Genomic DNA, 55,565 nt, shown 5'->3' with positions numbered 1-55,565 from the left:
ATTCTGCAATCAAGAAAGAAAATGTGCATAGCTAATAGTCTTTGTTTCTAAAACTGGTCACAGGCAATAGCTGGCATTTATAATTTCCTTCCTCTATTTCCTATGTTAAGTTCCATAATATCTTTTGTCTTTTATGACTTTTTTTTTACTTTAAATCCTATTTTATTATATATTAGGATTACTGCCTTCTGGATTCTTTTGATTCATACATGCCTGGCATAGTGTTTCTGTCCTATTTTCAACTTCTCCATTTCTTTTGGTTTTAAATGTATGCTTTGATAAATTATGTTGTTGGATTTTTAAAAACTAGTCTGAGAATCTTGGCCTTTTAGCTTTGAATTTAATGCAATTACATTATTGTATTTATCGTTAAATTAGGATTTACTTCTGTCATATTATTTTGCATTTTACATTTGCTTCATATTTTTTTCCTTTTATACTATTGTCACTGTTCTTTAGTCTGTTGGCTACATTGAGTTTTCTTTTTTTTTAAATATTTTATTTACTTATTTGAGAGAGAGAGAGAGAGCAAGAAAGAGAGAGAACAAGTGCGGGGAGGAGCAGAGGGAGAAGCAGACTCCCTGCAGAGCAGGGAGCCTAACTGGGGACTCGATCCCAGGCCCCTGGGATCGTGACCTGAGCTGAAGCCAGACACTTAACCAACTGAGCCACCCAGACACCCTAGACTGAGTTTTCTTTGGCTGATTTAAAAGTTTATATTTGGGGGCCCCAAGGTGGCTCAGTCAGTTAAGCATCTGACTCTTGCTTTTGGCTCGGGTCATGATCTCAGGGTGGCAGGATCAAGCCCTGTGTCAGGTTCCATGCTCAGCAAAGAGTCTGCTTGAGATTCTTTCTCTCTCCTCCCCCACCCCCTTGGCTCTCTAAATAAACAAACAAACAAACAAATAAATAAAATTTTTACATAAAAAAATAAAATAAAAGCTGTATATTTGTATTTTATTCACATTGTGGTTATTCTTGTTCTTTTTAAGGTTTTATTTATTCATCCGAGAGAGAGAGAGAGAGAGAGACAGAGAGAGTCCAAGCAAGGGGAGAGGCAGGCAGGGGGACAAGCAGGCTCCCCACTGAGCTGGGACCCCAACATGGGGCCCAGTCCTAGGACCTAGAGATCATGACCTGAGCTGAAGGCAGACACTTAACCGACTGAGCCACCCAGGTGCCCCTTGAACACTCTTTTTTTTTTTTTTTTTTAAAGTAAGTTCTACACCCAATGTGGGGCTTGAACTCAGGACACCAAGATCCAGAGTCATAGGCTCTACCAACTGGGCCAGGCGGGTGCCCAAAGCATTTGCACACCGTTACTGCTCCAGTCTCTTGGAGCTTCTCCTGGACTTGTGTCCATCCTGATTACTTTCTTCAAGATCGCTCTCAGCGTTTGTGTGGCGAACCTTGCAAGGCTTCATGTGCTGGAGAATATTTTTTTTTTTTAAAGATTTTATTTATTTATTCGACAGAGATAGAGACAGCCAGCGAGAGAGGGAACACAAGCAGGGGGAGTGGGAGAGGAAGAAGCAGGCTCCCAGCGGAGGAGCCTGATGTGGGGCTCGATCCCATAACGCTGGGATCACGCCCTGAGCCGAAGGCAGACGCTTTAACCACTGTGCCACCCAGGCGCCCCTGGAGAATATTTTTATTACGCTCTAGCGTTTGAATGAGAATTTGACGGGATAGAAAAAATTCTAGAATCAAAGTGTTCTTCCTTTGATAATTTAAAACATATTGCTCAATCCTCACCTTGCATCCAACATTGCTGGTGAGTAGTATGATACCGATTTGCCCTTTCTCTTCCTGTAGAATTCTCTTAAAATTTCCTTACAATTTTCTCTTTGTCTTTGATATTCTTACATTTTACACTGACAGTCTTACATTTTGTTATAAAGTGTCTCAGTGTAGATTTTTTCCTAATGCTCCTATTTGGCATTCGATGGGTCCTTTTAATCGAAGACCTTTCATCCTTCTTTAACTCTGGGAAGGTTACCTTCACTATTCAAAATATAATTTATTCCTCTCCATGTTTTTCCACCTGCCTTCTGGAACCCCTAATTTTCCAGATGTTGGCATTTTTATTCCTGTCCTCCATGCCTCTCGACTTCTTTTTGTATCCTTTATCTTTTTGTGCTTTCTTGCCGCGCTATGGGAAAGCTCCTCAATCCGATCTTGAAATTTACCAATTTTTCTTCAGCCCTATCTAGCCTTCTATTTATTCTAGCTCTTGTGTTCTTTTCATTTTCAATTTTAGTATTTCTTCTTGGTTCTTTTTTATGATTTCTCATTACCTCGTATGTTGATATAATCTGTTCTCTAAGTATTTTTAATCATCCTTATTTTAAATTTCTGATTTTTTTATTCCACTGATTCTTAGATTATATATATGTGATTGTGTGTGCATGTGTGTCTGTGTGACTCAGTTTATTCTTTTGCTCACAGTGGCCGTATGTTGGCCTGTGAACTCACGTCCCCTGAAAGGATGGGCTATGCGGTCGGCTGATGAAGTGCTTCTCAAACTGTGAAGAACTAGACTGGTTTTTGTCCCCAGTCTGTTGCAGGCATATTTATTATATAAAACGTCTTAAATTTTTACGTACTTTCACTTTCTGCACTTATTCTAGTCCTCGAACCACACTTTGACCGGTATTGTCCTAATGCATCCTGGGAAGGGGCACTGGTGCACGGTGGTATGTTGTATTAGCCTTTCCGACTGTTCCCTTCTTTCACTCTGAGAGGATTATATGTCACCACCCATAGCTGTGGGATTTTCAGTGCCTCTGTGGAGACAGAGCACGGTTCCCTGCCCCGCTGTCTGGTGTGGTTTTGTGACTCGCTTGGACCAATAGAATATGAGTGGGGACAGCATGCCAGTTCTGAACAGGAGCTTTAGGAGGCATCACGTGGTTCCATCACATGTTTCCAACTCTTGTTCCAACTCTCTGCGGTACGAATCGTGTGACTCAAATAGGGGCTGCACCTGTAGCCCAACGACGGTCTCAAAGTGAGGTGCTTTGACCCGCAGAATCTGACCCGCAATCACCAACATGTAAAGACAGCAGGAAATAGATGGTTGTTGTAAACCAGGGGTGGGCAAACTACAGTCCGTGGGCCAAACCCTGTCCACTGGCTGTTTCTGTAAGGCCCATCAGCTAAGAAGTTTTTTTCATTTTTGAAAGGTTGAAAAGTAATCAAAACACCCATATAGGGTCAATTACGTTACACCAAAGGAGCCAAGAGTATACAATGGGGAAAGGACGGTCTCTTTAATAAAAGCTGTTGGGAAAACTAGACAGCCACATGCAAAAGAATGAAACTGGACCGTTATCTTATACCATACACAAAAATTAACTCAAAATGGATTAAAGATTTGAATGTAAGATCTGAAACCATAAAACTCCTAGATGAAAATATAAGCTGTAAGCTCCTTGACATGGCATTGGCAATGACTTTTTTGGATTTGACACCAAAAGCAAAGGTAACAAAAGCAAAAGTAAACAAGTGGGACCACATCAAACTAAAAAGCTCTGTACAGCAAATAACATGCTCAACAAAATAAAGCCCACCTTGGGGCACCTCGTGTTTCGGTCGGTTAAGTGTCTGCCTTTGACTCAGGTCATGATCCTGGGGTCCTGGGATCAAGCCCCAAATTGGGCTCCCTGCTCCGTGGGGAGTCTGCTTCCCCCTCTCCCACTGTTACTCCCTCAGCTTGTGCTCTCTCTCTCTCTCTCTCTGTCAAATAAATAAATTAAATATTTAAAAACAAACAAATAATTAAATAAAGGCAACTTACTGAATGGGAGAAAATATTTCCAAATCATAAATCTGTTAAGGGATTAATATCCAAAATATGTAAAGAATTCATACAACCTAATAGCAAAACAAAACTATCTGATTTAAAAATGAGCAGAGGGGCGCCTGGGTGGCACAGCGGTTAAGCGTCTGCCTTCGGCTCAGGGCGTGATCCCGGCGTTATGGGATCAAGCCCCACATCAGGCTCCTCCGCTATGGGCCTGCTTCTTCCTCTCCCACTCCCCCTGCTTGTGTTCCCTCTCTCGCTGGCTGTCTCTATCTCTGTCAAATGGGTAGAATCTTTAAAAAAATAAAAATAAAAATAAATAAAAATGAGCAGAGGACCTGAATATACGTTTTTCCAAAAAAGACATCTAGGCGGCCAGGGACATGAAAAGGTGCTCAACATCACTCATCATCAGGAAAGTGCAAATCAAAACCACAATGAGAAATCACCTCATACCTGTTAGAATGGTTGTTATCAGATAAGAAAACAGGTGTTGGTGAGTATGTGGAGGACAGGGAAAGTTTGTGCACAGTTGGTGGGAATGTCAACTGGTGCAGCTACTCTGGAAAACAGTAGACTTTTCCTCAAAAAATTGAAAACAGACATACCATATGATCCAGCAATTCTACTTTAGGGTATTTATCCAAAGAAAACAAAACACTAACTGGAAGAGACCTATGCACCCCCATGTTCACTACCATTACTTACTTAGCCAAGACATGGGAGCAACCTAAGTGTCCATTCATGGATGAACAGATAAAGAAAATATACACAATGGAATATTATTCAGCCCTGAAAAGAAGGAAGTTTTGCCATTTGCAACAATATGGATGGACGCTGAGGACATAATGTTAAATAAGTCAGAGAAAGACAAATACTGTATAACCTCACCTATATGTGGAATCTAAACAAAACAAAACAAACCCATAGATACAGAGAACAGATTGGTAGTTGCCAGAGGTGGGGGTGGGGGGCCCAAATGGGTGAAGGGGGTCAAAGGTTACAAACTTCCCGTTACAAAAGAAGTATGTCATGGGTGTGGAGTGTACACGTGGTGACTATATTAATATTTATTGTATATTTGAAAGTTGCTAAGAGAGTAGATCTTAAAAGTTCTCAGGGGTAGCCTGGGTGGCTCAGTCGGTTACGCATCTGCCTTCGGCTCAGGTCGTGATCCCAGTTCTTGGGATCGAGCCCCACATCGGGCTCCCTGCTTGGTGGAGAGCCTGCTTCTCCCTCTCCCTCTGCTGCTCCCCCTGCCTGTGCTGTCCTCCTCTCTCTCTCTGTCAAATAAATAAATAAAATCTTTAAATAAATAAATAAAATAAAAGTTCTCAGCACAAAGAAAAACATTTGTAACTGTGAGGCGATGGATATTAACTAGACTTACTGTGGTGATCATTTTGCAAAATATGCAAATATCGAATCATTATGTTGTACACCTGAAACTAATAAAATACAACGCTCTATGTCAAGTATATCTCAACGTAATCAAAAGAAGAACAAGATTGGTGACATACAAACTATATGAAGTTCAAGTTTTAGTATTCATAAAGTTTTGTCAGAACGTGGCCACGCTCATTGGTTTACATATTGTCTACGGCTGCTTTCTTGCTCTAAGGACAGAGCTGAGTATCTGTAACAGAGACCGGACGTCTCACAAAGCCCAAAATGCTTACTATCCGGCCCTTCACAGAAAAAGTTCCCCAGCCTCTGTTGTAAGCCGCAGAGATTTTGAGGTTGGTTGTTACCTCAGCAAAAATGACTAATGTAGTCAAAATGAGTTGAAGGAGACACCGGGGAGTAGCCCCAGAGAAGGGAGGGCCACCACCACAAAACGACTCTGGATCATTCCCATGTGCTATCACTGGGGACCAGCAGGCTTCCGAGCGGTTACCTTCCAACTCTGCAGGAGAAGCAGCATCGGGATGAGGTCGTCTCTTAGCTTGTAATTCCTGAGTATTCCCGGGAGCGGGACGCCTCCGTGCTATGGTCAGTTCACCCCCAGCTGTAATCCCCCAGCAGGACTTGGCACTGTCCCCACGCTAGTCTGTCAGTCAAGCTTTTTAATCTGCGCTACAGCCTGAACTTGTTGAATAGATTTTTCTTTCTCTGGGCCCTCCTCCACGTCATCCATCCTTTGGATTACGGAGTAAATGGATCCGAACAGCTGCAGAAGGCAGCGGGGAACGTACGCATTCTCTTAAATGGAAGAGAAAGCGCTGGGGTTAGATCCGGGAATTTTGGGTAACACACAGCCTCGCGGATCTACGCTATCGACGGTAATGAGCAACCAGTACCCATGTTGCATTTCGGGCGCAGCAAATATGAATTACAGATGCTTCGTTACACCCTCGAATTAGGGCAGGGGTGTTTCAGCAAAGCCCTGGCACAGGTGTGGAACTGCTATGACTATGAATGTCATCTGCGCTGGGGGTCTGGGTGCGACTGGGTTGAAAATCTCTGGCCTGGAGCTGTAAATGCAAACCACTTAAAGTGACTCACAATATCATTCACGTTCCTACCGTCCTCTCCTGCCTCCTGTTCCCCAGCCTCGGGGAGCTACCACACGTACACTCCCCAAAATATAATGTGCTTCCTCTTGCCTCCGGACATACTTTCTTCCCTCCATCTGGATGCTACCGCTGTCCCCCTTCATTGCCTGGAAAACTATGTTCCTTCAAGGTTCAGTTCAGACATCACTCGTTCCGCGAAGCCTTATGACATCCCATGAGCTAGGTGTTCCTTCCTCTCTGCTTCTGCATGGCCCTAAACAAACATGACCATCATAGTTCTTTTTTTTTTTTTTTTTAAGATTTTATTTATTTATTTGGCAGAGTGAGACAGCACAAGTAGGGGGAGAGGGAGAGGGAGAAACAAGCTCCCCGCTGAGCAGGAAGCCTAACACGGGGCTCAATCCCAGAACCCTGGGATCATGACCCAAGCTGCAGGCAGTTGGTTAACCCACTGAGCCACCCAGGCGCCCCTCCATCATAATTCGTACGAAATGTTGTCATAACTTTTCCTTTGTCCGTTTCTTTCCACTACTGGGGGAAGGTACTTTATTTTACTATGATCATCTTCATGTATGTGCCCTATAACATGTATACTGCTGATATCCACCAGTGTCTGGTCAGGGGACAGAAACCACACCATGAATTTAAACATGGAAACTTGAGTATAAAGAATTATTAGCTAGTGAAAGAAACTATATATAGATATATAGATAGCTTATTTATTTACTTATATAAAGGGATTTATTATAAGCAGTTGGCTTACATATTATGAAAGCTGGCAAGTCCAACCTGCACTGTGGGTCAGAAGGTTGGAGACCCAGGGCACCTGGGTGGCTCAGTCAGTTAAGTGTCTGCCTTCAGCTTGGGTCATGATCCCATGAGCCCGCATCAGGCACCCTGCTCAACGGGGAGCCTGCTTCTCCCTCTCCCTCTGCCCATCTCCCAGCTCATGTTTGCTTGCGCTCTCTCGCTCTCTCTGTCTCTCTCTCAAATAAATAAATAAAATCTTTGAAGAAGAAAAAGAAGGGGAGGAAGAAGAAGAAGAGGAAGAAGGAGAAAGTTCAAGACCCACAAAAGCTAATGTTCCAAGTCCAGTCCTAAGTCGGTCTTCTGGTGAAGTCCCTGTTATTCAGAAAGGCCAGTCTTTTGTTCTTCAACTGATTGGATAAGCCCCACCTCCACTATGGAGGGTAATCTGCTTTACCCAAAATTCACCAATTTAAGTGTTACTCTCATCAAAAATACCCTTGGGGCTCCTGGGTGGCTCACTCAATTAAGCATGTGCCTTCAGCTCAGGTCACGGGATTGATTCCCTGAGGCAGGGAGTCTGGTAATCCCTCTCCCCTTGGTTCTCCCCCCCCACTCATGTTCTCTCCCTTTTGCTCACTCTCTCTCTCAAATAAATAATAACATCTTTTTTTAAAAGTTTGAATTAAAAAAATATATCCTCTACAGTGATCAAACACACAAAATTAACTATCACAGGTGATTATCTCCTAAAAGGGTAAAAGAGAACTTCGAAGAAAACAGGAATAACAAATGGCAAAGCCCCAAACAAACAAACAAACAAACAAACAAAACGAGCATCTGTTTTACGTCCAGGATTGAACAAGAATACTCCATCAAGGAAAAGACTCCCCCATCTCTCCCCATCCCCTGCCAAGACTGAGACTTCAATGACTTTGGTGAGGACGTGTCTGCAGCCCACTGGATGACACTGAGGTGCCACAGGCCTGGCCTGGATGGTCAGAGGACCCCCCCCATGCCAGTATAAGTTGCTGTGAGGGGGGCCCCACTCCCCTCGGGCAGGATCAAGAACAAAGTAAACTGAAACCACAGCCCCTGCCTCCGCTACCGCAGTGTCCCTCCGGTGTCCACTATGCACAGGACTCCCACTGCTCCAGCTGACAAAGAGGACTTGTTTGCAGGGTCCCACTCATTTCACAAAAAAGGGCAAAGAAGGGTAGATTTAGAGCTACGTGACAGTAATGTGATACATGGCTACCCTTGAGGAATATGAATGTGAGGTCTTTTTGGTTTTTTTATAAGATTTTATTTACTTATTTATTTGAGAGAGAAAGAGTGGGGGGAGGGGCGGAAGGGAAGGGAGAGAATCTCAGGCAGACTCCCCCACTGAGCTCAGAGCCTGATGTGGGGCTCGATCTTATGACCCCGAGATCATGACCTAAGCTGAATCAAGAGTCGGACGCTTAACCGACTGAGCCGCCCAGGCGCCCCTAAGGAATAAATGAATGTTTTAATCACCAAAAACTGTAACTAAGGAGAAGGGTCATGTGTTGTCTGAGATACTCAAATGAGAAAAACTTTAAAATTTGATCAAGAAGGGTGTGGGGGGGCGCCTGGGTGGCACAGCGGTTTAGAGCCTGCCTTCGGCTCAGGGCGTGATCCCGGCGTTATGGGATCGAGCCCCACATCAGGCTCTTCCGCTATGAGCCTGCTTCTTCCTCTCCCACTCCCCCTGCTTGTGTTCCCTCTCTCGCTGGCTGTCTCTCTGTCAAATAAATAAATAAAATCTTTAAAAAAAAAAAAAGAAGAAGGGTGTGGGGCTTGTCACTGGAAGAAAAGGAGGAAATGGCTGTAAGACTCCTGGTGACCAGGGAGATCAGAGACTAGCAGAGAGCTAAGAGCACAAGATGGGCCAGATTCCAGTGCCGTCTCACTAGCTCTCTAACAAATGTAATTATCTTACCCTCATCCCAGAAGCAGAAACCTGTACTTTGTACGCCTATTATCCCAGTGCCCATAAATCCATTCCCATGCCACCGTTCAAAACACATCATAGCAATAAACTATTTTCCAATTTTTAAATTTATTTTTAGGAGACTACGTGCAAAGGAAATAAAAATTAAATCTCACTTTGTTTCATTCAATGTACTGCTCTACCTAAAATAATATCTTACTTAGGGGCACCTGGGTGGCTCAGTCAGTTAAACATCCGACTCTCGTTATCAGCTCGGGTCTTGCTCTCAGGGTCGTGAGTTCCACACTAGCCACGGAGCCTACTTTAAAAAAAGGAATCTTAATTTTATTGGTTCATGTAATATTAGGCTAGCATTTCCATAATTCATTCTGTTTATCTTCCTACTTGGCTACAAAATGTTACACAAAGATGATCACATTTTGATTTTATTGTTGTTTTGTTTTGTTTTTTGAAAGAGAAAGCACTCCAGTGAAGGGGTGGGTGGGAGAAGAGAGAGAGAGAGAATCTTAAGCAGGCTCCACACCCAGCGCAGAGCCCAACTCAGGGCTCCATCTCACGACCCTGAGATCATGACTGGAGCCAAAATCAAGAGTTGGACACCTAACCAACTGAGCCACCCAAACACCCCGATTTTATTGGTTTTGTTTAATTACACAAGCAATACAAAAATACAGTCTTGTGAAAGATTTAAGCAGTGCAGAAGTACACACGGTTACATGTTCAAGTCCTCACCTACCAAGATCAATTGTGCTGGATTATGCATTTCCCCTGATGGGATCAGTGGTCTTTTCTCCCGCTCTTATTGAAGGCTCCCCCAAAAGGATTGCCTAGTAGTAAGTACATTCCTCTAGGCTGCCGGCGGGAGGCCTACCACTCTCCTAAGGCAGAGGCGATATTGTCTTCATGCCCCACTGGTTTATCGTGGAGGGCCTACTGGGGGGGATTACTCCTGGTCCCCCAAGTTGCTCACAGGTGCAACCCACTGTTTCCTTGAGCCTCAGAACCACCACCTTCAGGCCTTAACTGTTGCTGCTGAGACACGATATTCCACAAGACTCATTCAGCACCCATGCTTGCAGGCTGGTTGGCCAGGCTGGTTCCACAAACATGGGGCAGATGATGCCTTTTGGGGGTACACTTTGTCTAGTGAGGTAGAGCAACCAGCAGATAAATTCTTCTCCCTTCCTCCCCACCATGGACAGCTGGGGGATGCAGTAGGGTCATATAGCATTTCTGATGACCTCTCTGAGACCAGACAATCATTGGTGCTTGCTAGAAGGCTGGGCCAGTCGGTAATGCATCCAATTTTTACAGTTTCCCTCCCCTGCCTTATTCTCCTTTGCCCCTCACTTCTGCTTCCCTAGAACTACACTGTCCCCAAAAGTCTTAGCACATAAGCTTTTGCCCCAGGCTTTGCTTTCTGGGGAACCAAGCTAAGACACCAACCCTCTCATTATACTTTCTTCCCCAAAGGTTACCACTGTATCCTCTATTCATCTACTCACAGAAGGAAGATTTTTGTTTTGTTTAGTTGTTTTACGTCCATGATATCATACTATACTTTTTCCCCGAGGCCTGTTTTTAACAGTATGTTTTGAATATCTCTCTATGTTAGCACACACAAAATCAATCTCATTCTTTTTCCAATATTATATTATGAAAACTTTCAACCCTAAAACAAAGTTGAAAGAACTTTACAGTGAATGCCCGTGTACTCACCACATAGACCCTACCATTAACATTTTTTTTTTTAGATTTTATTTATTTATTCGACAGAGATAGAGACAGCCAGCAAGAGAGGGAACAGAAGCAGGGGGAGTGGGAGAGGAAGAAGCAGGCTCCTAGCGGAAGAGCCTGATGTGGGGCTCGATCCCATAACGCCAGGATCACGCCCTGAGCCGAAGGCAGACGCTTAACCGCTGTGCCACCCAGGCGCCCCCCTACCATTAACATTTTACTGGATTTGCTTTGTCTCATATCTGGACATCTATCCATCCCTCTCTTCCTTCACTCATTCATTTTCCTTTTTGATGGGTTCTTCTTTTTTTAAGATTTTATTTATTTGTTTGTTTGAGAGAGCAAGAGCAAACATGAAGGGGGAGTGGAGGGAGGAAAAAGCAGAGGGAGGGGAAGAGGGAAAGAATCTCAGGCAGACTCCATGCCGAGTGTGAAGCCCAATGTGGGGCTTGATCCCACGACCCTGAGATCACAACCCAAGCCAAAATCAACAGTTAGATGCTTAACCGACTGAGCCTCCCGGGCGCCCCTTGTTAGGTTCTAAAGTAAATTGCAGGCATCAGTACACTTCCCTCTAAAAAAATCATCATACATACAATTAATGAGTTTAATGTTTGTGTACATTTTCATTCAAGGTAACATTTACATACAATGAAATGTACTAATCTTAAGTCTACTTTTGCTGAGATTTTAAAATTTCATACATTTGTGTAATCAAAACTTCTATAAAGACATAGAACGTTATCATCACCCCAGCAAGTTCCCTCCTGCCCCTTTCCAGGTCAATTCCTGCCCCTAATCTTCCAGAGGCAATGGTTCTTCCAGTTTTATTCCATCCAAGTTTAATTTTAGCAGCTCCAGCATTTCACAGAAGTGGAATTATAAAACACGTGCTCTTTTGTGTAAGGGCTATTTTACTCGGCATAGTGTTTTTTGAGATTTGCCCATATCGTTGCATGCAGTAGTGCCCGATTCCTTTACATCATTGATTACTATTCCACTGCGTGAATATACAAGAGTTTATATGTCTGTTCTCCTATTGATGCACCCCCTTGATCTGTCTCCAGGTTATGGCTATTATGAATAGAGCTCCTGTGCACGTTTTTGTACAAGTCTTTTTATGCACATACTTTTTTTTTCTTATGGCTGTTTGAAATTCAAATAACTTTTACTTAAATTGAAAAAAAATTCTGGGGTGCCTGCGTGGCTCAGTCGGCTGAGCACCCAACTCTTGGCTTCAGCTCAGGTCATGATCTCAGGGTCATGAGATCCAGCCCCATGGTGGGCTCTGTGCTCAGTGGGGAGTCTGCTTCACATTCTCTCCCTCTCCCTCTGCGCCTCCCCCTGCTCATGCTTTATCACTCTCAAATAAATAAAAATCTTTAAAAAAAATTTTTTAAGCCATTAACTTCATCTCAAAATCCAAAACCTTTTCTTGATTTACAGCTTCAAATACTAGTGCCAGGGCCTCCGCATTATCTTCAGCCCTTAGCGTAATGAGGTCTTCACTGCACTGCACCTTAGTATTTTGGACACGCTGGTGAGATTCCCGCCATGGCCAGGATGCGGTGGCAGCGGTAGGTACCGAGGCCGAGGGAGCACCCGGCGAGCTGCACCAGGGAGCTAGCGGTGGGAGCAGTCTGGGCTCCAGCTTCGGTCCCGGCAGGCCTCCTTGATCAGATCCGTAAGCGCCTCCAGCACGTTCCTGGGACTGGAGCCCTGGGCCAGGCGAGCCTGGAACACGGAACAGGGCGTCTGAGTCGCAAGGACCTGGCTCCAGGCGGAGGTAAAAAGGAAGTCGTAGCCCGATTGGGTCACAGGCTAAGAGTGAACAGGCAGAGGCAGGAGGGAACGCCTGAGACCCAGGAAGATGACTGCGTATAACTTTTTATTGCTCTTGAGTAAATACCTAAGAATAGAACTGCGGGCTCATAGGGTAGGGGCATGTTTAGTTTTATAAGAAAATACCACACTGTTTTCCAAAGTGGCCGCACCATTTTACACTTCCAAAAGCAATGTACAAGAGTGTTAATTACTACCCACCCTTGCCGACATTAGCGTTGTTAATTTTATTCAGGTTAGACATTGTGGTGGGTGTGTAGTGGCCTTGGTTGTGGTGATCTCCTTGTTTGTACGAGCCGCGTGCTGTTCCAGGGGATACTACGCCATGACTTTATCCACCATTCCCCCAACCATGGACATTATTGTTGTTTCCGATTTTCCCTTGTACAATGATGCATGGACATGTATCCAGTCATATGTCCAATTTGTAACGTTCAACTTGGCTGGGCTGAACTTCACAGCCTTCAGAGTGGGCTGTAGGGGAGATTGGCTGGGCAATTTTCTAGTTCGTGCCCATTGCTGGTGATCCGCTGACTTACCTCCTTGGAGATGAAGCAGCAGCTGGACCTGCAGCTTCTCTACCTCCCTCCGCCCCAAACCCCCCGCCATCGTTCATCAGCTTCTCCAAGTCCTGGGCCAGGTGCTTGTGTTTCGTTCAGTGACAAAGGGCCCTGGCTTCTGCAGGACACCGACATCAGCCAGACTGGAAGTGGGGAAACCAGCATGCGTTCCAGTCCATCCCTGTGGGGTGCCGGCTCTTGCTGATGGGTTCAGCCTGCTTCTGATCTCCCCATTTACATCCATCTTCCCTTCCCCATTGCTCTCCACATTCCTGTAAAAGAGATTTCCTAGAATAAGAGCTGCTAGGTCAAAGGGGACACATATTTAAAATGCTGACATACTGGGTGGGGCACCTGGGTGGCTTAGTCGTTAAGCGTCTGCCTTCAGCTCAGGTCATGATCCTGGGGTCCTGGGATGGAGCCCCGCATCGGGCTCTCTGCTCATTGGGGTCTGCTTCTCCCTCTCCCTCTGCCCCTCCCCCTCCCCCTCAATGCGTGCTTTCTCTCCCTTTCTCTCTCTCTCTCAAATACATATTAAAATCTTTTAAAAAAAATAGTGCATGAGGGTGCTCATTCTCCGGCAACTTCAATCAGAACTGGATATCATGTGGGGGGCGCCTGGGTGGCACAGCGGTTAAGCATCTGCCTTCGGCTCAGGGCGTGATCCCGGCGTTATGGGATCGAGCCCCACATCAGGCTCTTCCTCTATGAGCCTGCTTCTTCCTCTCCCACTCCCCCTGCTTGTGTTCCCTCTCTCACTGGCTGTCTCTATCTCTGTCAAATAAATGAATAAAATCTTTAAAAAAAAAAAAAAAGAACTGGATATCATGAATCATTTTAATTGTTGCCAATCTGGTTAAACAAAATAATAAGCACGTATTATGTTGATTTGTATCCCTGCTCACCAGTGAGGCTGAACATCTTCTCATAGGCTACTGGGTGTTACATTTATTTCTTCTTCTAGAAACTCTATAGCCTTTGTCCTTTTATTTTTTGTTGAGATATTTGGGCTTCCTTTAAGGAGTTCTTTATGTATTTTTTATATTAATCTTTTCTCTGTTATACATTCGCCAAATACACGACTCCAATCTTATCTTTTAACTTGGTTTGTAATAGCTTTCCCTCTACAAGAGATTTTAATTTGATGTAGTGAAACCTATCCATTCTTTTCTTTTATAGTCTTTGGGCTTTATGTTCTTCCTTAGAAAAGATTTTCTCGCATCAAGATTATAAAATATTATCCTTTGTTTTCCTTTAATCCTTTCATAACTCTGTTTTTTTATGTTTAGAATTCCGATCCACCTAAATTTTATTTTAATATGTAGGATCTAATTTTTTCCCCATAAGTTATTCAATTGTCCCAGTGATGTTTGTAAAGTAAGTCATCTTTACCTTTTGGGTTTAAAAAGCCACTTTTGGGGCGCCTGGGTGGCACAGCCATTAAGCGTCTGCCTTCGGCTCAGGGCATGATCCCGGCGTTATGGGATCGAGCCCCACATCAGGCTCTTCCGCTATGAGCCTGCTTCTTCCTCTCCCACTCCCCCTGCTTGTGTTCTCTCTCTCGCTGGCTGTCTCTATCTCTGTCGAATGAATAAATAAATAAATAAATCTTAAAAATAAATAAATAAATAAAAAGCCACTTTTATCAGATATTAAATTTACATATATTCAAGTGTCTTTTTCTGGTTGACAGTCTGTTCCATTCATCTATTATCAGTTGATATGCTAATACCATACTGCTTTTAATGACTGTAGCTTTGTATTATATTTTCCAGCATTAATTTAATTTAATTTTGTTTTATTTATTTATTTTTAAAAAGATTTTATTTATTTCAGAGAGAGAAAGACAGCAGGAGCAGGGGCAGGCAGAGGGAAAGGTAGAAGCAGACTCCCCACTGAGCAAGGACCGGGATGTGGGGCTGATTCCCAGGACCCTGGGATCATGACCTGAGCCGAAGACAGATGCTTAACTGACTGAGCCACCCAGGTGCCCCAAGTTTTATTTTTTAAAGTAATCTCTACACTCAACATGGGGCTCAAACTCACGACCCCAAATCAAGAGTCGCATGCTTTTCCAATTGAGCCAGCCAGGCGCCCCAACAGCATTAATCTTAAATGGAATAACCTTTGTATTACGGCTTAATAAGGTACATTTTCTTTTCTGACCACTCTGGCACTCATTTTTACACTAAAATTAAAATTTATAATTTCAACAAAGTAACCTTGTACAAAAGCACCAAGAAAATGTTTACTATTGTCACTACCTCCTATGCAGTCAGTCCTCTTTGGCTTACTGTCAGAATTGTGTGTTTTCCTACTAGTCTACAGTGAATGGGTTGTTTTTTGTTTTGTTTTGTTTTTTAAGATTTTATTTATTTATTTGACAGAGAGAGAGTGCACAGGGGGAGCTGTAGGCAGAGGGAGAGGGAGAAGCAGGGTTCCCGCTGAATAGGGAGCCTGATGCCAGGCTTGATCCCAGGACCTCGGGATCATGACCTGAGCCAAGGGCAAAGGCTCAACCGACTGAGCCACTCAGGTGCCCCTACAGTGAATGGGTTTAAGACTTAAGTTCCTTAGCGTAGGTTGGGTTTTCTAGGAAGCAGTTGCTGAGATAGAGGTGGGAATAGGAAAGGACTGATGGGGAGTAACACATGTGAAGGAAAGGAAGCGGAAGCACTGGGAATCTCTGAAGTAGACATTGCTGGGCGGAGGAGTCCCATGTTTTGGCCAGGCTTCTGGAAAGCTGAAGCAGCTGAAGGCACTAACAGAGGCTGTCAGCAAGTTCTTTCACGAAGGGGGATCTCTGTGGCACATCTCTCCCCGTCTGCCATATTACCTTTCTCAGTTCCATGGTGGTGATCATGGGTAGGTCTTTTAGTCATTCAACAAACATAAAGTAAGCACCTTCTATATGCCAGGCACTGAGCTAGATACTTAGTGCTACAGAGATGCCTGGAATATTTTCAGGGAGCTCCTTTGCTCAAATGAAGCTCAGTCCCTGCAGAGGTAGCTCACCATCCAGCAGAGGAAAAGCCAGCACTAATTAGGGGTTATTTTTTAAATTCATGAACTTTTGCTCATCCATAATATAAGATGAAATATGCTAGACGCAAAATATTCAAAAGCTCTCGAACCTGGTACGAGATCTGGCAAACAGCAGACATTGAACAAGTATTGCTGCCTGTGGGAATTCAGAGGAGGGAAAATCATTTTTTTCTGGGGGGCGGATTTGTTTGTCCCCTATCAACCGGTCAACCATAAAATTTTAAAAAATAAGTTAAAATCTATTTGCTGATGCAAAGATTCAATAAAACCCACAAAGGTAGACCAAAATTGTCTTTACAATAAAGTTCTCCCATCCTTCTGCCTCCCCCAAGCCCTACCCCCCATAATTTTCTTTTCTTCCCCCCCCCCCCAGCATCATCAAAACTCATTTCCTAACTCAGGGTGTCAACCTCATTATTTCACTCTGACACCTCACACTGATTTAAGAATGATTTTTAAAGTTCTGCACATTTATTTGCACTTGACAACCGGAGATGTTCAAACACAATTCATCCTGCGACGGGTCAGTCTCCTCGCCGACCACCAGCAGCGCGGTCACCACCGCCACTTCCTCCCACCTTTGGAAACGTCCTTGCTGCCATAGAAGTTAGAAATGGAGTATGCGCAGTTAGCGTTACGTTCTCCTCTTATTCCCCCCCCCCCCCCACTGGGGGCTTGAGACGTTGACTTCTGCGTTCATTGCTGAACAGCTCAGGCCTCAGAGGATCGGCTCTTGTCCTGCTCACCCGAGGACGAGGCCCCCTGGATTCTACTGTGGGACAACGGTTTCTTTAGAGGGGTGCAGGCTGGGGTTTCCAAGGGAGGTGGCTGCTGGGGAGTTTTCAACGAGGAATGAGTCTGCTGGGGGAGCACCCACGTTACAATATTAGCATAGGGGGAAAGAGACAAAGCGGCCTAATCTCTGGTCTCTCTCCCAGTGACCTCCACTGAAGTGTCCCCACCCCCCGACACACACACACACAACAGCCAACAGCTGGTGGAGGCTGAGCAGGCACAAGGACTCGGAGGAAGGCTCACCCCGTGCTGACGTCCACAGTGACCCCTTAAAGGAAAAAGGAGAGGGACTGGCTCCCTCGGAGGCTGTGCAGGAAAAGCTGGCTTCCCCGCAGCGCTGGGCTTTGGCACTCAGCGAACTGTAGGAAAGTGTCTCCTTGTCTGTCGTTCCCATCAGACCACAAGACACTGACGGGCAGGGCTGTATTTCTTTCAGCCAGGTATCCCCAGCACCGAGAGGGACTCAGGAAGCATTAGAAGAAAGAACATCGTTGAGGGCCCACTATGCAAAAACTAAGGTGGGCTTCCTGCCCTCGTGGAGCGGAGATTTGGGGGACAGGGTCATAAAGGAAAAGTAAATTTTCACCAGGGTGGAGAAGGGTATATATGTGGGCGTGTAGGGTGAGGAAGAGATAAGGGAGCGGAAAAAACGCAAGTACAACATGAAAAGGAAAGGCACGGGGCGCCCGGGTGGCTCAGCGGTTGAGCGCCTGCCTTCGGCTCAGGGCGTGATCCCGGCGTTATGGGATCGAGTCCCACATCAGGCTCTTCCGCTAGGAGCCTGCTTCTTCCTCTCCCACTCCCCCTGCTTGTGTTCCCTCTCTCGCTGGCTGTCTCTCTCTCTGTCGAATAAATAAATAAAATCTTAAAAAAAAAAAAAAAAAAGAAAGAAAAGGCACGGCATTTTCAGGGAGTATTCCAGAAGATGCAAGTGAGAGGGTGAAGTCACTTTGAAGATGATGCCAGTTTGGCTGCATTCGCTAGAATATGACTCCCTTGAGTTAATGTTTTTAACTTTATGTTTAACTTTTCATTATGATTGTTTTAAGATTTTTTTTTAAAACGTCTGATCATTTTTAATATATTCTGCTTGGTGGAAATATTCTACTATTTATTTCATGATAGCTGCTCAGGGCTGGAAACGCTACCCTTACTTTTTTTTCAGATCGAGGGGCACCTGGTTGGCTCAGTTGGAAGAGCCTGTGACTCTTGATTTGGGGTTATGAGTTCAAGCCCCATGTTGGGTGGAGAAATTACTTGAAAATAAAATCTTAAAAAAAAAAAAAAAAGAGCACATTCTAGACCTGCACTGTCGGAATTGGTGGTGGTCTCTAGCCACATGTGGCTGCTGAGTGCTTGAAATGTGGCCAGTCCAAATTAAGTTGGCTTTTAAGTGTCAGGCACATACCGAATTCCTGAGACTTAGTACAAAGAATGTAAAGTTATTAATTTTTTCTACAAATTATTAATAATTTTTCTATTGATTAGATGGTGAGATTATATTTTTAACATACTGAGTTAAATAAAATATTAAATTAATTACATTAATTTTAGTATTGGTAATATTTAATCATTTTTCTTCTTAAATTAGGCTATTAGAAATTTAAATTTTTTATTTTTTAATTGACATACAGTAAAATTCACTTTTTTTTTTTTTAAGATTTTATTTATTTATTTATTTATTTGACAGAGAGAGACAGCCAGCGAGAGAGGGAACACAAGCAGGGGGAGTGGGAGAGGAAGAAGCAGGCTCATAGCGGAGGAGCCTGATGTGGGGCTCGATCCCATAACGCCGGGATCACGCCCTGAGCCGAAGGCAGACGCCCAACCGCTGTGCCACCCAGGCGCCCCTAAAATTCACTCTTTTTGGTGTACAGTCATGAGTTTTGACAAAGACGTAGAGTCATGTAACTAGTACCACAATCAAGACACTTAACAATTCTCTCGCCCCACAAAAAAACTCCCTTATGCTCAATCTTGTAGCTAACCTTCCTCCCCACCCCCACCCCCTGGCAACCACGGGTCTGTTCTCTGTCCTTATAGCTTTGTTTCCCTGGAACGACATACAAATGAAATCCTATAGTATGTACTCTGTGTGTGTGTCCGTGTGTGCGCGCGCGTGAGAGAGAAAATACGTATATAACATAAAATTTACCATTTTAGCCATTAGGTGTAATTTTTTGAGTCTGGTTTCTCTCAACATAACGCATTTGAGATTCATGCATGTTGCATGGAACAATAGGCCTTTCCTTTTTTATTGCTGAGAAATATTCCGTTTTATGGCTATACCACCCATTTATCTATCCATAAGACAAAGAATATTCGGATTGATTCCAGTTTGGGGCATTTATGAAAAAAAGCCACTAGAAACATTCACATATGGATTTTTTTTTCAAGTTCAGAATCTTTTTTTTTTTTATGATATGTTAGTCACCCTACAGTACATCGTTAGTTTTTAATGTAGTGTTCCATGATTCATCGGTTGCGGATAACATATGGATTTTTGTTTGAACGTAAGTTTTCATCTCTCTTAGGTAAATACTTAGGAGTCTTTGCTTAGGGATAAATACACAGGAGGATTTCTGGGTCATAGGCTCGGTGTGCTTTCTGCTTTACAAAATACTGCCAACCTGTTTTCCAAAGTAGCTGTACCATTTTGCATTCCCACCAGCAATGTATGAGAGCTCCCGTGCTCTGTATCCTTGCCAGGGCTTGGTATTACCGGGTTTTGTTTTGGTATCGGTTTTTGGTTTTGGTTTTAGCCTTTCTAATAGGTGTGTGGTGTGGTTTTACTTTGCATGTGGTTTTAATTTGCATTTCCCTCATGACTAATGCTATCGAGCATCTTTTCCTGTGTTTCTTTGCCTCCATGTGTCTTCTTTGCTGAAGTTCCAATCTTTTCCTCATCTCAAAAAATTGAATTGCTTCTGATGAGTTTTCAAGACTTTTATTAATTAATTAATTAATTAATTTGACAGAGAGAGACAGCCAGCGAGAGAGGGAACACAAGCAGGGGGAGTGGGAGAGGAAGAAGCAGGCTCATAGCGGAGGAGCCTGATGTGGGGCTCGATCCCAGAACGCCGGGATCACGCCCTGAGCCGAAGGCAGACGCTTAACCGCTGTGCCACCCAGGCGCCCCCTTTTTTTGTGTTTTAAAGCAGGCAAGGGACTACCTTCAGTCCACATCACGGAATTCCTGCCATCCAGTGATTCGCCGCAAAACATATTTTTTAATCCTCGGCTGCTGCCAAGCCCTTGCTGAAAGCCGGGCGGATAGGATTGCTCGGAGGGTCAACACAGTGGACGCATCATTTGTTCCTCTAGACCGTACAGGCTCCGTCTCTGAATCAGGCTACTCACTTAGACAATATGAGTTTATGATTCCGTGCTGTGTACGTGGATTTTCTTGATGGTCCATATTTGAAAGAGCCCTTGTGAAGTCTAGAAAACTGCTGATGAAGAAGTTGCCCGTTATATTTTCCAATATCCCTTACAGAACAAACTGGTTAATAAATTCTTATTAGAGTTTAGTGCCAGAAAAACGTCCTGACAAATAGCCATGTCTCCGATCACGAGACGATGAGAACTGTGACATTTAGCAACCTTATGCTCCTACGTTTGGCTGCTAGAAAACTAGCGCTGTATTTAATATTCAGTTATACTAAGTACCTTGACCCTTAATTATCGCTCTGCTCTCCATGGTTTTTATTGTTTATATTTACTTAACATATTTAAGGGTCTTTCTCTCGAGGGTAGTGTTCTAGTTACTATCACGGCACAGCACCCATCTCAAAGGTAGTGCTATTAAACAATCACTGTCGGGGCGCCTAGAGGGCTCAGTCGGTTGAGCCAGCAACTCTTGTTTTCGGCTCAGGTCATGACCTCAGGGTCCTGAGATCAAGCCCTGCGTGGGGCTCTGCACTCAGCATGGAGTCTGCTTCAGATTCTCTCTCCCTCTCCCTCTCCCCCTCCCCATCCCTACCCCCACGTTCTCTGAGTGAATGAATGAATGAATGAATGAATGAATAAAATCTTTTTAAAAACCCACTTTATTATGCTGACTGATTCTGTGCCTCAGGAATTCTGGAAGAGCACAGTGGGGGCTGCTCTTCTCTGCTCTGCCTTATCCTGAGCTTCTGCTGGTGACGAACAGCTGGGCGCTCGAAGGGCTGGGGCTGCAGGAGTCACTCACATGGCTAAGCCAGGGCTGGAAAGGCTGAAGGCCGGGCTCCGCTGGAACTGTCCTGCAGAGCACCTATATGTGGCCTCTCCGTGTGGCTTGGCTTTTCATAGCACAGGGGCTGGGTTCGTGGAGGTGCAAACCCAGAGGGCATGTCCCAAGAATCAGCATTCCTAGACAGCTAGGTGGAAAGTTCACAGCCTTTCCTGGCCTCAGAAATCACACAACGTCACTTCTGCCACACACTAGGGTGTAGCAGTCACAAGTCCACCCAGATTCAAGGACAGAGTCCAAAGACCAATCTCTTGATGGGAAAAGGATTAAATAATTTCTTGCCACTTTCAGAAACTACAGGCATAAGTAATAAAAATAATAAGCTCATGACTGGTTTTTGGTCAAAGTGATCTAAATAGGGGGTGTCTCAGCATTTATCCCTGCTCGGACCGCATGGCTGGGGGTGGGCAGGGTATGGAGGACAAAGGTAGGAGAGGTCTCTTCAGCTGCCTACAATCTCCCCACGTTTGTTAGGGAGCCATTTAAAAAACTCACCAAAGTTTCTGCAAAGCTAAGGGGAAAAGCTCGCTAAAATGAGATATATTATATTACTAATTTGGTAGCAACAAGATTATTTTGGCCACCAATAACTTTTTTAAAGGGCATTTAAAAAGCTATTATTTTAGCCATGAAAGATAAATGGAAGACATCTTTCTTTTTAATGACTAGTGAGAAGACACATTTTCAACGGTTGGAAATAAAATCTGCAGCTACCTGAAAACAGACATGTCCAAAAACCATCCCTCTTCCTCTTCCTCTTCCTCATCTTCCTCCTATTCCCTTCCTGGATTCTTTAGAAGAAATTCCTTTATTATAAGCACCTAAAATGTGCTAAGTATTGTTGTCACTCCCATAACGTTTCAAAGCACAGATAGAGCAGCCAATTTCATGATGTGATTAAGATACAATATTTCAGGGATTGGCAAACCTCTGGAAAGGGCCAAATAATATTTTATGCTTTGTAGGCAAGACAGTCTCTTTTACAACTATTCAACTCTGCTGTTGCAGCAAAAAGTAGCTACAGGCAGTATATAAATGAATGTGCATGACTGCGTTCCAATGAGACTTAATTTATGGATGCTTACATGTGAATTTCATATGATTTTCACATGTCACAAATTATTTTTCTTTTGACTTTGTTCCAACCATGTAAAATTTAAAAACCAATTTTAGGGGCGCCTGGCTGGCTCAGTGGACAGAGCATGTGACTCTTGATCTCAAAGTTGTGAGTTAGAGCCCCATGTTGGGGGTAGAGTTTATTTTTTTTTAATTTAATAAAAACAAAACTTTTAAAACCAATTTTAGTGGTTTTTAGGCAGTGGACCAGGTTTGGCCTGTGGACTGATTTGCCTACCCCTACAAAATTGAGTGAAAGAAAACAGGGTGCATGGGGCGCCTGGGTGGCTCAGTCGGCTGAGTGTCTGACTCTTGGTTTTGGTTCAGGTCATGATCTCAGGGCTGTGAGACTGAGCTCCAAGTTGAGCCCAGGAGGGGCTCCACACTGAGAGTGGAGGCTGCTTCTCTCCTTCTTCCTCTCCCTCTGCCCTGCCCCCTACTCACACACACTCTCTTTAAAATAAATCAATAAATCTCTTTTTTTTTTAAGATTTTATTTATTTATTTGACAGAGAGAGAGAGATAGCCAGCGAGAGAGGGAACACAAGCAGGGGGAGTGGGAGAGGAAGAAGCAGGCTCCCAGCGGAGGAGACTGATGTGGGGCTCGATCCCATAACGCCAGGATCACGCCCTGAGCCGAAGGCAGACGCTTAACGACTGAGCCACCCAGGCGCCTCTAAAATAAATCAAGAAATCTTAAAAAAAAAAAAAAAAAGAGGAAAAGAAAACATTATGCACTAAGAAAAAAAGAAGGAAGGAAGAAGAAAGAAAGCAAGAAAGAAAGGGCAGGCTGAAAGTAATTTGTGGCTTTATTTTTAGGCCGAATTATGGCTGATTTTCCTCTCTTTTTCGTAGTTTCAAATTTTATGGAAGTGAATATTTTACTTTAGCAATGGAAATAAAAATTTTTGAAAGAATAGATGTGGTAGTGTTCACCTCCACAGCGTATATAACAAAATTCATGAAGAAGGAGAAAATTACAGGCATACACCTTGGTTTATTGAGTTCCACTTTATCGCGCTTCCCAGATATTGCATTTGGTACAAATTGAAGGTTTGAGGCAACGCTACTTTGAGCAAGTCTATCTTGCCATTTTCCCAACAGCATTTGCTTACTTCATGTCTCTGTGTCACATTTCAGTAATTCTTGCAATGTTTCAGACTTTTATTATCATTATGTTTGTGATGGTGATCTGTGATTAGTGATTAGACTGGCTGAAAGAGCAGATGACGATTAGCATTTCTTAACAATAAAGTATTGTACATTTTTCAGACATAATGCTATTGCACACTTAACAGACTACAACATAGTATAGACAAAATTTTTATATACACTGGGAAACCAAAAAATTCATTTAACTTGTTTTATTGCAATATTTGCTTTCTTGTGGTGGTCCAGAACTGAACCCACAATATCTCCGCGGTATGTCTGTGGAATGAATCCTGTGGTGTTGGACTGGTTCTGGTTATCTATGTATATGTCAATGTGTATCTCTCTCTGTCTAGACGTCAATCTAGCCATCACACTATCTCTGGAAATGTCCACTGAGAAGGCATGAAGGCAGCAACACTTCAAAAGCAACGGACACACCCTGGGTGCAGATCTTGGTTTCTAAGTAACTGCTCTCCCCTGGAAGAACCAAGCCTCCTCGGAGAAGTAGCTGATTCCAGGACTGGGTCAAGGAGAAAATACAAGATGAGACTGGAACATCTTGTGGGAGAAAGTGAGTGTTCAAGTAACCATCCAGACGTGTCCAACGGGCACAAAAGCTGGCCTGAATGGGCTTCCACAGGCCAAATCTGGGATGACGGGAGCGTTGAAACAAATGACAGCAACGGGTTCCAGCCCAATGGATAAAACAGGAAACCATGACTCCCTATGATATTTTTTTGAATGAATAAAATATTAAAAGGTTTGATGAGAAATGGGTGATTTCTGTCGTTTCAAAGGACCTCCCCTATATAACACTTTATAATTACAAAAGGAAAACATGTCACTTTACAGTGGGTTCAGCATGTGGAACATCATTGTCATCAAGGATCAAAGAGAACAGCATCCGTCATGAGACAGATATTGACCAAGCTGAAATTGAGTGCCATCTGCTACGCCGCGCCGAGAAGGACGCAGCATCGGTCGTGCTAGTCCTGCCAGAAATGCAGAGCCCGGATCCAGCCAAGGTTGGACACACGAACCCTAACGGAGGGACGGTCTCCACCGTAGCTAGGCCCCCGGCACTCGCCGCGCAGCCCGAGCCCGGCCGGCCGCCGACCCTCCGGGAGTCCGCGGCGCCCGACGGCTCCACACACGCCGCGCACCGTCCCCGCGCCGCCTGCCCGCCGCCGCCGCCGCCGCCAGGAGGCTCCGCGCGCCTTCCCGCCTTTCCCCGCGCCGCGGTCAGGCCGGGCCGGGCCGGGCGGGCGGCGAGGCGGGCGCGGGCGGCGACGGCGCGGCCATTGTCCCGCAGCCCCTCCCGGGCGCGCAGGAGGGGCTAGCCGGGCGGGGCGGCCGGGCGGCCGCGGGGAGGGCGGGCCGCGGGGTCCCGAGCCGGTGCGCCCCGGCGCCGCCCGCCTCTCCCCGCGGGCCGCCGCCCCGAGGCCGGAGCCCCCGCCGCCAGCCGCCCGCCGCCCGCGCCGCCTTTGTGACCGTCCCCAGCCCCTCGGAGCCGGCGCGGCGCCGCCGCCGCCTCTGCGCCCGGGGCTGCAAATGGCGCCCGGCCGCCTCTGCGCCCCCGCCGCTTTCCCGGCCTGGGGACGTCTGGGGGCGCCGCGCCCGGGCCGCATCCCGCCGCCGCCCGCCCTCCGCCCGCAGCGAGGCTCGCGGCCCGTCCCGGCAGCCCCGACGCCCCGCGGGCCCTGTGCCCTGAACACCTCCGGAAACCCCAGAAACACTGGGTAAACAGACTTTTTAAAAAAGATTGTGGTGAAATACACGTAACATAAAACCTATCATTTTAAGGACAACTCAGTCGTATGAAATACATTCACGGGGTTGTGCAACCGTCACCGCTATCTAGTTCCAGAACTTTTTCCTTGCCTGGAAGGGAAACCTGCGCCCCTTAGCAGTCATTCCCTCCTCCCTGCCCAGCCCCTGGCAACCACCAGTCTGCTTTTTGTCTCTATGGATTTGTCCCTTCTGGACCTTTCATAAAAGTGGAAATTATACAATATGATGTCCTTTGTGACTGGCTTCTGTCACCTGGCATAATGTTGTCAAGATTCATCCATGCTGTAGAATGTATGAGAACCTCATTCCTTTTGATGGGTGAAGGCTACCCCACATTTTGTTATCCATTCATCAGCTGATGGACATTTGGGTGTTTCCACCTTTTGGCTATTGTGACTAGAGCCCCTATGTTCGTTTCCATTTGGGTACAAGTTTTTGTTTGAACGCCTGTTTCAAATTCAGCTCTTTTGGGTATGTATAACTGAATAGACTTTCGCTCCCCTGCTAACGGAAAACTCTATAGCCACCGGCGATTTTCTCCACGCTGATTCTGGGAACTCCTGAAGATATACAATGCACGCTCCAGTAACATTTCCTGTCTATCTTAATTTTCTTGATATCAGAGACCTGTAGCTTAATATTCCTGCCCTCTCCAGGGCCCCTTCTCAGGGGATCTGTCCCCCATACCATCACCCAGCCCCAGCTTCCAAATAACACACCCTTATCCCACCCTAACCTCTTGGTCAGAGCCCTCTGCTGCCTGATCCAAGATGCAATGTGACTCCGGAGAACCCAGCTTTTGCTGGGCAGAAAGGGAGGTGTTTTCCTTTGGAGGATTTTACCTGAAGGACTAAGCTGTGGTCAGGTCAGGGGTGGGGCAGCCATTTAGGGCTTGATGAGTGGGCAGAAGAAAGCTAATCTTCTGGGTGCGCCTGGGTGGCTCAGTCGGTTAAGTGTCTACCTTCGGCTCAGGTCATGATCCCAGGGTCCTGGGATTGAGTCCCGCATCGGGCTCCCTGCTCGGTGGGGAGCTTGCTTCTCCCTCTCTCTCTGCAGCTCTCCCTGTTTGTGCTCTCTCTCTGTCAAATAAATAAATAAAATCTTTAAAAAGGGAAAAAGAAAGCTAATCTTCCAAGAGTGGCTGGGGAACTTCTCACTAGCAGAGAGAAGCAGCCAAGGAGCATGGACAAGGACTGTGAGAATCAGGAGCAGTCTCAGTCCTTACTTGTTAATTCCAGGTGATCGGCTGATTTTCTCACCTACGATGCTCAGAAAAATCCTTTATTTTAATCTTGAAACAAATCCTTTTCAAACTGCTCTGAAACTTTAGTTTGCATCAGAATCCCCCTGGGATGCTGCTGACGCTGCTGGTTCGGGACCACACGTTGAGAACCACTGCCTTCAGCTTGCTTGAGGGTCTGTTCCTTGAAGCCAAGAGTGCCCGTCTGCTGCTGAAGCTGTAGGTGCTTGGAAAAGCTGAAACCCTAGCTGCCTGCCGTGCTCACCTGGGTGCATCCACCTGGATTGAACTTCTCTTGCCTTAGCTGTGCTAAGGAGACGTGGACGATGGAGGATGTGCAGAGCTGCGAAACGCAGGGCAGTCAGTGCTCCTACCCTCCAGCTCTGCCTCATGCTTTTGGCAGGTGTTCAAAGCAGTGCAGTCTGAGCTCCCAGCATCTCACCAAGATTTAAGATCGTGCTCCTTTCGTTTCTGCCTATAGCTCTCACGCTGAAGGCTCAGACATACTCCCGTGGAGCTAAGCCAAGTGACCGTCTTTTCTCCTGGTCAGATATTTCCACAGACTTCCCCCAAAAAACTTCATACAGAACAGCTGCTGTTCTGATCCGCAGACATACTAGACATGTTTAAATCTTCTCGATGCTCATAGATTGGTCCATACATACCAGACTGGTTTAATCCTAGTGACATTCACCTGACTGGTGGCACCTACCCACCTGCCCTACATGAGGAAAACAGATCTCTTGTCCCAACCAACATCCTAGATCACGGGTAGGCAGACTCTCTGTAAAGTGCCAGACAGGAACTATTTGGGGCTTTGCAGATGAAAGATGTCTGTCACAACCACGCAACTCGCCATTGTAGCTCAAAAGCTGGCATATACAATGTGGAAAGGAATGGGATGGGTGTGTCTGTGTTCCAATAAAACTGTATTTGCAAAAAATAGGCAGCAAGCGGGATTTGGTCCAACCTCTGTTTTGGATAGTCTTTTTTTTTTTTCTATTATTAAATAAAGTTAATGAGTCTTCAAACAGATGGAAAGTGTATTTAGTGTTAGCAGTTCTATATTGTTATGGGGACGCTAAAAAAAATCTATAGGTTTTCTCAAGAGCTGGCAGTAAGCCCAGCCAATCTTAAATAAACCCAGCCTCAACATTTTCAAAAAATGTAGAATTATATCAATATATAGCTAAAACTGAACCAGCTTCCTGTCTTTAAAAGATAAATATTTGACACTGTTGTGTAAGCAGAAATAATTTTTGAAACAAAAATATGCACATCTTAAAGGTTTATATTAAAAGTGCAATGTTGAGACAACAGAAATGAGAACTTAGATCTATGTGATATAGATTATATCCACCAATTTATTACTTTATTCTCTCTTATTTTTAGTTCTTTATATATAAAAAGTAAAAATAGCAAAATAACACACAACCTGGACAGCAATGAATCATATAAACAGACTGGGTACGTAGCCACTTTAACACAACGACCAACTCAGCTCCAAAAAGCAGAAAGTTTCCCACGCCTTAAAAAAATGTATAAGTTGCTATTGTTGTGTTTTTTTTTTTTTAAGATTTTATTCATTTATTTGACAGAGAGACAGCCAGCGAGAGAGGGAACACAGCAGGGGGAGTGGGAGAGGAAGAAGCAGGCTCCCAGCAGAGGAGCCTGATGCGGGGCTCGATCCCATAACGCCGGGATCACGCCCTGAGCCGAAGGCAGATGCTTAACCGCTGTGCCACCCAGGCGCCCCAAGTTGCTATTGTTTTAATGGTTAGAACCATTTCCAACTTTATCATCTCTCTCTCCGTCCTTTGTGTGTGTGTGTGTGTGTGTGTGTGTGTGTGTGATAGCAATTTTGACAGGTGCCTTTGTAAGAGGAATTAATCCACTTGGAAACTTGGCAGTTTCCAAGTTTTCTATTTTCCTTCTAAGTTCTTGCAAAGTGTGTGGCCGTAGAGCTCGGGGCTTAGAACGGTTTCTGATTTTTCTGTTGTCTGCCATTAGTTCTGGCTTATATTGCATTCTGTGTTACCCCCTATCAAGGAGCAGGTAGTCTTCCTACACAGAATCTGAATGTCCTGGCTTGGGATTCTCTGCCCAGAAACTGTTCTCATTTAAGGAAGTAATTGGTCCTAACACCATGGGACAGAAAGGTGTGAAAAGATGTTTGACGAAAGCTGCTTCTGTTTAGAGCTCCATTTAATAGCTTTCTATTTCTATCTAATATCTTATTCATAGAATTCCTCATTAGAATTTCACATAAAATAATGGCACTGAGAAAACCAGTTAACTAACTTTAAATTATGATAGGTTATTAACTCATTCACGTGAGGGGATCAATCCTCAATTCACTGTATTCATTCTACAAGTGCCTTAATCATTTTAACCTTAGGCACTCCAAAACTCCCAGTTATCTAACTTAGGTCAATTTTAGGTTCTCAAGGTACAGAAACTAGTTAAATCGCATTGGTTTCTGAAGACAAAATGAGCAATAAAGAAGAAAAAAGCCTTTTTCTTGGGGCACCTGGGTGACTCAGTTGGTTAAGCTCATGTCATGATCTGGGGGTCCCGAGATCAAGCCCCCACATCAGGCTCCACACTCGGCAAGGAGTCTGCTTGAGATTCTTTCCCCCTTCTGCTCCCTCCCCCTCCCTTCCTCCCCCTGCTATATTCTCTCCCTCTCTCTAAAATAAATAAATATTTTTTTAAAAAAAGACATTTTCTTGGACTTGGACAAGGCTGTTTCTATTATAAACTTGTCACTAGGGTGTTTCAATCTAACTTTATATCAATCAAAGCAAAAATTTCGTTTGAGGGACACCTGGGTGGCTCAGTCAGTTAAGCGACCAACTCTTGATTTTGGCTCATGATTTCAAGGTGGCGGCATCAAGCCCCAAGTAGGGCTCAGCACTCGGTGGCAGGGAGTCTCCTTGTCCCTCTCCCTCTGCTCCTCCCTCGGCTCACATGTGTGTGTGCTCCCTCCCTCTCTCTCTGATAAATAAATGAATAAACTCTTTTAGAAAATTTAGTTTGAGGGCGCCTGGATGGCTCAGTGATTTAGCGTCTGCCTTCAGCTCGGGTCATGATCCCAGGGTCCTGGAATTGAGCCCCACATCAGGCTCCCTGCTCAGCAGGGAGTCTGCTTCTCCCTCTCCCTCTACCCCTACCCCTGCTCGTGCACTCTCTTGCTCTCGCTCTCACTCTCGCGCTCTTAAATAAATAAAATCTTGGAAAAAATTTTTAGTTTGAATATTTCCTATTTAGCCTTAGGTTTATTTAACCAAATTAAAGATGATTTGCATTAATTTTAATCCCAAACGTGATAAATACTTCATTAACAACTAGGATCGCTGCTTCTAAGTATTTTTAGATCATAAAGTGGTTGTTTTACTAATAACTATATTATCATAGATCTTTAAATAAAATTAGCTTTTGCAGTAAGTTTATTAAAATCCACTGAATCAAGAAATACCCAAAATACATTTTCACTCGATACCGTAATATTATATGTGCTGCTGGTTTAAAACATGTGGTTTTCGGGGTTTTGGGGGGTTTTTTGTTTTAAAGATTTTATTCATTTATTTATTTGACACAGAGAGAGAGAGAGTGTGTGTGTGTACAAGCAGGGGGAATGGCAGAGGGAGAGGGAGAAACAGACTCATTGCTAAGCAGGGGGCCCAATTTGGGGTTCGATCCCAGGACCCTGGGGATCATGACCTGAGTCAAAGGCAGACGCTTAACTGACTGAGCCACCCAGGTGCCCCAAAATACATGGTTTTTGTTTCAAATAAGATTGTCCTTGTCAAATTCCCTGACTCATGCCCAATTTATATTTCAAAAATCACTTAGGTTTAAAAAGCTATTTCAAGATAATGTTGTATATTTTTTAATTTTGAAACTTTTTACAAACAAAAATGAATACATTAAAATTGAATACATATAAATAAGTGGGCAATAAAGATTTTTATTTGCCCTGTGTGCATGTGTGTGTGTGCGTGTGTGTGCGTGTGTGTGCATGTGCGTGTGCGTGCGCATGTGCGCGTATGTGTGTGTGCGTGTGTTGATGGTGGATTATGTTGTTCAGACATGTGTGGGTATTACAGGCAAAGACATTAAACTAACTCCCCCATTCCCCACATGTGATTTCCCCCTCCCCGTCTAAGCATTACAAGAATGCAGGCCACGATCACACAAAGCCACATGAGGCTAAAAGAGCATTTTCCTCTTTTGTGATTTTTTTTTTAAAGATTTTATTTATTTATTCGACAGAGAGAGACAGCCAGTGAGAGAGGGAACACAAGCAGGGGGAGTGGGAGAGGAAGAAGCAGGCTCTCAGCGGAGGAGCCTGATGTGGGGCTCGATCCCACAACGCCGGGATCACGCCCTGAGCCGAAGGCAGACGCTTAACCGCTGTACCACCCAGGCGCCCCCCTCTTTTGTGATTTTAGTCTGATGGGTACCCAAGGAAACTAATGCTGTCTAGGGATGGTCTTTGCTGCCTGCCCTGACATGTTTAAGATCAGCACTGGGCTGGCAGGAACTGGTTTCTGACCCTAACTAGCTGTGTGGGAACTAGGAACTGGTCATTTCGTCTCTCTGTAAAATAGAGTTGGATTAGAGTATCTCTAAAGTCCCTTCTATTTCTCAAATTCTTTGATTGAATGGTTCCGTTCCATATCTCTCTGGTTTCTGGGGTATTAACTAGTTTACACAGCCAGCCAAGGCCCAGTCCAGATGTACAGGGACTCCTCCACATCTGTCACAGTCAAAATACCTTGTTCTGTCTTATCACATTAGATCAAGATCACGGGAAGTTATTTGGTGGTGGTGGTGGTGTGTTAACAAGAAAACCATAGCATCTGATGCCTTTTTTGTAAAGAGTAGGATATTCTGAAATGCTTATAATATTTTTACATCCCTGAAAAAAAAAATAGGGAAGTTAAACATTGTTAATGTCGAAAGCCACCGTGTTTGGAAAAGGCAGGAAATGTCAGAAACTGTTTAAACTGCTTGTAAAGGATACCCCAAAGATAGAACTTTCCTGGATGGGAAGGACCACAGCAATAGTAGCTTAGACAAGAGAGCCTTCTTGGAGACTCTGAGGCTGGGCTAGGTGCTCTAGCCAAGCCCTCCCGGAGCACCCTTCCCATTCTCGCCCCACTGTCACACCCAGACCTGCGTAGTAACTGCCTACTTGCGAGTCCCTCTGCTCACTCACTGCAAATTCCCTGAGGGCAGGGATTTTGCTTGTTCGCCGACGCACCCCTCGTGCCTGACACATAGTAAGGACTCCATCAATAATTGTTGGATAAACAGCCAGCTGTCTCCACTTACTGATCTTCCAAGAGCAACAGAAACAAGCAAGAGTAGCACCACGTGGTAGCAATAAGAGGCATCACTACCGACAGCCTGTGTTGGGTGGCTGGCAGGAGGACATAGGCCCCCATCAATGTGTGACTGATGGGATCCCCACAAATTCCCATGCAGTAGTGTCCTTGTAGTCTGTCCTACCCAACCTGCCTATTAGACGTCGCACCAAAGGATGGATGACATTTTGGTGGGACCGTTTTGACTATTTATCCAACTCTTACACACAGCTCAGCAGAATCTGCCCGCGGTGTATTTGTTAATGAGAAGCAGCTCAACACAAAGAATGAACACTCTTCAAGAGAGGAAGACGAGCTGGTGTTGGCTCTACTTTAGGAGGAAATTCCTCTGGCTACATTTTAGAGGAACGAGGTGGGGTGTCTGTTGCACAATTGCTCGGCATACTGTTTGGTAATGGAGTAAGAGAACATTTTACCCCCTTCCATATGAGAATTTGACCTTCTGTTAACTTTCTAGCTCTGTTCCCCCAGCAACCTAATAAAGAACACCATATCAGCTATGCTGCCGGCATCATTACACATGGTAAAAAGGACCCTTAATCGGTAAACTGCATCCAGACTGGGAAACTCTAAGTACCTGATAGGAAGCCACAGCTCTGGGCTTCCCTAAGTACAGGGACCCTTGGAACAGACACATCGCTTGCAGGGACCCTGGAAACGATGTCTACAGGGTTGTTATAATGGACCCTTGCTCCCATGAGACGAGAGGCTTTTAAGCCACGATAGCTCCCCTTCTTGTCTAATGTGGGTCTGTCTCCTTGCACCTAAGTTATGACACACGGACAGTTACAGGGACTCCGACAGAAGAGCGACATCTGGTTCTGCCCTCCTGCTGAGCTGCGCTTCCCATCCTGTATCCTTCTAAGCGCCTCTGTCGCCGAGAGTGGCAGTTTATGATGTGTTTCTAGATGCTCTGTTGAGCCTAAGCAGACCACCGTGGCACTACCTGCTTCGTGTTTTGTTTTGTTCAGATGCTCCACAGGGACGGTGAGAGATGCGAAACGGTCTGGCATGGTTCTCTGCTTCCCCAAAAACCGTCATCATACCCATCACTGTCTGCACGACAGACAACCCATCTCCATTACATGTCACCAAGACATACAGGCTCCAACTGATGCCTTCCCTTAAAATCCCCAAGCTTGCTCCTACTAAGCCTTCTCCCTCCAAACACATAATCCCACCCTAATGCCCCTGCTTTTAATATGCTACTGACAAATGTCCAAAAATCAAATGACGGATATAAAAATCGTTCCCCCAAACCACAGTGGCCAGTGAAGAGTTGGGGGGAGGGGGTAGCAAAATAATCTCGCCAGGGCTCAGAACAGATGCTGGAAGTCCTCCCGTTTTGAAGGTTCCGTATCGTCTGATCGCAATGGTGTAAGTTAGTGTCACCTTTTCACACCAGGGGCACGCGGGAAAACAACCAAACGACTTCTGCCAAACAAAAACACTTTTCATTTCTCTCTACAAAAGCATTCTCTGAAGAAAAGAATTCCACGTCCGCACTATAACGAAAGGTTTGAGGAGTATAGCAATATCTAGCAGAAATACTGCGCAAAACTCCGCGAAAACACTGCCCCTCGTAAGCGACGGAATAAAGGACCCTCTTTGGAGCTGGAAGACAGCACCACCACGCGAAAGCACAAGGCAAGCTCCAAGAAACCGACAGCGACAGGAAGGACTGTGGTAAAGCTCGAAACAGAGTGTAGAACTGCACCTGCCCTCCGCCCCTCCCCACCCCGAGACTTCGAGACTTCGCAGAGGTAATTCAGCTGTCAATGCCCTCAGCATCAGCGCATGCAGCCACACGTGTGCCTTTGTTCACCACATCACTGAACGACAGTAAAAACCCATCATGCGTTCTGAACCCCCAGAATACTCAGCTTCACATTTTGCAGACCACCAGGTCAGGAGCTTTCTCGAGGAATATTCGAATCGTAGCAACCACCAGAATATTTACATCAAAATGGCATCTATCTGCCAAATGACCAGAAGTCACGTTGCTCTGTGTCATTTCTTCGCCGACCTTATTTACATGCCTTTCCGACCCTTGCTATGAAAGCCTGTCCCCTTCCCCCAAGAGAAACGACTTCCCAGGGATGCCATTTTTAAAGTCCAGGGCAAGTAAGAATTCTGTTCCTGTCCGTGCAATGTATGTAACGTAAGACAAACAATCGCTTTGTGAACTTGGATTGAATGGGCCAGAAAGATGCTAGATATAAAATAAATCCTTAATGGTCTGTGTTGGGCCCAACGATGAATTTACTTTTAAAAATATCACCAGCTCCATTAATTAAACCTCAGGCACTGTGCACTTATAAATACTGACCACCGAATGTGAACATAAATTTAAAACAGAGGACAGTTTATGATCTGAGAGTCCAAACAAAGCGATTATTTCCTTTAACAGTGATAGAATTCAGCAATGCCGTTAGTACTAACACCCAAATTCAAAACAGCCAACCAGGAAGGCAACAGTCTGAGACGTTACGGAAAAAAGAATCATTTAAATATTAAGCTTCATGTTCCATTTTCCTCCCATGATTTTGCTACTTTAAAAATGTAATAAAATGACCAGAGCCTCGTGATGGTTCTGGGCGTATGAGATCAGAATTTCTAAGCTTCCACCTCACAAACCAAATCAGAGCTTGGGCAAGTTGTGAACAATTTGGCCTCAGCTCCCCATTTTACTAATTCCACTATTTTCCAAACCTTGGGGGAGGACAAGGGCCTGCTAAATATTATGAAGGTAAAAGTTAACCTAAGATATAACACGAAATCCAGTTCACTCGTTAACGGTCATTTAAAAAAATCTTACTTTATCTTACGGTCAGGTTTCTCGACCTTGACACTCTCGACATTTTGGACTGGGTAATTCTTTGTTCTGAGGGGCCATCCTGTGCATTGTAAGATGTTTTGCCGCAAACTTATCCAGATGCCGGCAACCCCCTGCCCTGAGTTGTGACAATTGAGACTGTCTCCAGACATTGGCAAATGTCCTCTGGGGGACCAAATCACCCCCAGGTGAAAGTCACCATCTTACGGTGAAATTGCTAACAGAAATTTACTTTGCACCCAGCGATATGATCGGGTCAAGGAGTCACTGAGGAGGACCGTTGCTCGACCAGACACAGTGGGCAGAGAAGTTGCCCTGGGAGGTAGAAAAGTCATAGTAAAACACCAGAAATGGGGCACCGGGCTGGCTCGGTCAGTGGAGCGTGTGACCTTTGATCTCGGCGTTGTGGGTTCGAGCCTCATGTTGGGTGTGAAGATTACTTAAAAATAAAATAAAAAAAAACTAGAAATAATTTAAACAGAACAAAAATACCAAATATAACTCCTTGCCAAGTATACCTTCTACACAACCAGTTAGATTTCCCTTTTGCTAAGATCCCTCCGTGAAAAGAATAGCTAATATTTCCATTTCAGGAATGAGAAGTGTTTCTGGTCCTTGATAATTTCCAGTTCGTTACTCTTGATCTAGAACAATCATTTTCAAACTATCTGTGGCAAAAGACCATTTTTAAGATTTCTAATCTACTGCAGGCCAACATGTGGTCCTACTGTGTGGGTTGGTGTCAAAGAATTCACAGGCCAGCTGGCTGGGGGTCACAGTTTGAGTAACATTATTCTGGAGTTCTCACTTATGTTGAGAAGTATGGTTTGAACATCTTTTGACCTCTTCAATGACTAACACTCACAAGCCAATTTATAATGTTTTTTATTGGCTTTTTTGTTCAAGAGGCAGAAAGAAAGGTGGTTTCACCACCTTTTGAAACACAACTATACTCAAATTAAAGGAAGAAAAAGCGATTTCCTTTAAAGTCCATTTTGGATACTTTAACGTAAGACAAAATTATGAAAGTGCCTTAAATATCCTCAATCCCTAATATTTCCTGTTATTCAGCCTTTTCAACAAGTATCGCCTTCTTCTGTTAAAATAACCGCATGGCTGCGAAGTGGGTGAAAAGCAGAATGGTTTTAAAAACCTGTTCTTCCACCAACCTTCTCTTCCCCTCCAGAGGGTCTTTGAAAAGGTAAACCATTGAGAAATATAACTTGTTTATATAGGCTTGCAGTCTCCCTCCAATTAAAGTTCTAATCATAATCAAAGTAGGAATCTCAGCAGTGGCTACATTTCCACATGACACGGCAGCGGCTCTGGAAAATGGCTGGGAAAAGCAGGAGTCTTTTCGATGTCGCCCCAATGACTTGTGTTACGATCACAGAACAGGGGATCTGTGTGTGTAGAACTGTCAAATAGCAGACCAGACAGGGAAACCGCCCGGACCTGGGCTCACAGGCTCCCTTCCCAGGGCTACCTTAGCTGGACAAGTCAGAGTACCCCAGAAGCCCCTCCGCTCATTTCCATGTTTGTGAGCACATAACTACTCCCAGCCATTCAAATTGCAGCCTTGGAGTTAGAAAGTACCTCTACAGTCATGTAGCTGACCGCCCTGCCTGCCTTATGTCACGAAGCTTCCTCTTTAAGACTTGACCAGAAAACTAAAATATGGAATCCATTAGGAAAGGCTTGGCAACAGAGAGAGACTGGTCTCAAGCTATTCTTGTTCACCTTCAGAGAGAAAAAGGCTGACAAGAAAGGAATGTGGACGAGTGAGGCCATAGGAAAACAAGCCTGCAGATTTTCTTATCTTTCTCCTAAGCAGAGTTTGGGTGCGCGACAGGAAGGATGGGGAGCCTGGGGGCCAGCCTTGACTCACTCCGAATTACCTCAGCAAAGCCCTCCGAAACCAAGGGAATTCCACTAAGAAGTCATGAGTCCTTCGACTCACGAGATCCAGCCTTCGCTATGTAATCTAACAAAAATGCAAGTAGAGGAACAAAAAATGGTCCTCTCGGGGTTCCACAAAATTGGACAAATGGCGGCTTTCGAACGCAGAATGGGCAATCACGAATTCTAAGACCTCTCCCCCCGCCCAAATGCGCTGCTACGTAAGCGTCTCTCGATCTGACAGGTGGGGCCGGATTTGCCGTCTGTCATCAGCATCGTCTCCGGCGGGGTCGTTTTCCTCACCAGACTCCACGTAGATTGGCCAGTCATTGTCCGTGTCACTCTTTTCTTGGCTTTCGGACGAGGCCTCCACCAGGCTAAGGTTGATGGGCATCAAATCGTCCTCCTCGTCGTGTGTGTCTGCAACACAGGTGCAGCTGTCACAGAGCCCGAAGCGCCGCAGTCCCTGGGACAGGTGACTCGTGAAGGTCCTCCGGCAGCCCTTACAGACGATCGGACGGTTGGATCTGTGGACCTACAACCACAGGCGGACACAGTGAACGCTCTCCCCCCTGCTCTCTCTGCCACAGCCTCAGCCTCGCCAAGGTGCTCCCACCCCAAGGCCACTGGACTTGCGAGGAACGTGCCGGCCCGCCCGTCGCCAAGCCTTGCCCCGCTGCTATCGCCTTTGACGGAAATCTTCCCTGATGCTCTGGGCCACGTTAGGTCCCCAGATATATATTCTCGCCTGTCTGCCTTCCTTTGTTGAATTTCTTTTTTTTTAAGATTTTATTTATTTACTTGTTTGTTTAGAGTGAGCAGAGGGAGAGGGAGAGAGAGAATCTCAAGCAGACTCCGTGCTGAGCACAGAGCCCCACACAGGGCTCGATCCCACAACCCGGAGATCATGACCTGAGCCGAATCAAGAGCTGGTCACTTACCAACTGCGCTACCTAGGCACCCCCCCCTTTGTTGACTTTCTAACAAATGGTGAGTAAATTCCCTAGACTATAAGCTCCAAGAAGGCGGGGACCATCCTCATTCACGTTCTCTGTCACATTTGTTACTATAACCCTATGCCTGGCATGTAAAGGGCATTCAGGGGACGGATGCGGATTTTAGGCATGGCTTTTTATGCACCTGGGATTGTCCAGTTATTAGGGAAGCAGACTTGCTAGATGGTATCTTCTCCAAACGTGGCAGATGCTCCATCCCTACTTTTTTTTTTTTTTTTTGATAAATGCATTCCTTATTTATGAGAAGCACTTTGCAAGCTGGAAAAAAGAACCTGATCTCCCACGCCACACAGTTCCTCCTTAGGGCAGCAGCCCCAGGGGCCCCCTCTGTATAAGGACCTATCTAATGTATGCACTCTTCCGGAGCTCCAGCCTAGAGCGGCTCTGTGAACCAAAGCCTCTCCTGTGGAGAGTTCTGGATGCAGGATGCACACAAGAGGTAGAGACAGAGAGAAATGACAGAGGACAACAGCCAATAACACAACACCCAGCTCGCTGGACCTGCCACTTGCCTTCCGGGGGTCTCCTGGGCTTTCTATCCTAAACCCCCAACCCTTAGCCAACCTGAGCATGCCCATGACCTTTGCAACCTGACAAGGCCTTTGAATACCACCTCTTTGGGCTGCAGTAGACTGGACCTTGTATAACAGGGAAAGACAGAGGGAATAAGGATTCCAACCAGTGAACTATCTTCACGGCACCAGGGACCTACTGCTGCCAAGACAGACTGGAGATATAATTTGGGGGGGGGGAGACAAAAACTTGAGGCTACGGGAAGAGGCCATTCTCAGACAGGTGTGCTGGGGTCAGCCCTGAGAGTGGAGATAGTCAGTAACCCTGTACTTACCTTAAATCTGGATTCTTTCAAAACCACAACTCACATACCATAAAATTCACCCTTTTCAAAGTGTACAATTCAGTGGTTTTTTAGTATATTCATAAGGTTGTGCAACTATCACCACCATCTAATTCCAGAACATTTTCATCACTCCAGAAAGAAATCCGGTGCCTATTAACTGCCACCCCTCTCTCATTGGACATCCTCTTAGCCCCCGGGAACCACTGATTTACTCTAGCTCCATGGGTCTGCCCATCTTATGTATTTCATATCAATAAAATCATACAAGATGTGGCCCTTTGTGACTGGCTCCTTTCACCTAGTGTGATGCTTTCAGGGTTCATCCACGCTGTAGCATGTATCAGAACTTCATTCCACACTGCAGCTGAATAAGGATCCATTGTATGGATAGACCACAATTTGTTTATTCACGCATCAGTTGATGGACTCTTGTGTTGTTTCCATTTTTTGGCTCCTAGGAATAATGCTGCTATGGACCTTTGTGTGCAGGTATGTTTTTGTGCGAACGTACGTTTTCAGTTCTCTTGGGTACATACTTAGATATAGAATTGCTGGGACCGATGCTGATTTTATGCTTAACTTTTTGAAGAACCACCAAATTGTTTTCCACGGTGGCTGAGCCATTTTACACTCCCACCAGCAGTGTATGAACGCCCCAATTCCCCCACATCCTTGCCAACGCTTTGTTATTACTTGCTTTTGGTGATAACAATCCTAGTGTGTCTGAAGTGGTGTCTCACTGCGGCTTTGATTTGCATTTTCCTAATGCCTACTGATGTGAAGCATCTTTTCATGTCCTTACTGGACATTTGTGTATCTTCTTTGGAGAAATGTCTATTCGCATCCGTGGTTGAATTTGGTTATTTGTCTTTTATTGTTGAACTGAAAGAGTTCTTTATATATTCTGGTTACTACATCCGTAGCAGATAAATGATTCACTAGTATTTTCTCCCATTCTGTGGGTTCTCATGTTCTTGATAGTGTCCTCTGAAGTCCAAACCATTTTTATGTTTGATTTTCCAAAGACTGATTGCCTTGCTCAAAGACGATCTTAAATACTATGCCTTCCTAAGTGGCCTGAATGCCATTTAGCTGGTGGGAATTAAGCACTCACATGGGAGACAGAATCCCAGGGGGCAGCCAGTGGGAGGGGAGGTCCCCTGGGTCTGGAGTCCTCTTTGCTGCCCACAGGTAGCCATAGAAAGGCAGCACACGCTTTCGCCACATCCAGGTACTGGGGTTGGGTGGAAAACTGAGGATGCTCTTTTCTCACCTTTGCCATCAGTCCCGTGAGAACAGACCCACAATCCCCTGTCCACGCCCCACTGTTCTCTGCCTTATGACGACTATCCCTGACCAGGATCTAAACTTTCTTGAGTCAGGGCACCTGGGTGGCTCAGTCCGGTAAATGTTTGCCTTCGGCTCAGGTCATGATCCCGGGGTCCTGGGACCACGTCGTGCAGTCGTGCATCGTGCATCGGGCTTCCTGCTCAGCAGGGAGCCTGCTTCTCCCTCTCCCTCTGCTGCTCCCCCTGCTTGTGCTCTCTCATGCTCTCTCTCTCTCTGTCAAATAAATAAAATCTAAAAGAACAACAACAACAAAAAATCTTTCTAGAGTCTAAGAAAACTAGTCTCTTATATAAGTTTTAACTTTCTCTAAGTGCTTTAATTTAGTAGAAACACATGTTCAAAATTCTCTGAAAATACTCCAGTGGACAGAGAAGTAAAAGGCAGGCTGGTTCACCCTTACATTAGACAAATGTCAGGAGCCCCCTCCCCTCCATCCCTTCCGCCCACACCGCAAGAGATTTTCCAGCCCAGACACTTACGCTCAGGGCGTGACTCCGCAGGTGCTCCTGTCGCGTGAACCTCTTGCCACAGGTCTCACAGGGGTAGGGCCGCTCACCTGTGTGCGAGCGGATATGCCGCTTAAGGATGCCCTTCTGTTTGGCAGTGTAAGGGCAGAAAGGACACTTGTGGAGCTTGATGGGGACCACAAGCACGTCACCTGGGGAACCAAATGGGTTGTAAGCATCAGTGACAGGGGCAACCCTCTGAAAGGGGATCGGGAGCTGGGGAATTCTGCCAGCCCAGATCCAGAGGAAGGACATCAACTTAACCACCTGCTAACAGCAAGACATTACAAATTCGAAGTCTTTGGCTCCCAGTCAGCCAGAGGGTAAAGCAGGCTTCTGCAATAAGGCTGCAAGGAATGCCATATGGTACCGGCTTTCAAACTTCTCTATGGCTTACGGTTAGAGACACAGCTTACGTTACAACTCAGAACTCACATGTCTTCAAGTGGGTAACTGGAAAAGCTTCCCAAAAGAACACTCACTCTGACAGTGTCTATTGTCTCTGATTTCATGTTAAGACAATGCTGATGGAGACCCTGTTACGGACTGAATTGCATCCCCCCCCCAAATTCATACATCGAAGCCCTAACCTCCAGGGTGACTATATTTAGAGAGAGGGAGCTAATTAAGGTTAAATGAGGTCCTAAGGGTGGAGCCCTAACCTGATAGGACTGGTGTCCCTAGATTTAGAGGAAGAGACACCAGAGGTCGCATTCTCTCTGTTCATACACAGAGGAAAGGCCATGGGAGGACCAGCAAGAAGGCAGTCGTTCGCAAGCCGGGAGGAAAACACTACCAGCACCTTGATCTTGGACCCTGAGCCTCCCGAACGGAGGGAAAATAAATCTCTGTGGTTCAAGCCACTCATTCTGTGGGATTCTGCTGCGGCAGCCTGAACGGACCAACACCTGCCTCCTGAATTGATTTCATGACCCTCAAAAGTCTGGAACCCTCTGTTATGATGAATCAGACCCCTGGACCAGGATCCATACTTTGTGCGACAGGAGCGCCTGAGAAGGGCTGCCAGGCATGTGCGGGAAAGGTTTACTGGGAGGCACACCTGGACTGAAATCTGTATGAAATCAGCAAACATCCAGGGATTCACTCCAATCTTCTCCCAACTCTTTTTTTTCCCCACCTTGCTCGTACAACCATTAAGGTGACAACACGATTATCCCCCATATATAATAGCTGTTCCTTTCCAGTTTCCTGAGCTACCCTTACTACAGTATTCCAAGACATGTGCCCTCTCTCCATACCCTTCCAGATTTTATGGACTTTGGTCAAATCACATCACATAGGAAGGCACTAGTGACTCAGGCTTTCCAGGCCTTGAAATCGGGGTTCAAGTCCCCGCTCCACCATTTACCAGCTATGTGACCTCGGACATCTCCCTTAACTTCTCTGTGCCTCACTTTTCTCATCTGTAAAATAGGGGTGAAAACAGTTCCCACTTAAAGGATTGTGGTAAGAACGAAATGAACTAATACCGAAAGCACAGCACCTAGCACGCGGTAAGAGCCATAAATGTCAGCCATATTTGTCACCATCATCCTCTCCTTGGTGTTTCTTTACTGATGATGCAGTCCAGGCTCTGTGGCTTCTCCCAACACTGGAGTAACTCCTTTTCTCTGGGACTTTCGCAGGATACCTGACTGGGCTTTGTCTTTTCTGAGGTGCTGCCAAAAGTATGGCAAGCTGAATCCCAAGTGAGACCCAACATCATTCCCAACACAACCCAACCCAAGGGTGGAGATCGTTTTCTCTGGTCTCGAGTTCCCAGCCTGATAATGCCTAACATTCTGCATCCTCTATAGTGACTCCAAAACCGGTTTCCTGGAAGAAAACAACAGCTCTCGGCTCGTCACTACGTATTTATGTTGGATTATTTTGTCACCGAGCACGCTGGGACTGCGATCCAGTCTCCTGCTCACTCCTCTGGTGCTGTGAATCTTCCGGCCATTGAGCCCCACCAGCCTGGCATGAGACCTTACCTCTCTTCTCAATTATCTACAAAAACATTAAGTAAAATGGGTCCAGCAGTAGTCCCTGGAAAAACCAACCCTTAGCTCTATCTCCATCCTAAAAGTAAGAATTACCACGGCACTTTCCCTCCTCTTTCATGGTCTGACCTCACCAACATTCACCAACGTTCATTTGAATGCCTATTACATGCCAGACACTGTGTTAACAAGGTCCATCTTTACCAAGACACCCCTTTCCTCCTTTAAGAAGTTAAGTCTGGCAGGAAAGAAAGACATGTAAACAAATTCGTACAATATGATGTAACATGTGCAAAGTTCAAAGGGATGGAGAAGCATGGACAAGAAAGTAATGGAGTCACTCTAGGAGCTCAGAGAAGATTTCACAGGAGAGGTGATCTTTGAGCAAGGTTTTGAAGGATGAATAGGAGTTCACCAGGAGTTCAAGACAGAGAAAGGTATGTCAGAGGAATAACACACGCTTAGGCATAGAGGTAAGTGAGAATACAGATACAAAGCAGAGAGGAGAGGGGGGATGAGAAAGTAGACTGCAGAAGGGGCAAGAACCAGACTGTGAAGGTCACGGTCAATCATTTATTCAACAAATTTATACTGAGCACCTCCTATGTGTCGGGCTGTGTTCCAGGCCCTGGGGATACAGCAGTGAACAGAAAAGACAAAAATCCCTGCTCTCATGATTCTGACATATTCAGGAACTTAGACTTTATTCTGTAAGCGGCTACCATTTTAAGGAGGGGAAGTATATGGTCAGATTTGAGTTTTAAAAGATCCCTCAGAAGAAAATGCAGGGGAAGGATTTATTTTTATTATTTTCATTTTTTTCAAAGATTTATTTGTTTATTTGAAGGAGAGAGAGCGCAGGCGGGGAGGGGTAGAGGGAGAGGGACAGAGAATCTCCAGCAGACTCTGCAGGGAGAGCAGAGCCCACTGCGGGGCTCAGCCTCACGAACCTGAGACCATGACCTGACCCAATCCAAGAGTGGGACACTTACCCGACGGAGCTCCGCGGAACCTCGTAGGGGAAGGGCTGAAGAGAGGCAAGATTAAAGACAGGAAGTACAGCCGGGAGAGGCTGAGAAATGTCGTGAACTAAAGCAGTGACCTCGGAGGTGGAGAGGAGGAGACACGCATGTGAAGGAAAATGAACAGCACTCGATGACCACGCGGGGGAGGGTGGAGGAGGGAAAGCGAAGACTGGAAATGACACAGATTCTGGGGGCGCTGATTTGGTGGCTGACGGTAGCATACACTGAGGAAAGCCAGGCACTAGAGGCATGAGGGGGTCAGTTTGGATATTACTACGTTTGGGGCGGGCCCAGAGCATCCACGACGGGCGTCTCTGGGTTAGACCGATAAATCTGGAGTTGAGGCGCAGAAGGGAAGAAGACAGTTTTGCAAATCTTCAGCAAATTGGAGTGGTTGCTGTAATTAAGGCCCGGCCCTCTGCTGAGCACTCTGCTTCCCTTCCCCCATCGCCCAGACACCTCTGAGCCGGACGTGAATAGGACCCGCCCTGTGCTACACTATCGTCTCCAGACCCCTGTCCCTCCGTCCATCCGAAAAACCCGTAAGATCTTCTGAAGCTCACATCATGCAATGATAGCACAGCTACCCCTCCTTATTACAGTCACCCTGGAGCCCCGAGGTCATCTCCTCGTTCTGAGGACATTGGATCACATTGCCTTCAAATACAACTCCTGGCGGAATTCTTGCTGTACCGACAATGACCCTTCCAACACCCTGGCCTCTCTGTTCCTTCACCTCCTTTCCTCCAAAGACCTTGTCCTCCACCCCACCTCAGCTACCCGATCCTAGACCAAGAGCTCTCAACTCCACCTGCATATTCGAATCACCTGGGAATCTTAAAACAAACTGATGTCCAATGTCCACCCCAAGCATCATATTTTCAAAGCAGTCTGCCTAGGGGCCGCCTGGTGGCTCAGTCGTTAAGCGTCTGCCTTCGGCTCAGGTCATGATCCCAGGGTCCTGGGATCGAGCCCCGCATCAGGCTCCCTGCTCCACTGGGAGCCTGTTTCTTCCTCTCCCACTCCCCCTGCTTGTGTTCCCTCTCTCGCTGGCTGTCTCTCTCTGTCAAATAAATAAATAAAATCTTTAAAAAAAATAAAAAATAAATAAAGCACTCGGCCTAGTGTATAGCCGAGAGTGAGAATCACTGCCCCAGACCTAGATATTTCCAATAACTGCATTTGCTCCACAGCCCACATATGAAGCACCCTACTTCCCAATCACTATCGCATATCTTTCCAGCTCACCCCCTAAGTGTCCCTTCTCGGTTGGGACCAAGCCGTGGACTATGCTGCCATTTTACTGTCCTTCCCCTCCTTGGGGCCTCATGCCTCTCCTTCCCCAGTTTAGTGTCCACAATCCATCACTGAAATCACTCCTTCACATCCACCCTTAACTGCCTGGGTCCTCTCTCTCCCTCTGTCTGTATTCACCTGGTTAAACCTAAATTCTGGTTAAATACAAATCTATGCCCATTCCATACCTGAAACGGCAAGTTAACGTCGCTGGTGAAAAATACAGAACAGTGTGTTCTGTTCTTGCTTCAAACCCATCTAACCATCACCCTCCGAGCACCAGCGTCAGAGCCCTTGGTTCTGCCCAAGCACCCTAGATCTTTCCGTGGCTCACTTCTCCCACTCTCCTCAGGGACTATTCCACACGCTCCCTCTGCTCGGGTCTCTGCCCCCCAGTGTCCCTTCCTCCCTTTCAGCCACTGTCCTTGCTTCATATGTTTGTTTGTTTGTTTGTTTGTTTTTAAGATTTTATGTATACATTTGAGAGACAGAGAGAGCATGAGTGGAGTGGACAGACAGAGAGGGAGAAGCAGACTTCCCACTGGGCAGAGACGCCGACCTGGGCCTCGATCCCAGGATCCTGAGATCATGACCTGAGTCTAAGGCAGACGCTTAACCATCTGAGCCGCCCAAGCACCCCTGCCCTTGCTTCTTTAACTGATAAGAAGCAATCAGAAGAGAACTTCTACATGCCCCCCGCCCCCCCCCCATCTCCCCCATGAGCACATATGGTCTGCTTCCACTCCTGGTCCTATGAACGAACTGCCCTTCCTCACACGCACAGCCAGACTATCCCCACCACGTGGACAGGGACCTATCTGCCCTCGCTCTGTCAACTGTCCCTCTCTCCTCCGCCATCAATTCTCCTCCTCTCTCCTGGATCATTCCCATCAGTAAACAAACCTGCTTTCAGATCCTCCACCTTCATAAAAACCTTGGCCTCATATGCCCCTTCAGCATTGATGCATTTCTCTGTCTCCTTCACAGCAAAACTGCCTGAAAGAAGCATCAATACTCACTGTCTTCAGCTCTATTTCCCCAGCTCTGTTTCAAGCCTTTTGGTCTCTTGCCTCCCACTTCATCGACACTACTCTTGTCAAGCCCGCCAACGACCTCCCCAATGATCAGTTCTCACTCTGCCTACATGCAGTCCTGGACATAGTCAATTTCTCCTTTTTCCTGAAACACTTTCTCCTCCTGGCATCCAACACTCTCGATTTTCCTCCTGCCTCCCTGCCTGCCTCCTCCCTGTCTCCTTTACTGGGCCCTATATTCCTGACCTCTACATGCTGGTGTTCCCCAGGGCGCAGTGCGTAAATCTCTTACCTTCTTCTACAGCCATAAGTTCACGGGATATATAGGTTTCAAATTCCATGGACCCATTAATGACTCCCAAATGTATAGCTCAGCTGTGACCTCCCCCCAGAACCCCAGGCATACAGAATGCAACTGCTTAGAGAACATCTCCACTTGGGTATCCAAGAGGCATCACAAACATAACATGTTTAAATCAACTGCTCCAGCTAAAAACCTGGGGGTCACCCTTAACTTCTCTTGTTCTCATACACTCATACAGGCCATTAGGAAATCTGGTTGCGGGGCACCTGGGTGGCACAGCGGTTAAGCGTCTGCCTTCGGCTCAGGGCGTGATCCCGGCATTGTGGGATCAAGCCCCACATCAGGCTCCTCCGCTATGAGCCTGCTTCTTCCTCTCCCACTCCCCCTGCTTGTGTTCCCTCTCTCACTGGCTGTCTCTATCTCTGTCGAATAAATAAATAAAATCTTTAAAAAAAAAAAAAAAAAGGAAATCTGGTTGGTTCGACCTTGTGCGGTAGTACAGTTCTATCCAAGATCACTTTGGAGGTTATGGCACACACTACCCACAGGGACACTTTTAATATATGTCACTTCAAGTCACTCTCGGCTGAGACCCTCCAATGGTGTCCCTTCTCAGAGGAAGACCCAAAGGTCTTCTCGTGGCCTTCAGGGCCCTAGCTGGTCTGCCCTCACCCAAATTCTCTGACCTCATTCCCCAGCACTCTGTGCCTGGCCTAGCCCACTCCCGCCTCAGCAGCACCCTGCCGTTCCTCTAGTTCACTCGCCAGTTGTGACCTGCCTCTGGGCCTTTGCACCTTGCTCATCCCTCTGCCCAGAACGTTCTTCTCCCTGATTTACCTGCACAATTTGCTCTCTTCCTCCCTTGCAGTGTCTGCTCAAAGGCAACTTGTTAGAAAGGCCTTCCTTGTCCACACTAAATAAAATAGCATCTCCTTTGCTCTCTATCAGCCTCTCCCCTGCTTTAGTTCTTCTTGTCATGCACTTACTTGATGTTTACTGTCTGTCTCCCTGCATTGGAATGTCAGCTCCGTGAGGACAAGGACGGCCTTTTGTTCACTCCGATGAATAGTGTCTGGCATATAGTAAGTGTTCAATAAATATCTGTGAAATGATTGAATGAATGGAGACATAGATCAATGGAACAGAATAGAGAGCCCAGACATAAACCCATGCTTATATGGTCTATTAATCTATGAAAAAAGAGGCAAGAATATACAAATGGGAAAAGGCAGTATCTTCAGTAAACGATGCTGGGAAAACTGAACAGGTACATGCAGAAAAATGAAACTGGACCACTTTCGAACATCACACACACACACACACACACAAACCTCAAAATGGATCGAAGACCTAAATGTGAGACCTGAAACCATAAAAATCCTAGAAGAGAGCACAGGCAGTAATTTCTCTGACATCAATCATAGCAACGTTTTTCTAGATATGTCTCCCAAGGCAGGGGAAACAAAAGCAAAAATAAACTATTGGGACTACATCAAAATAAAAAGCTTTTGTGCAGGAAAGGAAACCATCAACAAAACAAAAAGGCAGCCTACTGAATGGGAGAAGATATTTGCAACTGATAAATCCGATAAGAGGTGAATATCCAAAATATATAAAGAACTTACACAATTCAACATCATAAAAACAATCTGATTGGGGCACTGGGTGGCTCAGTCGGTTAAGCGTCTGCCTTCAGCTCAGGTCATGATCCTGGGGTCCTGGGATCAAGCCCTGCATCGGGCTCCCTGCACAGCGGGGAGAATGTGTCTCCTCCTTTTGCCCCTCCCCTCTCTCTCTCTCTCGATCTTGCTCTTTCTCTCAATAAATAAATAAAATATTTTAAAAAAACCCAATCTGATTTAAAAATAGGCAGAGGACCTGAAGAGACACTTTTCCAACAAAGACATATAGAATGGCCAACAGACATATGAAAAAATGCTTAGCATCACTCATCATCAGGAAAATACAAATCAACACCATGGTCAGATACCACCCAACATCCGTCAGAATGGCTGGAATCAAAAAGAAATAACAAGTGTTGGCAAGGATGTGAAGAGAAAGGAACCGTTGTGCACTGTTGGTGGGAATGCAAATTTGTATGGTCACCGTGGAGAACGGTATGGAGGTCTCTCAAATTCCACTATGTGGAATTTACCCAAAGAAAACAAAAATACTAATTTGAAAAGATATATGGAACCCTATGTTTATTGCAGCATTATTTGCAATAGCTAAGATATGGAAGCAGCCTGTGGTCATTGATAGATGGATGGATAAAGAAGATGTGATATAGGGGCGCCTGGGTGGCACAGCGGTTAAGCGTCTGCCTTCGGCTCAGGGCGTGATCCCGGCGTTATGGGATCGAGCCCCACATCAGGCTCTTCTGCTATGAGCCTGCTTCTTCCTCTCCCACTCCCCCTGCTTGTGTTCCCTCTCTCGCTGGCTGTCTCTGTCGAATGAATAAATAAAATCTTAAAAAAAAAAAAAAAAGAAGATGTGATATAAAGTGTGTGCGTGGGGGGGGTATGCACACGTGCACACGCACACACAGTGGAATATTACTCAGCCATAAAGAAAGGATGAGATCTTGTCATTTGCAACAACATGGGTGGACCTAGAGGGTATTACGCTAAGTGAAATAAATCCAACTGAGAAAGACAAATACCATATGATTTCACTCATACGTGGAATCTAAAAAACAAAACAAGTGAATAAGCAAAAAGAAAGCAGAATGAGATCTATAAATACAGAGAATAAACTGATGAATGAATGAATGAATGAACGAATGAATGAGCAGGAATGGTAAGATGTTGAAGAAGCAAGTTAATGATGGAACACTGGACACACTGGCATTAAACGATCCCGTGATGAGACTGGAAAGGAATGGGCAGAGGTCAGAGCAATGGGTAGCCATGGTGTTAGAAGCCAGAGGAAGAAAGAATTTCAAGGAGAGAAAGGGCAGAGTCAACTACTGAGAGAGGCCAAGTAAGATAAAACCTGAAAATCACTCATTGGATTGACTCTAGAAATGTATGGCTGACCTCACAGCAGCAGTGTCCGCGGTGGAGGGGACAGAAGCCAGACTGCAGTGGGCGGAGAAAAGAGTAGGAAGTAAAACGGTGGAAGTAGCCGACGCAGATGAACTTTCCAAGAAGCAGTGGGAGGTGCTGGAGCTGGGGTTGGGAGGTCTGGGGGAGGAGGGCTGATAGGAGGACCTTATGATCTGACAGTATCTGCTTACGTCAGACGTGAGCAATGCGGATACAGAATTATTGCGACACCCTCCTGTCTCCCTGCCCTGTCTCCCATCTCCACACCATCTGGTGCTGAGGCCAAATTAATCTCCCCCAAGCACAGAACCCGCCCACTCCCAAGCTCAGTAACCACCAAAAAATTCCCCTGTGCCTACAGACAAAACCCCACCTCTTAGCATTTAAGGTTTTCCATAATCGGACTCCAATCAATTTCTCCAATCAACTTCTCTCCTTTTCTTACCCTCAGATGCCACTTTCATAACGCCTCCCGGATCTCCCAGGCGGAAGCCAGTTCTCCTGCTTTTGGACTACTGTGAAAGTCACACCTCCCTCTGTCTTCCAGCCCAGTGTCTTTCCATCATGTGATGCCAACGACACACATCTTACCTCCTCTAAGACACCACCAGCTCTTTGACGGCTGGATCCATGTCTGGTCTTTGTACCTTTACCAGGAAGGTCCTCAAATATTTGAGCAAATACATGAATGACCAAACACATCAGTCCTACTCTGTGCCTTGGCATTTGGAATAAATTTACTGGAGGCCAGGGCGGCTACCTTGTCCACAGCACCCTCTAGTTGGAAACCTGACTTTACAGACTGATAGACTGGGCTTGAATGAAGATGGTGTAGGGCTGCATTATTATTTCTTGATGCTTGTGCTTACAGGCAAAGGGGCTGAAAAATAAAATCATGGCCCTGAAATCCTCTATTCATTCGTGCTGCCTGCACAGTTTGTTTGAATGAAAGAAAGCCAGACCAGGGTTTCATTTTAGCTCTGCCACTTACCAGCTCTGCATTCTCAGGAAATTCACCAAACCCTTGTGGTTCACCAAACCCAGTTTCTCCACACTCTTCTGCCACACTCATGAGGGTCTAATGGGTGTGAAAGGGTGGTCACCATCTGTGAAGTGCTATTATGCACAGAAATGAGATTTCAACCCATTTCCACCGTGTGTTCGTGAAAACAGCCACTACCTTCTAAATGCTGGTTAAGCCAGTGTCCCTGAGGGTCAGAAACAGCATTTTCAAGTTCTCAAGCCTAGTTTTAATCAGACATACAGAGTGTTCTTGCTTTTAAAAATGAAATTAAACGTCTCAAGACAGCCATTTAGTCATGAATAAAAGCGGCTGATCTCCCTTACCTAAAATACTTTCACTGCTCAGTATTGAAGGGTGAATTTAAATTGGGATTCATTAATTTCTTGGCTTGAGGTTCTGGAAGCTATAGGGTACTTTCATCAGTAAGGTGGCAGCCAATCTTCTACAAGACATTTTACAACAATTACCCCACCTGTTAAGAGGAGTTAGTCATGTCAATGCATCTCTCAGAGCTGTTCAGGGAAACAACCAAGTTCTCTTAAAACACAAAAGCCTACTAAAGGAAAATGTTTTATATAAAAGCTAGTTTAAGGTTGATGATTTCATTAAAACACACATGTCTTTGGAGTTACAACATTAATCATTAAAAGAAAAAAGCCTACCAAAGGATATAAGAAATTTACTCGCATAAAGCCAAATGCCAACTCATTTTAGATATTCTCAAGTAGATAGGACCATTGACCATGACACGCTAAGTGCCTGTCGGCCATGTGCCAGGCACCATGGCTGACACAGAGAGGTATCAATTTCTTACCTGTCTGGAATATGTGATCATACATGAGAAAAAATTCTGAGAACCTTCTTATTTGGTCCTCAACCCTGTGAGAAAAGCAAGGCAGGGATGATTATCTCCTGAACAAAACGGGTTCAAAGAGATTGACTGATTGAACCGAAGTCCCACTGCTGATTAGTAGAAGACAGTAGGTTCTTTCCATGTCTTCAGACTGCCCTCAGCACGCTTACACTCTAGTTGTAGAGGCAAAATACTACCAGACAGGAAGAGACAATGCCTGCACACAGCAGGTGCTCAATGAACACCTCTTGGTGGGGGGAGGGGTGATAATGTGGTGGTAAAGATGGTGGTGGAGATGATGGTGACGATGATGGCAGTGACAGCGACAATGATCATGATGATAGGAGCCAAGGAGGCACAGGGGTGCGGGCTAAGGGACGGGCAGAGATGCTGAACGCTCAGGGAGCTCACCTGCGTCCTCACCATACCAGTCGGTCTGGACATCCACCATGGAACTCATGGCTCCTCCCGCACCATCTGGTCTTCCCTCCAAACTCCGAGAAAAGTGGTGGTCCGCGTCGTCTTTGCTGGGGACAGCACCGTTGCGCAGGAGTGCCTCCAGGAACTGCTTCATGTGGTAGTTACTGTACGCCAAGTCCACGGCCTGGCCGCCGGGCAAAGCCCCGTCCACATGGGCCAGGCTGAGCGGCGCGGCATAGGGCGGCAGCGGCTCACCACCCTCCGCCTCCACCTCGTCGGCCTCAAACTCCACCTTGGGCTCTATCTGTCTGGGCAGAATAGAGAGGTCACCGCCCTGGCTGTCTTTCACCACCAGTCCCAGCGGGTGGCAGCCTCTGCAGTCGCTGCAAGGGGACTCTCCAGGACAGTCCACACTCCCCTCTCCGGCGGCGGGAGAGGAGACCAAGCTCTTGGCGTCACAGGAGGTCCCTTCCCTGCCTGCACTGGGGCTTCCCCCATCCACCTGATGAGCCGCCACCGCCGCCGCCGCCGCCGCCGCCACCGCCGCCGCCACCGCCGCCTCCTTCTCCATCTTCCGGCAGATGTCGAGGGACGACCTGATGTAGGTCTTGCAGAAGTTCACCACATCGTTCATCTGCAGGTAGCTGGCAGCCGACATAACTTCGATCACGTTCTCGCCGCACAAATCCAGCTTCCCGGAGTACAGGAAGTCTAAGATGGTGGCAAAGGCGTCCGAGGTGACAATGTCCAGGGAGGCGGTGCTGTGGCGCCCGCTGTCCTGGATGTAGTGAATGAGCAGGGCTCGGAAGTAGCCGCTGTTGGCAAACAGAATGTTCCTGTGGGCCTTGAAGATCCGCCCTTCCACGATGATACTGCAGTCACAGAAGAAGTCCCTCTTTCGCTGCTCATTCAGCTCCCCCAAGAGCTTGGCGCAGTAGGATTGCATCTCCATTTCTCCAGCAGCTCTGCGCCGGCCTGTATCTCTGCAAAGATTGTTTGTTTGTTTGTTTGTTTGTTTGTTTGTTTCCGGTTAATTCACTGATCCCAACCTTACAAATAAGATGTTCAGCTTTAATTTTTCTTTTTCATTCGTCCAAAAACACTGGTTCAATAGTGTCTTTATGACATGGGCTATTTGGGGATCTAACAAAAATCAGACGTTGTCCAACGGGGTTAATGTATGAAAAACAACAAAAATAACCAGAACAGACTGCACGTGGCGTAGTACATCGTGTCTTACGTGGAATCGCTCAGCGAATTTTTATAAAAACCTGATGATAAAATACCCATATTGTCCCCATTTTTCTGATAAGGAAATCGAGACTTAGAGAAGGTAGGAGACGACCCAGCTGTAACAGAGCCAGAACTCAAAACCAGGTCAGTTATCCCCTGGAGTTCCTGCTCTGTGCCCACACTATACTTTCTTCAAGACTCAAAATACAGATAATACCCAAATCTAACACTTTACAGTTCAATCCTGACACGCAACTTAGAGACTATACTCGCCTGTCTCCGCACCCCTATCATCATCACTTCGGGGAAGCATGGTGGATTCTTGGGCTAGCCAGCATACAGTCATCATTCTTAAGGTTTCAGTGCCCTTTCTGGCTTTGAAAGATCCACCCTTCCCCCCATCCTTGGCCAAGGTGTTTTGCATCAAGTTGGTGCCATCCTCAGGCTGTAGATATAAACAGAGGCTAACTCAATCAAGGTATCCCGCCTCTGAGCGCAGTGATTAGCTCAGAGATGGCCATGCGGCTTGGTCACAGCAATGAAAAGCAATACATGCTTACTGGGGGTTCTGAAAAAGAGCACTGTCTACTCTGTGGGCATGGGGGGTGTCAGAGATGCTGCCTCACCGCCAGGGGAACCAGCCCGACAAAGGTGACGACAGTCCAGCTCAGGCAGGAGCAACAGATGGAGCCCGGGGACACCATCCGAGCCCCAACTCACGCTGCGCCAGAAGCCAATTAAGTCTCTGTTTGCCTTAGCTAGTCTGAGTTGGGTTCTCTCTCTTGCAAATGAGAGACTCCCAACTGATGGACTTCACTCCCCTGAATTGTATGTCCTGGCCCAGTCTGTCAGTGGACTCCAAGCCGTTGAAGGCAAGAGCCTCGTCTTATCTCCATTTGCTACCCCCGCACAGCACCTGGCAGAATGCTCTGGACAAAGTAGGTTAACTAAGTACAAAGGAAGACTCCTTTCTTAACTGCTGAGTAGAACAAGTATAAATCAAGTTTGAAACCCTTCTGCTGGTAACAAAGACAGATGCTGATCTTCCCTGAGCTCCCGCCTCCATCTTTTCCCATCACACAAACCACAGAGCCACCCTGTCACAGCACTGGAGCTGGTCTTAGGGGTTAACTTGCTTCAAGTTAACACAACTCCTTGCTTACTGACCTAAGGCCCTTGATCTATAACAGAACTAATTTGCTTTCTTTGAGATTTGCGGACCACTGACCTTGGAAAATGAAGGACCAGAACTTTCCCAGGCCACAGAGGCCAGCAAGTCTGTTTGAAGCCACCTCGGCTTTCTGATTAGCCCGGCAATCTTTTAACAAAATGTTTTTCTTTTTTAAGGTCACATTAATGAGTCTACTGACCTCACTCTGTGCATCTGTAAACCTTGCCCTCCTTTGCAGAAAGATCAGAGTACTCTTGCACAACCCCGGGGTAGCCAGGAACCAGACCTTCTTGCACAACGTCTGTGCACTGAGATAATTCTGTAGCTAGCATCACTGAGTTGCACATCATCAGGAAATGTTCAAGACCACTGTACTCCCTTAACTGATTAAACCCCTTTAAAAATCTCTGGGCCAGGCAGAAACTTCGGAGTTGGCTTTTGGACAAGAGCCCGCCTTCTCCCCAGGTGGCCGAGCTCCTCTCTTGAGTATGGACCTTTTGAGCAACAAGCAGCCAAACTTGGGTTTCAGTAACAATCCATCGACTATCCCTTCTTCATACGGACCCACGGAACACAGAGAAGTTTCTAAAACCAAGTACATCATCTCCCTCTACTGGAATCACAAAAGGCCTAGTTAGAGCTGGCAACCACAGCCAACTCCTTAGCACTCTTCCTTTCTATGAGTGCAACACAATACCTCACCCGGACAGAAACCAGGCACTCCCTCCCCACAAAAAGGGCCCTTCCACTGGCAAAATAAATTCCCCAAGTCTATGTACTAACTGCACAGACTAGACTCATTGAAGACTCTCAACAACCTTATTAAGGGGCTGTTCACACCTACTTTCTACATATTTATATCAAGTGATGCATTAAGTTTAGAAACTAGACAACCAATTGGAGAGAGAAGTGGAGGAGCGTCTAAAAGCGAGTAAACGGACAAAGGTGAGAACTGACAGCTAGGAAGAGATAAACAAGTTACTTAAAAAACAGACCTAGGAATTTTTTCAACATATCAGCCTGAGGCCATGTAGCTAAGCATATTAAATTCTCCTACATATTCAAAATGCCCTAAGGACAGCACTGAATTATAGCCTGGGGCTATCATTGATGGGCCTATACCATCAAGATGATTCTATTCTATTTATATTCATTTTAAAGTCAAGGAAGTTATGTCATAATTTCTGGAATTTTTTCTATCCAAAGTAGTTAAAACTAACATTTGGTTCCGAAAAGAAGAAAACTGTCAGGTTTCTGCACAATTCTACTATTCCCCCAAAAAATCAACCCTGAAAGTTGTCACAGGGCTAAGGTTTCGTTGTCATTCCCATCTCTTCGGACTGCTCCGACCAAGCCTTCCCCCGTTCCTGCCATTGCCTCTGGCTATCAAAATACGAAGGGAAAAACAAGATATAGGAAAATGCAACATTTCAATACCACACTCCACTCTTCTTCAGAACTGAAAGGGGTGCCTGGGTGGCTCAGTTGGTTAAGTGCCTACCTTCCGCTCAGGTCATGGTGCCAGGGTCCTGGGATCCATCCTGGAATTGGTCCTGGCATCGAGCCCCCCGAGTCAGGTTCCTGGCTCAGTGGGGAGTCCGCTTCTCCCTCCCCCTCTGCTCCTCACCCCATTCATACCCTCCCTCTCTCTCTCAAATAAATAAAATATTTTTTTAAAAAGAACTGAAAGAAAACCTATCAGACTGGTAAAATCACATTTTTCAATGTGCTAATATCCACT

The 55,565-nt window shown here is 45.8% G+C and overlaps 1 protein-coding gene across 1 annotated transcript; it reads right to left on the bottom strand.

Annotated features, from left to right (window-relative positions):
- Positions 1–35,694: 35,694 nt before the first annotated feature.
- On the bottom strand, positions 35,695–52,372 carry ZBTB8B (zinc finger and BTB domain containing 8B). The gene is made up of 3 exons (XM_026516785.4): positions 51,412–52,372; positions 40,388–40,566; positions 35,695–37,218 (listed from the first exon to the last, which is right to left on the bottom strand). The coding sequence occupies exons 1-3, from the start codon at positions 52,370–52,372 to the stop codon at positions 36,901–36,903; spliced, it is 1,458 nt and encodes a 485-aa protein (XP_026372570.3). The 3' UTR covers positions 35,695–36,900.
- Between the last annotated feature and the right edge of the window lie 3,193 nt (positions 52,373–55,565).

Source organism: Ursus arctos, unplaced genomic scaffold (assembly GCF_023065955.2).
Source record: "Ursus arctos isolate Adak ecotype North America unplaced genomic scaffold, UrsArc2.0 scaffold_32, whole genome shotgun sequence".
Classification (NCBI taxonomy): Eukaryota; Metazoa; Chordata; class Mammalia; order Carnivora; family Ursidae; genus Ursus; species Ursus arctos.
Note: the sequence above shows the minus strand (reverse complement) of the source record. Positions and strands in the feature narration are given on the sequence as shown.

Excerpts from the sequence above, each read along its gene's own strand:
- ZBTB8B (XM_026516785.4), bottom strand. The coding sequence starts at position 52,372 with ATGGAGATGCAATCCTACTGCGCCAAGCTCTTGGGGGAGCTGAATGAG. Across the intron at positions 40,567-51,411 it reads CTGGTATGGTGAGGACGCAG|GTGACGTGCTTGTGGTCCCC; the intron begins GTGAGCTCCCTG and ends TTGGTTCCCCAG. Across the intron at positions 37,219-40,387 it reads TGCGGAGTCACGCCCTGAGC|GTCCACAGATCCAACCGTCC; the intron begins GTAAGTGTCTGG and ends CTGTGGTTGTAG.